At 36.3% G+C, this 50,480-nt stretch overlaps 1 protein-coding gene across 1 annotated transcript; it reads right to left on the bottom strand.

Moving 5' to 3' along the window:
* Positions 1-19,039: 19,039 nt before the first annotated feature.
* On the bottom strand, positions 19,040-42,680 carry opn7a (opsin 7, group member a). Its single transcript, XM_059016342.1, has 5 exons — positions 42,593-42,680; positions 34,992-35,154; positions 29,655-29,782; positions 25,879-26,213; positions 19,040-20,243 (listed from the first exon to the last, which is right to left on the bottom strand). Exons 1-5 carry the CDS (start codon positions 42,678-42,680, stop codon positions 19,626-19,628), a joined length of 1,332 nt encoding a protein of 443 aa, XP_058872325.1. The 3' UTR covers positions 19,040-19,625.
* Between the last annotated feature and the right edge of the window lie 7,800 nt (positions 42,681-50,480).

The raw sequence follows: 50,480 nt of genomic DNA, 5'->3' as shown, positions 1-50,480 counted from the left end.
AAAAAAAAAAAAAAAAAAAAAGTCAATGGCAGAAGACGCCATCAAACTGCGGGGCTGGTTCCTAGAGAATGCTGGGCTGGAGGCCCAGTCTCTGCCCATAGTCGTCCGGGCCCTGTGGATGATGGACAGTGAGAGATGGGAGGCATATCAGGAGGAACACACCCCAAACACCTTGGAGGAAGGTGTGGAGTTTGTCCTCAGCTACCTGGAGGCAACCATAAACGGAACAGCAGCCCAGGTAGCAGGACCACCAGCAGAGGAGTACCTGCTGTCCCCATCTCCACCAGCAGAGGGTGAGTACCTGCTGTCCCCATCTCCACCAGCAGAGGGTGAATGCCTGCTGGTTTTGCCTTCACAGCCCAAGCGGGAGGCAGAGACGGATAAAGAGGTGAAAGACAGGGAGGAGGAGTGCCGCCTAAGGGCCAGGCATCCACGGCGATGTAACAAGCCATCGCCGGGGTGCCTCCTCTGCGACCAGGATCACCTGTTCGCCCACTGTCCCTTCCGCAGTTATGGGGAGGAGCCTGAGCGTCCACAGCCCAAATGGGAGGAGCCTGAGCGTCCACAGCCCAAATGGGAGGAGCCTGAGCGTCCACAGCCCAAATGGGAGGAGCCTGAGCATCCACAGCCCAAATGGGAGGAGCCTGAGCATCCACAGCCCAAGCGGAAGGAGCCCGAACGTCCTACGCCTGAGTGGGAGGAGCCCGAACGTCCTACGCCTGAGTGGGAGGAGCCGAACGTCCTACGCCTGAGTGGGAGGAGCCCGAACGTCCTACGCCTGAGTGGGGGGAGCCCGAACGTCCACAGCCCAAAAGGGAGGAGTCGGGGCGTCCAAAGCCCAACAGGGAGGAGTCGGGGCGTCCAAAGCCCAACAGGGAGGAGTCGGGGCGTCCACAGCCCAACAGGGAGGAGTCGGGGCGTCCACAGCCCAAAAGGGAGGAGTCGGTGCATCCACAGCCCAAAAGGGAGGAGTCGGTGCGTCCACAGCCCAAAGGGAGGCAAGTCGGGGCTTCCACAGCCCTGGGACCCAAGCCACCAGCAGAGGGAAAATGCCTGCTGGTTCAGCCCCAAGAGCCGGAAGGGGAGGAGTTACAGGCTCAACCCCCTGAAAATTTTTTGGGGGGAGAGGGGCAGGAGGCTGGTGTTCCCCAGCAGCCTCTATTCATGCTGATGCGGTATCATTGTGGAACAGTATCGCAACGTCTCTTCACACTGGAGTTGTTAATGGCGTCGTACTGGTATAAGTGTAACGATACAAAACCCAGACAAGAACAAGTTTCGCACAGGTACAGTTTCGATATGACTCTGGACAGGTGGATAGGTATGCCAATGAAATGGATGAGTCTGAGGCATGTGCACACTTACACCAAAGATATTCTATTACCAAGAGTCTCAACTACACATTTACTTCCATCTTGCTTGTTTAACTAATGTATTGTTTTTTTATATTTACAGATAAGTTACAGTAGTTGCTAAGAGATAACGGTGCTCTCTATATCCCACAATCCTTTGCGCACAGCGTGACGGAGGTCCCCATAGAGAATCAGTTGAGTGTGTAATACAGAATGCCTCTGATGTAAGTGTAAGTGCCTCTGATGTAAGTGTATCGATATAAACCAGCTTAAATGTGGACAGGTATATCGCAAAATATAGTAATGGTGTTGAAAAGTGAGTTAGGACAGAAAGTGTTATTGTATTGGTATATTCTAAACCAAAACACATCTTACCAGTATCATTCTGATACAAATGTGAACAGAGCTAGTATGGCAGTAAAAATGTCAGCACCCAGATGAGAGGAAAATTCACTTCCAAACAGCTTTTAAAACACTGAAGTTAATTGACATTGATTGGTACTCAGTTGTAAAGGTGAGGGAAGGACAGCTTTACTTGTTTTGAAATCAACACATTAATAAATAGGTGTGTTTTGATTGATTTAATGCCAGCCAACAAATATTTCTTAAAGGTAATTACTCAGCACACCCCTAATAGTAAACAAACAATACATCAATAGTATGAAAATGTAGATTATATATCCCTTTAAAATTATTTTAATTGAGAATCCCAGAAGATTGAAAACATAGCCATTGCATTACGTATCATTACTTAGCCTGCATTTAAAAAAATCTACTTTATACATATGCTTTCCCTGTAATGAGGAATGCCGAATATGTTCAAGGCTTAACAAGGTGTCTTAACATAAGATAATCACACCCCTAGGGGCTTTACAAAGCATGACTGCTTTTCATATTAAGGCAACCCGGAGTTACCTTAATATTTACATGCCACATTTTAAATATACAGTAGCTCTGTGTGTAAGGAAAATATGCTTCAAGAATAAAGACCCCATTAACAAAACCTTGACAGTAACAGAGTATTGACTACATGGATATGACACAGGTGCATTTGAAAAGGAACTGAGTATTTTGCCAAAACAGAAATAGAAGTAAGCTTTTGGCTCCTAAAATACAATAATTCTGAGGAATGGCAGTGGGTTGAGGGTGCTTTGAACCAATACGCCATTCAGTAAGATCTGTCCATGGAAAAACCCCTGTCTGGTAGTTAAGAAAGTAAACTGTATCTGTGAGACTATGATTTACAAGTTACGCGTTTTAAAGGTATTTATATAATTATATAACTTTTGTTTATTGCGTTTTGAGAAGTGAGAACATACAGACTGTTTGTTTTACAGAACAACAATCAATGAGAACCCTACAATTAACATAACAGAATGTTCTTGTTACTCTGAGTTACCGTATGGTTAATTACAAATGGCTGATGAATCTGAGGTTAAGAGGTATGCTATAAAAATAATACCATAAAATGCCACTTTAAAAATGACAAACTGTATCTAATCACAAGGAATATACACATTGTATCTTAGCATGGGAATGGAATATTGTAGCATTTTATTGAAAAATATTTCATTTGCATATTTTACAATAGAAATATTTTAAATGTATTTATTTTCTGAAATATGAAGACTACAGTATTTAGGTGAATAGAGGATATATCTCTAGATCTGATAATTGGACCATACAAATGTGTGATTTCAATTAGTGCATTTGTTGTTTAGACAAATGTGCACATATTCAGAAGATCCTTCACACAGGTTTTGGCTTGCATTTAAGCAGATGGACATTGACATGTAATTGAAAAATGTAATGCATTATCAAAAACAGTTTTCTCATTTGAAGCTTTTTTTTCTTGATGCAGGAAACAATTTACTCAGATAGAAAGAGACCAATTATTTTAATTTCTGATAGTATGGGGTCAATCTTCACAGTCAATGTGAATGTAATGACATTTGTTGAATTACTTGCTTGACAAAGTCTTAGCTGTGGAATACAAAACAGCTTTGATAAGCGGTCCAGATTTCTTTCAGTTCAATGACCACTTCACACTTGGATTTGCGGTTTAGCCAAAAGACAATCAAGGACATAGAAGATACTTCATAATAAAATGTATGCTGATTTGGATTCAGAGACTTCTATTGAAGACTCTTTGCAATATACAATATTAACAAAATAGGCTACCATCCATTTACCACCTTTGTGACAGTTTCAAAGATTAAGTTAAGATGATCAAATAAACCATTAAACTCAATAAAAGGCAACCATATTTTTAGGGAGCATCCATCAAAATAGGGCAGTACTGATGTTTTAGGGGTTTTATTGCTGTTGTCTAATACACATTGAAACAGGAGATGTCTAACCCATAGGGTTTTCCAAATTTAGTCCCTCTAATATGGTGCATGGAGTTGTAGGTCTCAAATTATCCTTCAACAAAGAGTGATCATTTTCTTTGCTGTCTGTACTCTACCCTCATTTTAGTGCTGCGTCTTGTTATAATTAAATGGTATCAATCAATTTGGCATGTGAAATAACCTAGTTGGAACAATCACTTTCAAACAGGGGACTTTTTTGACCTGAAAAAAGAAACAAGGACCAGGGGTCACAAATGGAGATTAGATAAAGGGGCATTCAGTACAGAAAATAGGAGGCACTTTTTTTCAGAGAGAATTGTGAGGGTCTGGAACCAACTCCCCAGTAATGTTGTTGAAGCTGACACCCTGGGATCCTTCAAGAAGCTGCTTGATGAGATTTTGGGATCAATAAGCTACTAACAACCAAACGAGCAAGATGGGCCGAATTTGTAAACTTTCTTATGTTCTTATGTTCTTAAGTACAAATGAATGAAGGGGCCACTCAACTCAAATTTACCTCATACTTGTGTCAAACTAAGTTACAAATAGAAAAAAAAATCTCCCACTAAACCCAGTTAAGGCACAAAGTATGTTTGCAACCACTTTGAGCTCGATAATCAGTTGCAAATACTGCAGCTTTCATGTCTGTTGTTAGATCTTTGCTTCCACTCCAAAAATAACTCTGTGATATTGTATTATTTAAAAAGTTATTTTAACTAGGTCAGTAAAACAGAAAGTGGAATGAATTGCGACTGACCAGAGCTGATATATATTTATTTTTGCCTAAGTGACATTCTTCTGTAGCCCATTGATTTAACGACTTAAGTGTACATTTCAACCCATTTTCCCTGGGATTTCCGTGTGATAGTGTGCTTTAGAACAATTTTTTTTTAATTGTCCTTCACGGTTCATGGGCAAGCCTGTATATCACAATCAGAATGTTATAGTCGGCTAAGTCCCTTCACTGCTTTTTCATCTTGCAGACAGTTTCATGTCACTATCTGGTCTTTGCATTTAGCAGAAGGAAGAAATATTAGATTCTGCTTTCATAAGCAAACCAGAATGTCTAAGTATGCTTTCTGCAAAAGGCATTTGGACCATTTGGGTAATGGGGCAGAGATTATTTATTTATTTATTTATTTATTTTTAATGTATCCTTCCACATAGGCACGCTAAATTGAACATTCTACAAAATATAGTCCTCCATTATAACAGCGTTGCCTATGAGCTTCTCTATAAAATGAGTGTACAAAAAAGCATTTCTAAAACTAATGGCCTGGAAGTATACCCAATATTTGTATCGCTCACATTGGTTGGATGTAGTCTGGTTTGTGGATAAAGATAGAAAGCTGGCAGATTCTTTGGATATTTCATTATATATTTCTCCATTGACTTGATGGGGCAGTTTGGATCATCGAGGCACTCATACATTTAACATAAAACATTACCCCCAGCTCAATCGGTGCCTTCCACTTTTGACAGTCGGTTTACAGTGAGACATGGTGTTTTTAGAGCAATGGTCTCCAATCCTGTGGCTATATTTATCAATCGTGTGTACGCACACATTTCATTCTAAACTGTGTGTATGCAGTCTATTATTATTATTATTATTTATTTCTTAGCAGACGCCCTTATCCAGGGCGACTTACAATTGTTACAAGATATCACATTATTTTTACATACAATTACCCATTTTACAGTTGCGTTTTTTTTTTTCATTGGAGCAATCTAGGTAAAGTACCTTGCTCAAGGGTACAGCAGCAGTGTCCCCACTGGGGATTGAACCCACAACCCTCCGGTCAAGAGTCCAGAACCCTAACCACTACTCCACACTGCTGCCCTAGTCTAACAGAAAGTATGAGGTTTATCACCATACAACTTTGTGTGGATCATGCGTACAATCGTTTCCTGGTGTTAGAATGATGGCACAGCTAGAAAATAATCTAACCCTGATTATTCAAGATAAAGATACACCATCACTGCATAATGAAAAACAGTTGTGTGCATAGCTGAAATTTGATGTGCCTATATAATTAGTCTAATATTATAATTATTATCCACGCAGTGGTATCAGTATTGATTATCACCACCATGAGTATTGCAAACTAAATCGAAAACAACATTGTTGTTAGTCCTTTGTGTCGTGCATTATGGATTGCAAAATAATATAATAAGTAGAAACAGACTTGAACATTGGCTGAGCTCGCCCTTTTGGAAGACCTTGCTAATGCTGCTTTTCACAGAGAGAATGTTTAGGGCTTGTTAAGACTTCTTTGCACAAAGCACAGAAACACTTTTTGCAAGATATCGGTTACCCAAGGAAGTCCTATTGGAATTGTACGATATGTTGGGAACTAGGCTACACAGACCAACCAAGTGCACTTATCCCATTCCTGCACACAAGTCCTGTCTACTCTTGGCTTTTTGGCCACTGGTACCTTTCAAAGACAGATCGGAGACATAAGTGGCATTTCAGAAGCCTCTTTAGTGCACTGATGCCAGTGGTTTTGGACTCCATCATTGCACTTTGTCCTCAGTACATTGTTTCCTTATACTGACGGACAGCAGATTGAAATAGTGTTTAACTGTTTAAACAGTATCTGTAGCCTACTGTTTAAACTATCAATAATAAATAAGGAAAATGTTGACTAATACAATACAATAAGATTTATTTGAAGTTGTTGACGGGCACTGGTCTCTTAAACCCAGAAGGTCTGATAAACCCCTACGCATGATTATATATTGATAGACATTACATAAGCAAATGCAATGTCTTTTTTTTTGCAATACCATGTTCCTTCCCAAAAATGTGTTTTAATATTAACCTTTAATAAAGGAAAACATCTGCTTTAATGAATTTTCATGTACCTATTTCAGAGCAATGTAGTTTCTTCATTGTAATAAAGAAATAAGCTTTAAAAAAAAAAAAAAACATGTACATTTTATTTCTGTTTCTTCATAAAAAATAATGTTTTCTGGGGAGAGTCAAAAAATACATTAACTTTGATTCATGTACTAAGGGTTACTCTTAAATGAATTCACTATCCAGTTCTGGTGTACTTTTTTATGGTAAACTGAGCATGCATGACCTGAGCAGAATATCCCATAAACTGGGCTGAATTCGGAAGAAAGCGGCCCTGAATTTGGGATGTTAACTGAAAACCAAATCGCCCCAGAACCCCGAGAACAGGAGCAGTCTGTATGTAAATCTGTGATTACATTACAGATAAACTAATGAATCCTGTAACAAAACTGTAATAGCAGGCAGGATATATATTTACAATTAAAATAAATCATGCAAACGATTATAGATATATGCTATTTGAAAGAAAGAAGTAGGCCCTAGGTCACCACAGAAAGCCAATTCTTACACTCGTGCATAACATGATCATTTATATAAAGTAACAGTCACCCATAGTTTGTTATATTAGTATAGCAAAACACCATATTATATTTTAATTGAAAGGTTCTGGAAAGCAGGTCTATCTCTCTCTCTGTGATCACAAAATGCCTCCAAGCTTTCCCACTCGTGTTGAGGTGTCCGACAGACAAGGACCAATCAAAACATGAGACTGTTATGCGGTTCCATCCCAAAAACCAGGCCTGTGTCATACCTCCTGCAAGAGCTTGTAACACAGGCACCATTTTTTTGTATTGAACATTTTAATGCTATAGTGCTACTTTGGATGTTAATTTATTATTTCATTTTGCTTTTTCACACTATAGACACTATAATTGTGAACAGAAGTGTATAAGACCAACACTGAACAATGCCTGCAAGTTCCCTGGGAACATATGCCTAACAGTATGTTTAGAAAGAAATGTAAATTTCAAACATGAATCAGATAGGGAATGACTTGCCTCAGTGACTTCTTGAAAATGAGCCACATAGGGGTACCCAGTGGCACACCTAATAAAATCTCTGCCTCAAGGGTGTCGTAGGATTGGAATCTTACAGGATTGAACTGAAGTCTTTTCTACAGGGTTCCATTACATGTCAATAGCCAGTGCTTCGGTTCGACAGGTAAAGGATTTGATTGGAGTTGGTGGATAAAGTGCCGCACAGGAGACGATAATGAGTTCAAAACCTTAAGTTTAGAAAGAAAATTATCCCTGCACCATTGCAATGCATGATTCCACTGACTGAGAGGATGAACATTTTAAAAAGGATAATTAGGGAGTGCTTTTTTTTTGTTGTTGTAAATATGTAAAAAAAAAAAAAAAAAAAAAACAGTCCTAAATATAATTTGCAGAAAAAGATAAATAAAGACTAGATAAAGTTGACAATAAATATATCAAAATGATCCAAAGACAAAAACAGCACAGTCAAACCAACCAACATCAACTGAAACACCCGTAAGACCCAATTGTCATGCAGTCAAACCAAGCAAATAAATCATGTACCAGGAATAAATCTCTAGAACCAGAACAAACAAACGATCTTAACGAAAGCATTTCAAAACTTTTGCATAATCAAAATGTCAATGGGATTGAAGAAACAAAAGCCAAATTAATGTTTTATCTAAACATTTAGATGCTGTGAATACCAACATGGAATAGATGGAAGGAGAAATATTTCAAATGGTTTGAAAACAATGTGATTGACTTACAACAGAAGGCAATCAAGGTATTACAATTTAAATTAGAGTATATTCGAGAATAGGAGATGTTGAAACAACTGACATTACATGAGTACCAGAGGGAGCTGAAAACTGGATCTTATGACTTATCTTGTACAATACTTCAACCACTCATTGGGATTACAGTTAAATAACTCGGACATAGAACGCAGTCATAGGATGCTCACTTATGCTGCTACAAACCAAGGACTACCCTGTGTTATGATTTTCAAAATGTGGCACTGGGGGGAAATCATAGGGAATCTTAAACACTGCAAAGATTAGGAAGAGAATTAGCTTTGGTGATACACTTGCCCAGATCTTCCCAGATTCTGCCCCAGCAACCAGAGTACATAGGAAAGTTGAATACCATTAGAAAGTGTTGTGTCTTTATAATAACGATAGATTAAATTAAAAACTAATGTATTCGCCTCAACTTTGTATAGCTGGTGATACATAGGCAGTGTCATACAGGAAAGGATTTTTTTTTTTACAATTGTTGGAGATAGGGAGGGAGAGGGATTGAAAGTTTATTCTCATAATAGGATGTATGTGGCAGTTATGCAGTACTTGCATTTAAAATATAAAAGTACTATTTCAGCTAACAAGATCTGAGAAACCTGTAAAAGCATTTTGATTTTCAGATGTCACAACACATTTTTTGAATGCTAAAGGAATGAATCACATATAAAATGGTTGAAAGTCTTTTAACATTTAAAAAAAAAAAAACTGAAATCTGATGTCCTTTTTGCAAGAAACTCACCTTAAAAGGGCTCAGGTGAGAGACTGAAACAAAGTTCAATTCAGCAAATATACAGTAGCTATTTTAATATCCATAGCAGTAGATTTCAAATTGATTAAAACTATTACAGACCCTGAGTATTTAATAGTCAACTCGCTTATAGATGGTGTGCTTCATACTCTAGTAAATATCTATTCTCTCAATTATTTCACATCTTTCATATGTAAACTGTGGAATATTGATAATTGGAGATTTTAACCGTTCTTTAAATGACAAACTAAATGCGTCTTCCTGTCATTCTAAATCACCACAAAGAATCCATCCGATGATGGCTAACTTTATCGTTAATCATGATTTGGCAGACACCTGGAGATCATTACACCCTGGGGAATGAGATTACACCTTTTTCTCTCCAAGTAGTCAAACATATTAAATAATTGACTATTTTTTCATTGAGGACAAACACTTGCACAAGGTACTTTCTAGTAACATTAAAGACATCCTAATATCGGCTCATTCACCAATTACATTACAACTTATCATCAACTCTGGTAAAAACTCCTATTTGGTGAATTAATCCTTCATCAAGCACCTCTTTGCCCAAACAGATCTATTCTGGCAAACAAATGTAGATAAGACTAATGAAATCACATCAATTCAGACAGTATTAAATATTTTACAAGAAGTATGCCGACCAAACAGGCTCTTTTGTTTCATCTCGTAGCGACTACACCACTTGGGGATTGCGCCCTAAGAAACAGTTTTTTTGTTGTATTATATTGTATTATATAGTGTGGTAAAAAACACACTTTTATAATTTTTTTTTTTTTTTTTTTTTTTTAAATCTTAGCAGGTTTTAATGTAACTTTAAAATTGCTTCTTTTTTCCTGGCTCTAATTCTAACCCCAGGGTATACTGGGGGATGTAGTCCTGTACTACACCTCACAGACTACATCTTCCACTCTCCTCCCCCTACTCTGCCACACCGTCTAGTCATGAGTTTCTGAAGGTAATACAAGAGTTTTGGGATACCATTACACACATTTCTCCAGAACTATCATATCCAAAAAGCACCCATGCAAAAAATATATCTAATACAGGAAATGATTAACTTCAGTTTCTCGAAGCAATTATGTCTTCAACAAGGATTTGTATTAAGACTCTTACATACAACATACATTTTTGCAAGCATGTTTGCCTATTCTTCAGCTTGTTATTTTCAAATGGTTATATTACTTAAATTGACATTTACTTAAATTGCCATTTAATGAATAAAGAACTGAAAAGCAATCACTACATTTACACTGCTATTAGTACAGGTAATCACTCTTCTTTGAGTGATTGTTCATTATACAGCAGATGTTAAATTATAAGAAGGCTTTAATAAAAAAAAAATATATGTTACACTCAGAGTCAGGATTCAGTGAATCATCGATAAAAATAACCATATATATTTCTCAATATATACCAGGACAGACTGCTGGAGTTTCTTGTTTTTATTGCTTGCTTGTCACACATGACCACTTTTAACTTGACACCGGTTCGTACCTAAGGTGTGACTCAGACCCATTTTGTTCTACACCGTGGTCCAGTGTTCTAAACTCCTGCAGTCACACAAGCCTAATGAAAGTAATATTTACTGTAAATGTTCAATTTGTATGCCTTTAAAGAAATGCATCCATAATGAAATGCATTTCAATCTAGTATGTTATTTTTTGTGTTTGCTTGCTTGGAATCTACAAAACAAAGGCCTGTTATTATCCTGCTTACTGATACATTACATATTTAAAATGGTCTATTACTGTCCACTGAATTAAACACTGTTCTGGTTGGCAGCATTCCCATTGTGTTTATAGTAATGTACTCTAGGCTTGGAATACAATTACGCATAATTAAAAATTGAAAAAAGTGTTTTAGAAACAACTAATTTGGCAAATATAATGAAATGAATGTGAAATGCTCTGAAATTTGCTCAGATCACTGGCATTTGTGATCTACGATACTGTGGAACATTATTATTGTACTTATGGGTATGTGAACCCCTGTTCCAATGTATTTAGTACTTGCTTATAGATCACCACTTACAGCTTTAATATATAATATATATAACAACAACTGTGGATCTGCATTGCTCTTTTTGTTTGTTTGTTTGTTTTCTTTTAATATGTTGTAACAAATAAAATTCATTTTTTTAAATATAAAATCAGTGGTCATGTTTTAAGTTAAAGGGATGTGTTGAGAGTGTTCGTAATTCCATACAGACTTTTTTCAATATATATATATATATATATATATATATATATATATATATATATATATATATATATATATATATATATTGTGAGATAGAGGGTTGTGAGAGTCAGCAGGGAGGGGGTTAAAACCTCCCTGCGAAAGAAATGCACATTTTGTGTTTTATTGTTTTGTTTATTGATTAATTATCACCCGCACCTGGGTACAATTGTAAATTAAAACCAGGTGCAGGGTACTTAAGACGTGCAGCTTGTCTGCACAGGGCTGCTGAGTAGAAGGAAGCAGAAGAGAGGTGCTCTGCTTCCGAGCAGTCAGAAGAAGTAAGTGCTGTGTTAGCGTTTGTGTTCGGTGTCAGGTAAACGGCTTAGCCGTCCTGCAAGGTAGTGAGGGAAAAACCTGTTTAGTTAGCGCTCCAGTGGGAGTTAGGTGTTTGTTTGTGTTTTGTTTATTTTTGTGTTTATTAAAAATTAGCGCGTCAGCGCTTAAAAAACTCAATTTCTTGTGTTGGGTCGTATTTTTAAAGGGGCAACGAACCCGAGTGGGTGAGTTCGTTTACAATATATATAGATAGATAGATAGATAGATAGATAGATAAAATCCAGGTCTGGCAATTGAATGTGAAACAAGCAATGCGATTGGTTGAGCAAGGTTCCAGCTATCCGTATAATGGATGTACAGTTGGAGCCTTGTCACATATTTGAAATCACTGCACTGCCTCACAGAATTGAAATCACCGGTAGCAGTCTTGTTTACAGTTACAGATGTACAGTAACTATAAAACTGAGTGACCAATTACCAGCAAATAAAAATCCAAAAAGTAGTAAGTAGACATGCCAATCTGGATGAAGAACAATTAAATGAACTGGAAGATAGCAAAACTGACAAAAATACCCAAAAAATTAATTTAAAAAAATGCTGTATAAAAAAACTGGGGAATCTATCAATATACACATTTACCCCCACTTGCACTGAGATGGAAAAAATGAATTCAGTGCCGTCTCAACTCCGCCACCTGGTGGATCTTTTCAATGGCAATGTACAATTCAACACAATATCAAAAATAAAGATTTAGTACTTTTGCATGTTTCAATTCAATTAATTTACTCAATTTAACTTAGTTCAAAGTTATAAATGTGGCTACTTTATTGGCGTAAGGATATTTAATCAAAAATATATATATATTTTTGCCCTAAATATGATTTATAATTTTTTTTCAAATCCACTGTATACAGACTTCTAGGCAATTAGAGGCACTCGACTTTGTCTCTTACCACACAACGCCCGAGGCATCCGTATAGTGGACGTATACGGACACCCTGTTGGGCCTTATTGCATATACATATAGTCCTAATGATTATTGTAGCCTCTGATCGCTGAGTTTACACCACTGGGCAATAAAAAAAACTGAAATCACAAGGTTTCAACTACCTCCCCATACAGTTATATGATAAGTTACAATGGTGTTGATATGACAGCCTCAGAAGTAGAAGTATCTTCCTGTACCCTCACATCAACAAAACAAGATGAAAATAATCAGCTGTTTTACTTCAAAAGCTAATTTCATGAAACACAGCTCAGTAACACAGCTGTTAATCAAAAGAAAACTTTTTTTATTATCGATCCTCATTGAACAGAAATGAAAGCTACATGCAGATTGTTTTAAATTCACTCTAGATGTATCACAGCACTAGCCAGCGCTAGCATTCAAGTAGGCTTTAAATTAGGTTTAACAACTGTGTCACATCGAATATATTTTATCCGTCTAACATAATGAAATTGAAACCACCGACCCAATAATATCTGTAAGAACTTCTCGATGAGCAACCTGAATAAATTAACGACAATCCAGCATTTGTATTGATTTATTTTTTTAAAACATGTTTATAATAAGGACATACCTGGTACATCCGGCAGCACTGAGCAAGTGTTTCTGAGGACGTACCAAGTATGTCCAATAACTGTCAAGGGGTTAATTCACCCTTTCATGAGCCACAAAATATTTAGAAAAATGTGTGAGTGTGCCTTTAAGACAAACTGGAGTTTCTGGATTGAGATTTCTGTGTGTTCTTGTTGCAGTTATATGAAGAATTGTTTTGAGTTGTCCCTACTAAATGACGTTGTAAATGGTACGGTCAAGACAAAATGGCTATAATTGGTTATTCCACTGATGGGTACCACGCAGCAGCCAAAAAAAATAAATTGAGTGTGTGACAACATAGTGCATAGTGTACTAGGTCTCTAAAAGTCATTGTAAACATAGCCAAAAACAAAAAAAACTAAACAAACAATGATACAGTATATATATATATATATATATATATATATATATATATATATATATATACACACACAGTAGAGAGTCAATTATCTGAACTAATTTGGACCTTCGCATAATCGATTTGTATGGATAATCGGCACTGTACTTGCATCCAGAGCGCGTCTGCCGATGAAAATAAAAATATGGTTAAAAACAAAACAGTATTCGGTTCAACAGAGACAGTCAGTAGTTTAAAAACAAATAAGTTAAATGCTCCGTGTCTTATCTGTGCAGTTTGCATTTTAAATGTGCCGCCCCAGCTTGCTCTGCGACGCTCAGCCAATAGGCAGGGACGGGACGTTGAAAAGAATTGTGGGCTGGGAACCTTCCATAGACAATCTACCCAACAGTGAGATTGGCAGCATTTTACAGTTTAGCATGTTCTACTATTAATTCTAATTTATTATAGTGATTATTGATCGCCTAAAACTTAGTTCCAATCTTCACATAGTATAATTCTTTCACATGCAAATTTACATTTTCCCATCCAACTAACAGTATGATTTTTCATGGACCCAGGCTCCCCCATTATTAATATTGTCATCTTTTTTACCTGTAAAATTGACTGCACTGTCACTGGAAATTTGACAAACCCACTGGGGTCCTTATAGGTCCCAGACTCTGCGCATAGAAAAAACGAGCACTGTTGCTCCACATTGCGTAACCCTATAGAGTCTACTCACTATTTTCTGTAGGAGTCTAACTCTGCCTTTAATAATGTATAGAATAAAGGTAACATACACAAGTACTTTGTACACAAGGCCACGGAAATAGTGAATTTGAAAACAAGTCAGTAAAATCTTAGAAATGGATGTAAAAACTCTTTTGATTAGGCGCTTCCTTTATTTCCTTAAAAAAATGCAGTATGTCATGCATTGAAAATGCAAATCTGTGAGTATCTGTAAATTGTTTGGTTCTGTACACGCAGCATTTACGTGTAGCTATGTAGGTCAGTGAATGAGATAGCTGAGCGAGCAAGCATGTAAATCGGGGACAGCTAAAATGCAAAAAAAAAAAAAAAAATTGTAAGAGCTGTTTTCTGGAAAGAAAGAAGAGCAAATGCATCGGAAAGCAGAGGTTTACCATCTTACAGAAGCTTTCTTTACAACATGCTGTTTGTTTCATAATCTTGGAAATCTATAAGCCTGGCTCATGCAGTACTTGTGTTACAGATGTGAATGCGATACGTCAGCCGCAGACAGTTAAGCTGTGCAGCTTCACTATTTGCTGTACGGGACGCATCGTGTCGCATCCCTTATGACTGCGCAAAGTGATCAACAATACGTATCCGTGCAGCAGAAGGGATAACAATAGCTGACTATTTTAAATGCATATTACCTGATCGATAAGAAAACTATGTGATGCCGTAGTTTCATCCATCCACATCCATTTAAAAGGTTAGTAAAATATACTTTATTTTGTGTGACAATGTATTTATTATTATTTCTTTTCAGAATGGAAGAGAAGATTTCTGCTGTTTATAACTATGTGCAAAAATACGAATATACAAAGGTGGCATTTTCTGACACCCATATGACCTGTCAGAATGTACTACCTTTCTTTTCATAAGGGTCCTCTGCATGAGCAACCAGAATTATCCCGGGTTTAAAAGGCATGTTGTATGCAGACAGGCTAAAAGAATTGAATCTATTCAGTCTTGAACAAAGAAGACTACGCGGCGATCTGATTCAAACATTCAAAATCCTAAAAGGTATAGACAATGTCGACCCGGGGGACTTCTTTGACCTGAAAAAAGAAACAAGGACCAGGGGTCACAAATGGAGATTAGATAAAGGGGCATTCAGAACAGAAAATAGGAGGCACTTTTTTATACAGAGAATTGTGAGGGTCTGGAACCAACTCCCCAGTAATGTTGTTGAAGCTGACACCCTGGGATCCTTCAAGAAGCTGCTTGATGAGATTCTGGGATCAATAAGCTACTAACAACCAAACGAGCAAGATGGGCTGAATGGCCTCCTCTCGTTTGTTAACTTTCTCATGTTCTTATGTTCTTATGAGCTGACTCAGACTGATACATTCACAATAGAGCAGAAAACAGACCAAAGCCACACTCTGGAGCAGGCCATTTTAGGACAGCTGCGTTTACTCTTCAAAATGTGTACCTAAGAGCTAAGCTGCCTTAAGCCTGTTTTAAAAGTGGCTAATGTAAACTGTGTATTTAAGTAGGGGCTATGTTAACATTGAGTATAAATGGGTATTACAGAATAAAGACAAAGAAAAAGATCCAACTCCACAACTTAAAAAAAAAAAAAACATGCCAGACATCAAAAAATAATTGTACATACTTTAATACTGACAACATTATACCATACATCACATTTAGATCCTTTTAGGCCCTTGGATCATTAACAAAAGACCTGCAAACAAGTGATAGTGGTAGTGTGCCTTCCACATATACTGCAGAAAAGGTATTGTATTTCCCATAGGAAAGAAAAAAAAAGTTTGAGTTTGGTATACCTTATGAGCATTTGGGAACAGGTTTATCTCTATACCAAGATTGCATTTGCTTCACTTTTATGAACAGGCGATCATACTGTGAGACTTTGTCTCCTCAGAAATTGCTATCTGTGTATCATTAACAGTTTGAGTTTTTCAGTCACATAAATTGCATTTTATGTAAAGACTTCAATAAATCCTTGTTTTGTTTGGATGCTCATTTTTAACTAAAGAAAACTTGTGTTTCCTGAGTTTTCCAAGAATTTGACAACTGATTTGCATCAGAAAGTTTGTACAGTATAGATTTAAAATAAATATGAATGTTTGTAATTACTATGAAAAAAACGTATTACTTTAAACCACTGACTTTAACGCATATACTGAAGACTTTTTTGTATATTTTTTTAATGTTGAAGAAATTTAAGCTGCTAAAACAAGTTATCTATACAAATCTAAACAGTTATATGGCAATCCAATCAAAACGTTAAATCCATCTCTCTCGGTCTCAAACACACCCACACTCACTAGGGGTGGCTATCTTGTTCCCTTTGTGCTCTGAAAGATAAAATTAACTTAGCCCTTTAAAACAACATGTTTTTATTTGTTTATTTATTCATATATATATATATATATATATATATATATATATATATATATATATATATATATATATATATATATATTAATTTTAAAACTGTTGATGTGAACTCTATGGGAAGTAAACCACCCAATAAAAAACATATATGTATTACAAAGTACATGCATAAATGGAAACTTAACATGGTACAATTATACACGCAGTGTCCAAAGTGTCTTTGCAAGAACTAGCCAGGTAGTCTGTCTCAAAGAGGATGCAAAAATGCCCATTTATTAAAAATAATAATAATAATAATAATAATAAATAAATAACTGTATGGATTTTTTTCATAAAGTATTGTTTTTTTTACACAGCATCGTAAAACGTTGAAGACACTAGATCTTTCTTTCATTTAAAAAACAAATTAAACAAATTCAATAGAAGCCATTGAAAACAAGTTCTATCTACATATATTGACATTTACAATCATTATTGTACATATTATTGCTATATTTCTTCATTTATATTTGGATATGTGTATTCAGAAAAGAGAGGATCTGAACACTTCTCTACATCCAACGCATGAAACAAATTTGCAAAAAAAGATTAGTAGTATGTTCATAATTGTAATTTAACCCTTTAATAATTCATTAGCTTCATCAGTTCATACAGATAGAATAATAAATGAGTTAGAATATATTATCACGCAATAATATCTCGAGTTGATTTCGGACAGTTATAAAAAATTCAGTTCAATGCAGTGATGTGTGTATGTAGGCCTGCTGTATATTTAACACACACTGTTTTTGCCTCCGTTTTTGTCTCTGAGGCAGATCTCCATACGAGCCAACGGTGCTTATATAGAGAGGACTGTCCTTGTTTCCTAGCAAATGTCCCGCTTCCCAATGCAGAAGAAAATCCTGATATTATTCCTTGGATTTTTTTTTTTTTTTTTATCTCATGTGGGAGCCAATGGAAGTTAACTGGAGTTAGCTAACATCGCAACTGTCCAGATTCTAGCAGCAAAGTATTTACATTATCTGTTAATCTGTATTAGGGCTAGTTCATATACTCTAGTAGTAGTGAATTTCTCTGTATAATATTTTACTTGCATGTTAATAATAAAACTTGATTACTGTGACTTGAAATTGTTTGACGTGCCTACTCTAGTTTTTGAACCTAACAGAAATATCTGGACGCTGTAATGAAGAAAATCTGAGTGCAGCCATATTCAGTTGTTTGGAAAATAAACAAAATAATAATCCAGTACAGAAAATGGTATGGTTTAAATTGGACTGTGCATCGGTAATGCTACCTCAGCATTATGAGGTAGGTTTATTGTATATTATTATTAAATGTATGTGATATAGGATCATGTCCATCAGTGAGGTCAGTATGACTGTGCTTACCCCTGCATATGATGTGTTATTTAAGTTGAATGAACTGCTCTGCCCGGTGCTCCCCAAGCAAGTTTATTTGATATTATGCAGGGCAATTACAGCCAAGGAAAATGTTTTGCAGCACCCTACAGAATGAACCAATTTTGCTTCTTAAAGTCGAATGAAAAATAATGTTACGTTAACATATTGAATTACATACCGCATTATAGTTTTCCATATACTTAACAAAAAACTACCAAAAATTGAAAAACGTGACATATCGAAATGTAACATGAGCCACTGTACTACTGTTATGGCAATCGGTACACTTGTGTGAAATCATTTTGTAGTGTCTTTAATTAAATGGTGTTAAATAAAAGATCTAAATTATGTCCATGTAGTTTCTTTTTTTATTGTCTCTCAATCCTAAAATTCTAGGTGATGCAAAACTTCTGGCCACAGCTGTAGATTTGATTGACATTAAGTGTTTTTTAAGTGCCCCTCCGAAAATGTGCTGCGTTTACCATCTAAATACAACCATGTGACTGAAAACAGTAGCCTGTTTCCATCACAGTTGTCTAGCTTTTTTATTATATGTATTAGTGCATAAAAAAAGTTTTATGGAAAGATAGCTACAGTTATATGGAGAACTGTTCTTGTCCATATTATATGACAAAATGAATTGTATGGCATGCTGTTTATGAAGCCAAAACTGCCAGGACCCCCCTTTGGGTTGTACCACTTTTTATAAATACATCACATAAGTTATGTGAAGGTAACGTACCAGTCTGGTTTGCTAAAAGCCACTGTAAACATAGGCATTGTAGGCTTACATATCATGAATGTTGTAAGGTTGAAAATTAATGCCCATAACAGTTAAGTAAATAATAACCAGTAACTTATTTAAGCAAATATAGACACTTTTTTTCATTTTTCAATCATGTAAAATACATTGAAAAATAAGTAAATAAATAATACCGTATTCCTTGGAATTTAAGACGCAGCCCAAATTTCCCACCCTCAGTTTGAGAAAAAAATAAAAACATCAAATAAATATGCATTTAAAAATACACAACCTCAGTTACGCATATGGAAGCAGTTTGCGGCTGTCTGATGTCGCACAGAGCATTACAGTTATGTGCTGCTTCTCATTTCCAGTCATGATTTCTCGCACCTGTTTTTCTTCCAATTTGATAACAGTGGTACAGTATTGCTTGGGATTCCGATCTGTCCAAGCTGATACTGTTTTGTTAGAACAGAGCCTAATAATGAAACGCTGGAATTGTACAAGCTTCTCCTCAAATTCCTCAGGAAACTAATGATGCTTCTTTGAAAATGGCTGCCTATATGTCATGGAGATCGGGCAGTGACGTCTTTGTTCATCTTTTCTCAGCAGCCAGTCACGTTGCTGTCAAATCATATCTTTTGTTGCAGATTTTAATACACACATCATTATACTCAAATTTAAGAGGCAGGCCATTTTTGAGAACAAAAAAATGGTTTAAAAAGTGTGTCTTAAATTTGAAGGAATGCGGTAATAATAAATAAATATCACTGAAAAAACTGTCAAAAACAACCTTATGGCATAACAGCTATTGCATGTACTGGCACTGTTTCTAAAGTTATCTCCAAACTGTCAAGTTCTGAACATGTTTGACCTCGGATGATAACTCTTACAGATTTCTTTGCAGTTTGTCTCATTTTTGGTTGCTGTTTAGGCTCTGGTGAAGTACTTTCCTGAGGAGTGAATTGCAGAGTGTTAATGTTTTCTTGGCAGCTTTTTGGGTAGTTTTTAAAACATTCAAAGGGGTCATTGCACCTTTCACATGTACAGTATGTACATCCATGTCCAGATTGCACAGAGTTTGTGCTTGAACCGATTTTTCTTTTTAATGACTTCAAACTGACCTCAACAGCTGTTCTGTAGTTACAGTTCTGTAATGTCTTTACACATAAACAGTTCCTCAAACACATCTGCTGAAACGTTCCAAAATACTTGCAGACCACGTTTCTGAAGTTAGGCTTCAGCAATAGGTAGATGAGAGGATTATAGAGCGTGGAGGATTTAGCAAACACAGCTGGCACTGCAAAAGCTATCGGAGGGATGTTGTCCATGCAACCAAAAGCTGCCCACATGGCCACCACGGCATAAGGAGTCCAAGCTGTGACGAACCCAATGCAAACTGCAACACTGATCTGAAAAAAACAAAAGAACAATATAAGAACACAGTATGTAGACAACTGTGTTCTCATTAAATAGCTTCGAATTACATCTGCTTTTACTGTTCCCTTACCTTTTTATGATCTGTTCAATGATGCAGGCACTTCAGATTAAGTTGCCACCCTTTGATATATGTAATACAGATTAGATCTGTGTCTTTGTACTAGTAAGAGCCAGTGAACAGCTACAGTACACTGATAGTAATACAAAAGGTTGGTGTCGACTCTAACTACTATTTATATACTTTGGCTGACCTAGAATGTGTTACAGATGTCTTGGACATGCAAATACTGTTTAAACACAGAGAGCACCTTATCACAAACTATATAAAACTCATCCTAAAAAGGTAAGTTACAGCAGAAATTAGATAACTGTTCTTTAACACTAGAACCGCCGCGGTTATACTCATACCTAAAACCACCGCAGGCAGTCATTATGATGGTTACATTTTAAACAACATCAATATTAAAATGAAAGACAAACTATTGGATACAACTCAAAAGTTTTATTCAAGCGCATCATATCAAACATCTGCACAGCCAAAATGCTGTATTTAAATGAACAATTAAACATAAAAGGGTTTATTTTCTAACTTACCACGGTCACGCTTTATTTTAAGGGCCATTTTTTTTTGTTTATTAACTGTTAACAAACAGCTATTAAACATGTTAATGTACATTATTTATTTTCTGTTAACTGCAAACACCAGAGCCCTATGGATGATCAATCAAACACCAGAGCCCAATGAATGATCAGTCAAACACCAGAGCCCAATGGATGATCAATACCCAGTCGATCATATGCTTGAAATCGGTTCAAATTGATCCTGTAGTAATGTTTAGCAAATTAAATCAGTTTATTAACCCTAACCTTAACCCTTAGCTAAAAATTTACAAATAAAGCGGGACTCTTACCACATATAAAGAACTACTTCAAAAAATTAAAAACTATAATAAACATTTCAAAAGAAACTAGTGTGTAAACAGGTGTAAACAGGTATATGTACATACAAAACTGTAAAAACAAAATTATTTTTTAATTTAAAACAAAAGTAACATATGTTTTCTCTTGTGTGTGTCACTCGGTGCAGCACTGAATCCAGGTTGAGCTGCAGCACTCTAATGCTTTGCGGTTTTCTGATCGAAATGTTTCCTCCGAAGCGCAGTGGCTAACTTCAAGATGAAATCTCCTACGGATATTTTCCCGGGTGCAATCCTTGTACAAAACAAAGGAATTGATGGCTGCCAGGTCCAGTACAGATAACAACAGGGTATATTCAAAATAAAAACATGTATTGTACAAGGCAGTCAAAATGACTGCTTTGGCAGTTCTGGGTGGGTGAGATTATAACATCCTTATTTTCGTGTTCCTGCCTTTCAAACGTCATCAGGGTATTTAATACATGAATACATAAGGAAAAGTCATAAACGGACAACCGCATACCTTTCAGACGTGCAGAGTAATTTAAATTTGAAAACCTCAAACCATCAAAATGACTGCTGTGGCAGTTCTAGTCTTAATGTATACTTTTTAAAATATTTACAAATTATAACGTTTTTATTATTTTCTTAAAACTTCATTTTTATTCAACATATTACTTAACATTTCTGCCTGCTGTGGATTACATATTACTGCAATATATTTTACATAAACACATTTTTTTAAATATTTTTATTTATATGTCAGTTTTCTTTTGACATCATGTACTTATGATGAAAATGTCTTGATGCACCATAATATCCACCACCAACGACATAAGTCTGAAACCGCTATGTACAGGGAAACCAACATAAACATAAATATTCATACTTAACATACTTCCAACATAAATATTCATGTCTGTCATCAAAACACAATACACAGTTTTCACACAGTACACTAAACAGAAATCCACTTACCCAAGAAAATGTTGAAAGGAACCTGGTAAAGATGGCAGACAAACAAACCAAAAGCTCCATGAGGGAGGCATACAGCATGAGAAACAGGAGCTGACAAGAACCCAATGTCAGACGAAAATACATTTTCAAAACAGATTTTCAACCTGATATGTTGAAAAAGATATTGCAGGAACATGTGCAACACAACAGACATCTACAGTATTAATGTATAATGAATGTGTTTTGTTAAAAACCCAAAATATTGGTCAGTAACTTTAAAGACTATGGTCAACATGATACTTCAAGAGCCCAATTTAATACACAAAGCTGAGATGCAGACAGACAGCATGTTTTCATCCAAACAATTTGGGGATACAAATCACCTTAATTCTGATTAATAGTAAATATCTTGAAATACTTATTTTTAGACTGTGATATGCCATGAAATAATACATTTTCACTGTAAAAAAAATGCAGCCCTACCTATTGGTTCTGAAACTTGCAACATAGGCACTTTTAAATTGTGCGGCTAGGAAGAAATAAAAGCATTCTAATGAGCACGTATGGAGATGATGATGTCTCCGGAACTGATCGAATTGAGGTTTTTTTTTTTTTTTTCTTGTGGCTGTGCTGTAAATTTAAAATAAAACTAAATCAGAAGAAATGCACTGCCACAAATATAAAATATATTTCTTACTTTCTGTCGGGGGAAATCTATGACTTTTTGAAAATCTGTATTCCGTACCAATGTCATCATGTAATTGTAATGTGATTGCTAAATTTACACCGTAGATTATTGACTATATTTCACTCCCACTATATGATGGCTGATTTCAAAGCTACAAATACAGTAAACAACATTGTAGAGAGAACAATCTCAAGCCAGAAGAAACAACAAACAAGTCTGAAATAGTCAAAAAAATTACAGTCACCTAAATCACATCTTGACTAACTCAGCTCCTAAGAAAAAAATGTGTATGTTTAACATTATGATGTAATTTTTAGCACATGTCAGTATTTTTTACACTTAGAGGGAGAATAAACACCTGTTACACACACTAGTGACAGTGGTGCTGATATCAGCTTATACACCTTATATACATACTGTAGGCAACAGTATTCAGTTAGTACCTCCAGGTTTCTGAAATGTTTTTGGTCACAGAAATCAACAAAGAATTCACACATAGGGTCTGAATACAGTGATGGCTGCTGAAAACCAAAAAAAAAATCATAGAAATTGGTCATTTTCTCACATATGATTTCTACACAGTTTAGAAACTCTACATTCTCTCTCCATTGTCGTGAGAATAGCACATGCATACCAAGCACATTCCTCATGCTATAATCAGTGCATGGCCAAAACACTGTACAACTTGGTGCACTGCCATCTCACAATAAAAAGCCGCTCCTTGACCAAAAAGCCATACCTTATATTCATGAGACTTCAGCGGTGAAGATCCCGTTTGTGATGTAACCTTGCGCAACTTCTACTATAACTAAAGGCTGTACTAATCAGTTCTTTATTAACAACTGAGATCTGCTGTAAGTTGCCCCGACAAGCTTCTTTGACCAAATAGGAAAAAATAAGCATACATTACGAGGGGTTTAGAGTCACCATTATGCAACACCATTTATTCAACATTTCAAATTATTGTCATTTGACTCATAAGTAAGGCCCTGTGTAAATCGTGATTTGATGGGCTGCGCATAAATCATGAAATTAGCCCAAAACTACAATTTTTACAATATTCTTAAGAAATAAAAATTAATTATTTCATAATTATTATTTGTATTTTATACAAAAAAAATCACATTAACGAAACTGTACAGCTCTGCTGTGTGCCAGATTAATAAACCATCTCAACGGATACAATAGAAAATCTGTTGTAATTTGGAAATGATGCTGCGGGACATTCAAGGATCTGCTCCAACATTCAGGATACAAATGTCACTACAGGACATTGGAAAAAGTGAAGTGGAAAACTATGAAGGTTTATTTTGCCTACATAACAAAGCGAACATAACATATGCAACCGAAGTTATGCGTTTATACATGGACATACTGTAATCGAAATGACATGAATAAATAAACATTTGAACAGAATGGGCTTCATTTACAATTGTTTACAAAGTCACATTTTGGTAAATACATGTATATCATGTACATACAAAACTGTGAAAACTGAAACGATGTAAATAAGTATCAACATTTTTTTAAATAAATGAATTTATATTACCTACATAACAAAGCGCATATACGCAACCATAGTAATAGCTTTATGCGTAAGGTATTAATCACATAACAGATTATTGATTGATAAGTTTGTCATTATGTTTACATTGTGTTTCAGTGTGCTTTTATAGTTAAGTTGTTTTAACATGTTTACTAATTCAGTTGCTTTAATATGCTTTTATATTAAGTTTCTATACAGTATTGTGTACGTTTCGAGTTTTTTCATGTCACATCGGCAAAACCAGCTACGTGCAGATTTGCATAGCCTAACACGACTCAAAGTCACAGATGGGTGTCTGAGCTAAACGCCAAAAGGCAGGAGATTAGCAGAGATAGTGTGAGATGGGGGAGGAGAAATGAAAGACAAGATGGATGCACCCTGCTATGTACAATGTGGTATGCAATGTGTCATGGACAGAGCTCAACCCCCCCCCCCCCCCTTTCCCCCACAGAGGGAGTGTGCAATGGTAGAGTGGAAACCCCTATCATTGGACAGAAGTAAGACAAATGGGAGGGGAATCACCAGTTGCTTACGAAGATATAAATGTAACTTCCCTCGAAATATTATGTTCACCCCTTCTACCTGGATTTATAGTGTTCCAAACAGTGCCATCATTACCAGCCTCTTGAGTGCCAGGTGGTGCTGGTGCTACCGATGGAGAAGTGGCTGACTCAGGTGAAGTAGCGGCTGGATCAGGTGCAGGGGCTGATGCAGGTGAAGTGGCTGGCATCCTTGCAAGGGCTGCCACAGGATTGCTTTTTCTCCAACGGGATCTCCTGTGACCTTGGTGTTGGAAGATTCATCTTCGCAAACCAAGTCTGCTTCAGAGCCAGATTCATCATTGTCCGTCTCTTCTGCATCAGAATCATTGTTTGGTAAAATTTGCAGTAATTCCAAATATTGCTTTGCTGTAATGTGTCTTCTGCGATCCATTTTCAATGTGTATTGGGACAACAATTAATTTCTTAGAAAAACGAGTGACTTATAGTAACCAGAGTGCAGACAGACAGCCGGGCACCGTGAGCTGTCAAGGCTGCTTGATGGGCTATCAGGAGGCTCATTGAAACAATAGAAATGTCAGAAGACCGCTTACTTGAGGAATGCAGACCGATATAATCAAACTTCAATACATGGCGGCAAGTCCCGACTGATAAATACAAATAATACTGCAACATTTAATTGTTATAATATGTTTTATATGTAGCAGTCAATTTGACCGCTCCTGGTTGGAACAGGTATGACAGTATTTTATCTTGCAAATTTTTGCAGCTACGCGATTCTTTCTTTGCCAGGGTAATTAGTACATAAATTTAGGAAAAGTAAGGAAAGCACAGCTCTGTATCTTAAACACACGCACCACAATTTAAATTTAAATTCCAAAAACGGTCAAAATGACTGCCTTGGTCGTTCTAGTCTTAAATTAAGTCTGGTAAATCAAGAAAAAGAATACTGTACAATACTATAAACTATCAGGTAGGTAAATTAATGATACCACTTACCTTAACAATGATGGTCTGGACATTGCCCATTCTTGTTGCTGCAGAAATGTGCTTTTCCACTGCTTTTCTGGATTCTTTCACAGTTATCAATATTTGAGTGTAAGAAGTAATAATTATTCCACAAGGGATGAAGAAACAGAATATAAAAAGAGCCACAGTGTATGACTTTGCGACAGCCTCCATGCTAGAGGCTTTCCAGTCAATGCAGCAAGCTGTTCCATATGGTTCAGGCCCATAATTACCCCAGTGGGCCAAAGGTGAACAAGCGAATACCATTGCAAAGGCCCAGGCACAGGCAATTAGCAAACGTCCATGATCATAATTAAATCTATTCCCTGGAAATTGAAAAGAACAAATATAGTAAACATTTTGTGAAGTGCATTTTGCCAGCTGTATATATACAGAGATCACATGCTCTCTAAAAACCGTTGTATAAGTCGATTTTCTAGTCATTTTTGAGGGGCCCTAAGAAGGGGGGAGCGACTAATACACCGGTGCGACGTATGCGCCGGTGTGTCTAATATTAAACTACTGTACCAGTGCCACAATGGGATTACTACAGCCACGGTTATGGCTCATGCAAACTTAACTGTCAACAACCCAATTATTTTTTCAGGATCTATGGCATTCAGGTCATGTTGCTATGTAGAAACACAAAACCACTGTTCTAATTAAAAGTTTTAATTAGTTATCTCAATACCCTTAGTCATTCTGAATGTTAAACAAACCTTTTAGACTCGACTGACCTTCTATCGACCTTGACGTGTGTAAGTGGAGATAAAAAAAATAGCTACTTAAGACAATAGCTGTCCAGCTGTATGAATTTCCTTATTCCCACCCTCCCAAACCATTGGTTTGTCAACATTCAGAACCCGCCCCTGGGATCTATAGCAAACAGCTATTGGTTAGAAAGCTGAGTAAACTTATCAAATCTTCCGTTCGTTGTAATTGCAATGCAGTATTATAATGCAGGTGTCTTTGAGACTGGGTAACGTAGGAGTCAGACAAAAAACAAAAATGCTTAACAGGTTTGAAATTGTGAGTTGTTGAATTTGCTGAAAAGCATGGCAATTGCAATACTGAAAAAACAGTACGTGACGAGATGAAACAAAGATAAATTTAAATATGGCAAAAGAATATAGGTTAATACAGATGTGATTTAGGATGTATAATTAGATTTTACTTACTGTACTGGTTCACTGTTAATTATTATTTTTTAAATCCATTCAAGTACCATTTGTCAGTAGTTTGGGATTTACAGTAGCAGTGTTTTATCTATATGTTGATGTATTTTGATACTGCACTTAAATTTACTTGAACCAATTATTTTGAAAACGTTTCCATTAGCAGTTTAACTAAAAAACGAAAAACAACACTGTCAAATTATTAATGGAATAAAATGTTGCAAACAAGGGTTATTTTTCTTTATATATCGGTGCTGAGCATGTAGGAAAAAAATACATTGTAAAAAAAGTATTTTAAACACAAAAAAGGTGTTTTCCTAAAACTGAAGTCTCAAAAAGGGGGGAGCAACTTTTACACCAGTGTGACCTATACAACGATTTTTACGGTATTTGCTTATTTGTAAAATGATTTGTATTTATTTAAACAGGAAATACACAAGTTATGTGTTGACAGAGATAACAAAGTGTTATTAGCTTAGTGAAAACACTAATGTACAGCAAGTCCCTGTAATACAGATATTATAGATTAGAGAGATGTACAAAATAAAGCAAACAATATTACAAAAGCTATGAAACTTTTTTTGCTTTAACAAAAAGTACATTTATCCCCACATGCACAAGAATATCGTACACACATAAAATAGAAAATATTGTATAATTGTAAACAAAATCTGAAAGCTGTAATAAAGTCATAGAGCATTCTATTGAAACACACCCTTCTTTCGTAACAGGTTTTTGAGGGTGTGATGAGACACATATCTAATACTGGCAGATGGAATTGTAAGGACTGAAAATGTCTCTTCACCTAGTATTGGTTTTGACATAATATCAAGCAACATGTTAAAAGAGTTGGACAAACAATTTGAAACTGATATGTAGCTTACATTTTGTCTTTGTAAATATGTTGCACAATACTGTTGTAAAAAATGTATTATGTAAACAGATCATGCACAAATTAAATTATTGTTTTTCTTGAGGAACAGTCTCAAACAGTGATGACTGTATGGGCTTATCTGGTGAACAGCGTTTGGCTCTCACCAAAAACCTCCTTAAAGGCATAGTCTAAAATAATTGAGAAATGGATATATATCCTTCTAAAACAACTCAATAAGGTGCAGGACATGTCAGTTATGATGACTCTACACCCAATGAAAGTTTTATGGCAGGTGTGTTTTTTGTTTTTTTTTTGGTTGCAAATAAATGGGTAACTGTTTGACCTATATTATAAGTCCATTTATCCATATGTGGGTATAACACACAAGATTGAACATAGTAGTATTCCCTATTTGAGTCATTGGGGGAGTTTCCATGTGTGGTTATTTACTCATTATCTCATTTACTCGTGAGCATGACGTAAAACACGGGAAATCCACAACCATTTTCACATGGAAACCTACATTTCATATGAAAATGTCCACTGCAAATGTCCAATCCAGACAGCCTTGGGAGCATACGTGGAAGGTGTCTTGCACAGATTGCAATAGCTGGGTTGGACAGTTTCATTATATAACTCTGGGTTAATTATTGCTACTATTCAGTACTAACGACATGCCACCTGGGCAGAGCAGTAAAACATATCATTAAACAAGGCACGAGGCATTTACAAATCATAGCTTTATTACATGAGCTTAACACTGTGCTTTAGAGTTTCACCTAACAACTATGGATTTCTATGTGAGATTCTCTCGTGTACCTGTTCTCTGTACATCGAAACCACATTTTCCCAAGCTGTCTGCGAAAACAGCACGAGAATGCTACACATGGCTAATCTGTATATTTACCTCCTTCTTTCCCCTTCATTTGCATGACGTCAAGTGAAACAAGGGTCTTCTCAAGTAACATAAACTGAGCCAATTGAAACCCGAAATGTATAGGATCATTTTTCACTTGGCTCAAGCACAATGTCTCGAGAAAAATTAGATCACACATGGAAACTCCTCCATTGTTTCCAGTTGCACTTATCATCATTAACGTCCACATCTTTGAATTGGCTTTCCTTTTAAATAAGACGATTTGAACAAAAGAAAAAGCTATTCAGATAGAAAGGAGATAACAGCTTCAGTGGCTAATTATGAGTAACATTTTTTGTATTGGTTATAGGTTGTTTCAATGTGCGACCAGTAATTAATGGTGATCATAGTTCTATTGCATTTTAACTTTGGAGATTTGTTTATTTCTTGTAATTAGCACTTTAACAATTAATGTCAGACACAGCAGCCATTAATTTCCACTTAACTTACAGCAATGCCAGTTAAGTGTTCCAAGTGAAAAGCAAGGGTACTTAATGAGAGATCAAATGTCTGCAGGTAATGGAAGCTGCAGAGCACATTAATGCTATTATAGAACCAGAAATAGTTTTTGTATAATTACATTTTTTAAAGAGGAAATATTTTGTCATGAAGTTTAATTTATTCTGATAGCTTTAGATGGTATCCTTTGTTAGAATAATGAAACTTGATTGGCTTAGAGATTTACAATATTAGTTCTATCTTTCATTTTAATTTCTAAACTAAATTTTTTGCTATTATTTTGTTTACATTTGTGCTGCTGCTGCTTCCAGTCCTACAGTATAATATGTACATGTTTACTTACCGTATATGGGGTAGCACACTTTCATGCAGCACACAGTGCTAAGTAAGGTTAGTGTGGATAGACTGCATATTCCAAATAACACCCCACAGAATGCATAGATTAAGCATATTGTTTTTCCATAGAGCCACCTGTAAAAAGACATTTCCACACATTTAAAATACATTGCTGGATGGTTTACAGTATGTCTGTCAACATGGCCGAGGATCCCCTCTTTCTTATTACGCAGAACCCAGCCCTTTAGAGCTAGAAAGCAATCGGGGTCCAGAACTGTTGCCCCCCAAAGATTCTAAGCCCCCTTTGTGTTGGTTTTATTATTATTATATACTGTGCTGACGTAATGAACGAAGTATACTCTAATAAAGTATTTCCCCATGACATCTTCAGCTGTGGCCATTGTAAAGGCAGAATTAACACTTGTTAAACGGCACATTTCCATTTATTGTGAAATTTCGCATTACGCACCAATCCGACCACGGTGTCCAGTAAAAGTGCTTCAGATGTGTCCCGCAGGCACTTCAAATCCAGGTTGGTAATGCAGGAGGTGTTTGGCCTTGTCTTTACCAGCTTTTCTTAAGTTTTCATGACTGACATGAAGACATTATTGCTGGTCTTAAACTCGCTGTCAACAGAGATGTTAAAACTTCTACTGTAAAAAAATCTATTTATTCCAGCTCTCAGCGTTAAAAAACTGGAGACTGAATACTGGTCGCCAATTAAACTACTCGCACTGGCATTAAATTCCCTCAGAATGCTGGTGACTTATTTCCTTAAAATGAATGTCCATATATTTTCTTTAAGTCAGTCTTTAAATACATTAACAACCCATGTTGTATTTTTTATTAGTATTTTTTTCTTCTTTTATTCAGGTGGACTACTGTCTTCACTGGGAAAAGCTGGTGCTGTACCAGTTCTCTGGAGTTTCATCTTCAAATATATGAAAGAAAATGGGTGGACATTTTGTGGTAGTGGTTTTATAACTAATAAATACAATGGCAGTTTGTCATAGAATTTTGTGATGGAATTTATAATGTGGTGCGTGTTGATTTATACAGTGTGGAGCAGATCATTAGTATGCTATTTTTCATGTGATGCTGTTTAACCAATCAGAGGTTGCTATTTTTCCAAGCTGTTTTATCAGTGTATTTAGCAGTCTAAATCATTCAGGGGTAGTACAAAAAATCTGCTTAGTGAATGGGGTCGTCTGCACATATACATTATAATATAGCCAATATCTCACATTACAAAAGGCATGACAACATTCCTTAATTCTAAATAATGTCATTGCATATGATAATTGTTATATTTTGAATGATCACATCCTGATTCAGCATGATTAATTTTGGTAGTTTTTGGGGAAAAAAAATTCAGAAAAAGTATCAATATATTGTTACAGTATGTTATTACCTCTTCCAAATCATGTAGAAGGAGAAATGTGCTTTTACTCTCATCTGGGTTTCCATAAAAAGCACATTTGAGAAAATGTAGATCTATCTACAAGCGCTGACTGTGTTATTAACAGCGGCTACCAAAATGTGTCACAAAGTCCTTTACCTGACTTTTAGAAATCCTGTGTAAAATCATGATTTATGGGGCATGAAACATACTGTAAGACCAAGCCAAGGTCACTATAAAGGTACTTAAAACATAATTGTAGTTAACTAATATACATAGACTTGTTTTCTAGCTCACTCTGACTTCATTATTCATGTGCATTGGTTTGAATAAATAGTTTCAGCTGTGAGATTAATGCTGGTTAATCTACTTTTATTAGAATGTAAACTAGCCATTCTGAGTGATCTCTCAATTCAATCATTTTATGTATTTATAGGTTTGTGAAATGAGTCTGATCTGGAGGGGAAGGGGAAAAGGGGATAAAAGGGGTTAAAAGATGTTCAATGTATGGACAGATTTTAAGAACTAGTTTCTGTTAGAAGTAGGTTAAAACTAGGGTTATCCACGATAATTCTAGCATTAACCACATTTGATCTAGATCAGTGTTTCTCAACTCTGGTCCTGGGGACCCACTGTGTCTGCTGGTTTTCATTCCAACTGAGCTCTCAATTACTTAAATAGACCCTTGATTGAACTGACAATTTGCTTAATTAGACCTTTTTCAAGTTAACTATAACATTTTATAAGTAACTTGAACTCTGCAACTGTTTAAGAGCTGGAAACAATTAAAAAGGTCTAATTAAGCAAATGATCAGTTTAATTAAGGGTCTAGTTAAGTAATTGAAAGCTTAGTTAGTTGGAATGAAAACCAGAAGACACACTGGGTCCCCAGGACCAGGGCTGGGGAACACTGATCTAGATAATCTTAGAATTACTGTAACCAAGTTCTTACTGTAACAGTACTATTGATACCCCACCCACTACTACTGTGTTTCAAAGCCTTTGAAAAGGCAAGCTGGTTTGTTGGAACCAGGTAAAAAAAAAAAAAAATTGTTGAACATATTTTCACATAGTTCTTTTTTTTTAAATTATTATTATTATACATTTTTTAATTTGTTGTTACAGCTTTTTGCACAGTATCGTTCTGTCTTTTAAGATTCTAAAGCTATAACACATTCTGAGGTAAAACTGTAACAAACTAGACAAATATTTAAACAAAATGTATTTTTTTTAATCTATTGATATCTTTATTATAGATCTGTCACCTGCTGCTTTTGACACTGTGGACCATCTTACTGGCAAGATTACAGAATGATAATGGCATTACATGCATTGCTTTGCAATGGTTCCACTTTTATTTATTACATCGATGCCAATGTGTCTCTTTGGGTCAGTGTTCTTCTGAGACAGGTGATGTGAAGTGTGGAGTTCCTCAAATATATAATGTTTCTACTATATATTATCCCAGTAAGACAGAGGTGCTATTAGTGGGCTCCAGACATAGTTTAGCTGAATCACCCCATATTGAAATCTCCTTTGATGGTAATCTTTTGACTCCCATCTAATACTGTGAAAAACTAAGGAATTCCTGTGGATTCAGAACTGTGTTTAGACACCTACATTAGCTCTGTTATAAAGGCCTCATTTTATCATGAGGAACATTTTCATATTGAGACCCATTCTATTTGATAAAGATGCTGAGATGTTGGTTCATGTTTTTGTTATGTCTCGATTAGATTATTGTAATGCTTTGTTTGCTGGCCTTCCCGATTTTAAATTACATCGGCTCTGTTTCAAAATGCTGCAGCCAGAGTACTGACTCGCACACGTCATTTACAACATATTACTCTGGTTCTTAAATCCTTTTTTTTGACATTTCACTATTTTCTCGTTGTTAGGAGTGAAGATGAAAGGCGTTCCTTTGAAAAGGGGTGGGACTGACAGTGATGTGAACCAATCACATGACGGAGACTATTACCCAGTGGTGTCAGGATGTTAGGGCAAGTCTCTTTTTGCTCCTATGATGAGGTTTTAGCCAATCACAGTCCAGAATTCCCAACCATATATATAGGGCAGCAGTGTGGAGTAGTGGTCAGGGCTCTGGACCCTTGACCAGAGGGTTGTGGTTTCAATCCCACGTGGGGGACACTGCTGCTGTACCCTTGAGCAAGGTACTTTACCTAGATTGCTCCAGTAAAAACCCAGCTGTATAAATGGGTAATTATATGTAAAAATAATGTGTACAAAATAATGTAATTGTATGTAAAAAATAATGTGATATCTTGTAACAATTGTAAGTCGCCCCGGATAAGGGGGTCTGCTAAGATATAAATAAAAATAATATAGATAGATAGATAGATAGATAGATAGATGGCTTTATTTAAAAAAGTATCAATAAAGATCCAAATACTTATTGCTGTTGGCAAAGGCTTGTAGCTTGATGGTAGACCTTTTAGAGATGTCTTGGTTGCACACTCATCATATAACTTCTATTTATAAGAACATGACCACTGCAAATTACTTATTAAAACTTATTGCATTTTATTGATAAAAACAAAAGCAGCATATAAACAGATAGCTGTGCACCACAACACGTTTTGACACTGTGTCTTGGTCAGGTGTCCACATCGTGCAGTTTTTTTAAAATTTTGCTTTAGATTGAATTGATTCTTTATGAACCCAAATTTTCATACGCATCTTCTCGTCACATCACTTAGCGTAAGTGTACACGTATTCTAAGGCTGCATGTGACATATTCACATAGAAAAAATGAACTTCTAAAATGTGTTGTGGCGACACAGGGTCTCTTGTTTTCTTTTAAACAGAATAAATGGACAGACTCAGGGATTGCAGGTGCAAATGGAATATCCGATTTTTATTATCTTTAACACTCGGTCCCTATGGACTGAGACCACGCCAAAACAATTAACCCCCTTGCTTATATAATTTATCTCTATAGACTATCAGTACCTACTCCCTATATTCTTGTTCCTACTCCAGTCGCTCTCACAGATACTACCCAGCTCTCGTTCTGGCTAACCCTCATATTATTTACTGCAATTGTACTTTTTTGTCTGCTCTCAATCGTTCTCATTCATCGCTCTCCTGCTCTGACGTATTCCCTTGCCTTATACCCCCCCAGCCTAAGCCCACCCCCCGACCCACTCACTCACCAATCACTGCAGCACATCACTCTCCCCGGCTGCCATGCAACCGCGGGAGCTGCACCATTCCTCACTGGGGGGTGATCCGACTGGACTGCTATAAACTCACAAAACTTACCCACAGACACAGACACGGACACCCCCCCCCCCTTCCCCCTTCACTAACCCTCATTTAGCTACTTCCTCTCTCCCCCTATTCTACCCCCCCCCCCCCCCCCCAGCATGGTTCCATCCCAGACAATACATGCACCTATTCAATAGCAAACAGACAAACAACATAGAAGAGTCCCTTCAGGACACAGCGCCCTCTACAGTCCCTCAGGTCGCTACAGCATAATTATTAGCCATTGTTTTTGGTAATTGTACTAACCAGGGAACTTAACAAGACACTGCCCTAATGGAAATAACTAAATTCATCTTATTTTGTGCAAACTGACATAGCAATTTCTATTTATTACTGTTTTTATTACCAGTATTATTTTTCAAGAGCAATTATGTTACATTTTGCTTCTGCATTAGAAACATAAGAGCACAGTGGGCCCTATTTTCCACTGTGCTGTATCATAAGGCACGGCTTATTTAAATTAGTAAAGTTAAAATGTGGTGCTATTACACCACTGTCTGTATACAACTGTTTTTTTTTTGGAGGGGGGGTTTACTCATAAAATACTAGAATTTTCAGATTGCATGCCCCTTAAAATGGCATAAATAACTTAAATGAAGAGGCATATACAACACAACTTATTAAAGGGAAGTGGAAAATCCAGGCCACAGAACCTACCTGTGTGATATGCTGGAAGTTATAGCTAGAGGATATAAAGTCACAGTCATGCCAAGGTCACTGATGGCAAGGTTGATGATGAAAAACTCTGCCGGTTTCAGCAAATTCTTTTTTTTGTATGAGACATACAGGAGCATACTGTTTCCAAACAAAGAGAAAACTCCTGGAAAGACAGAAAGGGAATAACATTTGAATAACAGTAAATGTACAATAGATGTATTCAACTATGTATTAAATATAAATATAAATGTCGCTTGTGTTAAACAAAATAAAAAAAATAAAAAATAGCTAATGCATGCAGGGTCTACAGTTCCACTGGTCACTCAACATCTCTCTGCCCAAAAGCATAGCATCAACCTCCTCCAGACCTCACTATTCAAACAGGATCTCCATCCCCAACTCCCCCCCGGAGCAATCCACAAGGCAAGACAAATATATTACTGATACCGAAATTGAAGAAGGGAACTATGAAAAAGACCTAGGAGTTTATGTTGACTCAGAAATGTCTTCATCTAGACAATTTGGGGAAGCTATAAAAAAGACCAACAAGATGCTTGGAGATATTGTGAGAAGTGTTGAATTTAAATCAAGAGAAGTAATTTAAAAAGTTTACAATGCATTAGTAAGACCTCACCTAGAATATTGTGTTCAGTTCTGGTCACCTCGTTACAAAAAAGATATTGCTGCTCTAGAAAGAGTGCAAAGAAGAGCAACCAGAATTATCCCGGGTTTAAAAGGCATGTCGTATGTAGACAGACTAAATGAATTGAACCTATTCAGTCTTGAACAAAGAAGACTGCACGGCGATCTGATTCAAACATTCAGAATCATAAAAGGTATAGACAATGTCGACCCAGGGGACTTCTTTGACCTGAAAAAAGAAACAAGGACCAGGGGTCACAAATGGAGATTAGATAAAGGGGCATTCAGAACAGAAAATAGGAGGTACTGTTTTACAAAGAGAATTGTGAGGGTCTGGAACCAACTCCCCAGTAATGTTGTTGAAGCTGACACCCTGGGATTCTTCAAGAAGCTGCTTGATGAGATTCTGGGATCAATAAGCTACTAACAACCAAACGTTTGTAACCTTTCTTATGTTCTTATGACATTGTAATTGCTAAATGGGCACAAGCTCTGCTCGGTTTATTTGTTTGCAGCTAAAGAGAAATTCCATGATCAAAAGCTTATTATAAAGATTAAATTATAAAGAAATAATGTACATTTACAAATCGAAGATAGCATCAATGGTAAATAACATTGCTGCTTGGGCAACCCACATTGAATTTGAAACTTTTTTCTAGATAATAACTTTTATAACAATAAACAAGATTTGTAACTCTAGAGAAAATGATCAGTTTTGAATTTGACAACGTTATTTTTTGTGCTTTTTAATAAATGTTTATCCTAAAATGTCTTGAAATACCTGTCAAAATGTTGTGAAATAAGCAATTTTTTTACTTTGAAAAAAATATAGTCCTAATTATAATACACACCTACGGTGGCCCTGAAGTGCAAAGCACAAATCAATTTGAAAAATACAAATCAAAAAACAGAACTACAAATAAAAAAAACAGAAATACAAATCGAAAAACAAATACAAATTGAAAAACACTATGCAAATTAAAAAACAGAAATACAAATAAAAAAAACACAAATATAAATGGAAAAATACAAATAAAAAAAGAGAAATGCAAAAAAATGAAAAACACAAAAAAACAAAAGCACAAAACACAAAATCAAAAGCAGGAAACACAAATACACAAAGCCCACAACACAACAGAAGTCATTTCACAACGAAATACATCACGATGGAGTCCACTCCCCCAGATACCTCAGCACAGTCTCCACCTGTTTCTGGAGAAATTGAAGCTGGTTAAGAAAGAGCAAGTTGAGTCTTTAGTAACGTAGTTGGTATATTTCTGTCATTGTTGTAATTGGTATCACAATGTTAAGTATTATGTTTACCATAAATTAGTTCTGTGTACAGTAATTGTGGTTAAAAACTATTGTTAGTTGGACACATTTTTTTTAAGCTTGACTTGTTTTTTTGTAGCTGAAAAAAAAGGTTTGGCTTTGGTGCCTGTGAATTTTTAGTTGTTTTCAAAAAGCATAATAAAAAGTGTTTTACACAATGGCGTTGAGGGTAGTGCAATTTCAACGCGAAGATCAACGTTTACTTCTGGGTCACAGCATATTGATGATTTAAATATAAGTGCACTTCTCAGTTGTTGTTTTGTTATGGCATCAATCTTTGGGTGTACAGTACTATAAAGATCATCTTCCGCACGGCCATCGGTTAAAATGTTAAGCAATACCAATGGTGTATATATTAGGTTAAGCTAGAAATTCACAGGCATTGAAGCCGGACTTTTTTGAGCCACAAAAAAACAAGTCAAACTAAAATAGTAGTTTTTAACCGCTATTACTGTACACAAATTAATTTATGGTAAACATGATGATACTTACCCTTACGATACCAGTTATAACACTGACAGGAATATACCACGGCCAACCAACCTATAACACAAGTAGTACCCTACTCTTTCAAAAAAACTTGTTATGATTTTGAATGTGAGGTTCTTAAGAACAGTATTGTCACTGTTTGCGCCCCAGCACACCTCTCTCTACAAATTAAGCACTGCTCATTTTCATACATTTAAATGAAATTATAGCTTTACAGGACGATTTAAATTTTAAGCACGACTATTGTAAAAAAAAAAAAAAAAAGTACAAGACAGTTGGGTTTAAAACGTAAAATAGGCCTAGAATTTGGAACAGAAAGATGGTTTAACAGGTGGTGCTATATCAACATAAGATGTAATACTAATAGTCTACTTGATGCATTTTGTAATACAGAATTATTCCCTGACCTGTGTTATGCTCTGCAGCTCTTTGGGTTGGATGAATAAAACATTATTCTTCCAACATTTAAATAGGACTACTACAGCTAATAATAATAATGAGCTTGTTTTCTGAATGTTGGGTAATGAGTTGTTTAAATTAATTTAACTTACTTCAAAACCAATTAAATGTTTGTTTTGTAAAACAAACAAAAAAGAAAATGACCATCTAGCATTTACATTGATAAAGAATTTATTGATAAAAAATATTAAACAGAATTATTTCCAGCATTCACTGCGTTTGAAGTTGTCAGTGTTTTTGCTTTGCTGTGGAGAGTGGCTCCTGCAGGAATAATTTAATATGTTGCCTTGTTTTACTTATTTTTTTGGTAGTGGTGAAATTAAGAGTGTTTATTTTTCCATTCTTTAATTATCCAAGTTCTCTGTATATTTCCTGTTTTAAAAGTAATCTGTTTCTTGCGCTGAAAAAAAAACCTCTCTCACAGCAAAAGTAAAGGCTCGGAAAACTGAAAGGCTATCTGTCTATTTGCCACTGAACTGGGTGTCATATCGCAACTGCACCAGCACAAAACATACTCTTGTCTGGGTTTCGTATCGATACAGTTTTACCGGTTTGACACCAATAGCAACTCCAGTGTGATCAGATGTTATGATACTGTTCTGCAACGATAGTAGTATAAAATACATGTGTGAACATTAAGTGGACAGGACATGACAGACAAGTTATGTCCACTTAATACACCAGCTTGCAAAATAACAATGAAAAGCTTGCAATGTATCTGTGGCAGAGCAGAAGCCCGCTGTGTAAAGATTGGATATTTTGAATGTAAGTTTGGCAGGGATGGGGTTAATTTCACGGGTGGAATGTGACCAAACCCTTACGTAGTGGAGTGAAAACGGTGTTCCATCAAGCTTAGTGAAAGTTAGTCAAGTGTTTGTATGCCTGTAAAGCAATATACTTAGTGTTCCATATTTTCGGTTTTTATCTTTAAAAACATTTTCCGAAGTTTATTTTACATAGTGTATATTAAAATAGGGATGAAGAATGTGAGAAAAAGTTTTTTTGTTTGTTTGTTTTTTTATAAATTTGAAATGAATTACTTCTTGTGGTCCAGTGGTTAAAGAAAAAGGCAGAAAAAGAAAAAGGCAGCTGATGCATAGTTCACACACCCTAGTCTCTGTAAGTCGCCTTGGATAAAGGCGTCTGCTAAATAAACTAATAATAATAATAATAATAATAATAATTACTGTGGTAACATTTACTATGTAATTGAACGTATTGGAATGTCCTCTTCTGATTGGCTGCTGGTAATGTACGCCACGAAGCGGCGCGTCAAAATAATTTTTTATCTCTTTTGCGCGCCGCCCCTAGTGCCACCCCTGCGTGCCGCCTTCAGTGTGAATGACTTCATTGCAAACAATAGCTTTTACTTTTTTTTTTGCCGCACGTCGCGTTCGGTGTGAACGTCCCTTAACACTAGAACGAACGCGTTTATATGCATACCTTGGTCGTCCTAAAGCCCGTCCGGAGGCACCCGGGGAAGCCCGGAGCCTATTATTATTATTATTACTACTACGACTACAAATAATAATCACGTATTTATGTATTAATGTATCAGGAAACAGAGACAAAGCAAGTATGTTTCACGTTCTTTAGCCTGTAGCAAACCTGCAACTAAACAAAGAACATCAACTTCCTTCTATGTGTTTCATTGCCGCTTACTTTTAATAATGATTTGGCAACTTGATACTAACTTTAACAAAACAACACACGTTTATTAAGCAGTTGGCTTCACTTACAGCATGCTTCTCTCAGTTCTTTTTCTTTCTCTCTAAACACTTTACTTCTGGTGTTACGTCTCTCTGTTCCGTCCACAGCTGTGGCCCAATACAGAAACATCTCAAACAATATCTATATTGACACACTATGTTCCTCCTTCCCGCTGTTACATTCCAGTCAAAAAATCTACAGCACCATGTACTGTGTGTATGCTTAAATATAATACTTCAGGTGTTTTGTGCAGCCAGCCCCTGGAGTTTATTTCAGTTAATCGCAGCGCCTTCAGTATTTTGCAACAGTTTAAGTGACATTTGTTACTCTGACACAAAATAGAAGACAATAAACAAAAGAGATATAAGCTGCCCACAAATCTCTACAATTAAGAACAGGATTTATAAGGGGTATGTAAACTCACAGATGTGTTTTACAAAGTGTCTGGAAATTGTAAAATGTTTTTATATCTATAAAGTGTTTGCAGTAGGCAATAGTTCCTGTAACGTGTAATGCGGCACTATGATCTATTTTGGGCTAATTGTAGATGAAATAGGCTAATAAGAAAATATGCTAAAATATTTTAAGTCATCCTTTATTATCTAGGTGTCATACAACAATGTGTACAATGTATCAGCACAATGTATTTGCATTTGATTTATTACTGGTAGCCTGTGTCAGTGTAACAACTGTCACTTAAACTGTTGCAAAATACTGAAGGAGCTATGATTAACAGAAATAAACTCCAGGGGCTGGTTGCACAAAACACCTGAAGTATTACATTTAAGCATAACACATAAGGATACATTTCCCCTTAACTGGGGTATTGATTTCAACGTGTTGTGTTCCTGAGCTTCTGAGTGAGTGAGGTAGGTAGGTAGGTATACTTATATGTATATATAAGTGAGACAGCATCTCCTGGAATCCACTAATTTATTTGATCAAAACCTTGTCACAGACAAAGTGGGTTGTAATGTTGTGGCAATGAAATGTAACAACATAAAATTGTTAGCTAGGTTTTACATTTTAGTGACATACTATATCCTAAATTGTAAAACTGTTTTTGCAATGGTACAGAAATAGGCTACACATTTTAAAAAATGGACCTATTCTGTAATGGAAAAAGTATCCTAATGTTATAAGGGGCATGTTAGTGTTGTATTGCTATTTAATTTCTAATACACACAGTACATGGTGCTGTAGATTTGCTGTAGAAAGGAGGAACAGTGTGTCAATATAGTGTGTCAACAAGTCCTGACTGATTAAATACAAATAATACTGCAAAATGTAATTGTTATAATATATATATATATATATATATATATATATATATATATATATATATATATATATATATCAGTCAATTTGACCACTCCTGGTCAGAATAGATATGACAGTATTTTTTATCCCTAATTTTTGCAGCTGCATGATTCTTTCTTTGTCAGGGTAATTAGTCATATATTTAGGAAAAGTCAGGAAAGCACAGCTCCATATCTTAAACACATACACTCAATTTAAATTTAAGTTCCAAAAACAGTCATTATGACCGCCTCTGTTGTTTTAGTGTTAAATTGCTCTGTTTTTACAGACCCAACTCTGAATCAAAATTACAAACCAACTGTGTAGCCTGTGGAGAGTCCTGTTCTTGTGAAGTGGTTTATCTGTAGTGCAGCTGAGATTGGCTATACTTATTAAATACACTGACAGGATCACGAAAATAAGGAAGTTATAATCCTGCCCACCTTGACAATACATGTTTTTATTTATTATTATTTATTTCTTAGCAGATGCCCTTATCAAGGGCAATTTACAAGATATAACATTATTTTTACATACAATTACCCATTTATACAGTTGGGTTTTTACTGGAGCAATCTAGGTAAAGTACCTTGCTCAAGGGTACAGCAGCAGTGTCCCCCACCTGGGATTGAACCCACAGCCCTCCGGTCAAGAGTCCAGAGCCCTAACCACTACTCCACACTGCTATTTGGAATATAACCTACAATATTCTATTTTGTTTTTTTATATACAAGCTTGTTATCTCTGCTGGACCTGGCAGCCAGCAATTCCTTAGTTTTGTACAAGGAATGCACCAGGGAAAATATCAGTAGGAGATTTCATCTTGAAGCTAGCCACAGCGCTTCGGCAGAAACATTTCAATCAGAAAACTGCAAAGCAGCAGGCTGCTGCAGCTCAAACTGGATTCTGTGCTGCACCAAGTGACACACGCAAGAGAAAACATGTTACTTTCATTTTAAATAAAAAAATAATTTCGTTTTTACAGTTTTGTATGTACATATACCTGTTTACACACTAGTTTCTTTTGAAATGATTATTATAGTTTTTCATTTTTTGAAGTTGTGCTTTATATGTGGTAAGTTAGAAAATACACCTTTTTATGTTTAATTGTTGATTTAAATACAGCATTTTGGCTGTGCAGATGTTTGATATGAGTTGTATCGAATAGTTTCTTTCATTTTAATATTGATGTTGTTTAAAATGTATAATAACTGCTAGCGGCGGTTTTAGGTATGAGTATAACCTTGGCGGTTCTAGTGTTAATTTGTTTCTGTGTTTTGCTTGTTCTTGTGTTAATTTGTTTCTGTGTTTTGCTTGTTCTTGTGTTAATTTGTTTCTGTGTTTTGCTTGTTCTTGTTTTTATTTTGTTCCAGCTTGCATCGTAAATAAACATGTAACAGTGCTTTCACTGCAGTTTCCAGCCTCCGAGTCTAACTTCTGACGCTATCCTGCTACAGTATCTTTAGTACACGGTTTAAATTTGACTCATTAATAATGCTTGTCAGAAATATGTGAAAAACGGTAAAATATTGTGTATTTCTTTTTTTTATTTTTTAAATGTGATCATTCACTAATTATCAGAACAAAACAGCTGCCGTATATTTTTTAGTGTTTTAAAAAAAATGTAATTGAAACATAAAGGTTATACTTTGGGACTTACATCTACTTACCAAATACAGAATAAACTATTGCAACAGCAATATCAGCAGCTTTGGGTATATTTGACTGGAATGTAGTGTTATCTGCAAACCTTCCCATCTGAAATAAAAATAACAAAAGATCATTTGTAACATAAGCCACAGCGTGAAGAAAAAGTAACTGCTTCTCAGGGTGAATCATACATTTTGGAGTGGAGATTCTTTGATGGGGATTCGACAGGGAGCATCATATTTACTCTGGCAAATCTGGCCGGGACGCTCTTTATCACTCTGCAGTGGACCCTATGGCCCAGTCCCCACGTGAGCTCAAGCAAACACCTGCAAATTCCTAAACACATATTTGATACCATGAAAGGAAGACCTTTCTGGAGGGGATTGAAGAAACTTTTTTGGGGATTTCTCATAAAATACTGGTGGGTGACTGCAATATTTCTCATTGTAAACTGACACAACTGCAAACTACAGCAAGCTTATTTGTTTAAACATCAGCTGCATCACATTTACTACAAATATAAGCTCCAAACTTCATTTTAAGGGTCAGTTGATGCAGGTATACATAAGAGTGGACAGCTAATTACTTTCACTCATGTTGTGCAAACAGGAAACCAGCTTGTCTTATCTATAATGAGACAGAGGTTATGGTCAGGGCTGGTAACATTAAAATACATTAAATGCATAAAAAGGCAATAAAATAACTCATACACAAAAGTTTCTGAAAACATTCTTGAAATAGTTTTGTACATTATGTATCTGGGTCTAATCGCAATAAAAAAAAGTGGCAAACAGCGCCTTTATTATTATTTTAATCATTTTAATTCTTTAAACCTAGACATTCTATGTGAAAGTTTCACCGTTATCTACTGGGTGGTAGCCGTCCGGAATAGAGCTTCCTGATTTGTGTTTGAGCGTTGTGCGAGTCCTAATACACATTATTACCTCACTGCAGTGCATAACAAACTTTAAATCCAAATTTCTATAGTAAGAGATAAGTATTATTATGTGGCTAACATTTAAACTGAATTTGAAATTGCAAGTAAAATCCGAAGTGAATGGGTCCAATAACAACCACTAGAAACCACTAAAAATAAAGTATGCCCTACTTGTAATGATTTTGTATTTCATGTTCAAGAGACTATCTGGAGCAAAGTCTCACAGCTGGTCATTTTATAGCACATGAATACAGTCATATTCCAAATATGCATTTGTTTTTGAAGAAAGTTATTCTAGGACAGAACAACAGAAGGCAATTCCTTTTTTGTAACATGACAGATTATAAACCTAAATTCAATAGTCACGTTATTGGACCCCACAAATCGAACGAGGGACAAACACAACATGATTGGACAACATTCACAAGCACACTGGGGCCACCACTCGATCACGCTCCCCCCCACCCCACAGGTGCATTCGCTCACATGCACAGGCATTCAGGACATGGACAAAACACGGAACAGCGACACAAAACGATGCAGCACATAACACTTAATACAGATCCCTACAATATCATGGCAATTAATCTACACATAAACACAACAGAGAAGCACACCGAATATATTATTGTAGGCTAATAATTAAAAAAAGAAAAGAGGACACTTAGACTGAAACATTGATGATCGTAGGACATGGTTTCCATATCTGACTGATGGCTCAGTTGAATGAAGTGATGACTGTGAAAGTTGAATGAAGTGCCTTGATGAAGTTTGTCGGTTTGAAGGAGCGGAGCCAGATGGGTTAGTGCGAATCCAAGAACAGGAAGAGGTAGCAGGAATGGATGCTTGATACAGGGAAGCTAGAAGTTAATGTGATGGTGAATTCTGAGCGTCTCGGAAAACCGATAAGCGTGTGGCTTCATGACCAGGTGCTCGAAGGGGAGAAAAGAGTTGAAATTGAATCAGTTAATATAGGTAGGCAAAAGGTTGAGAATCCCTCGGAGTGACAATGAACTGCAAGAATGGATAGAAAAGTTGGTATGCGAGATTCGCAGCGATAGCAAACCAGCTTAGAATATGTATGACTTGTGGTGTTCTACTGCCATCTAGAGGTTGTGATTGGAATTAAAACCATTGGCTTCAGTGAAGCAGGGTAGAATATATTGGGTGATTAAAATCCTTGTCTATGTATAAAACATGTGCATATTCTTTTTAGATTTGAACAATAAATGCATTCGATGCATGTTTTTTGAACAGTTAGTCATGTATTTCAATGAGTTAACGTAGGTCTACAAGACGAGCCTGCAGTATTTAGATGTCACAATTCGGTGAGCTGGACTCGCTCTCGTCGGTTGTGAAAGCGCAGCAGCAAGAAGCCAGAAGATTTCAGAACTGAGACACAGGCTTGCAGTGCCTGCTGAAGCTGCCTGGTCGCCATGGCAACTTACCACTCCCAGTAGTCACTCATGAGGCATTGCCATGGTAACCATCGTCTGAGTTGCAGTACAGCAGTGTCATTGAAGCATGTTATGTGACCCGTCACAATCACAAGTCGCCGCTTGCTGAAATAGAGTTTGTAATGGGCTGGACAGGTCTTTAAGATCTTGAACTTACCTGATGGAGGTCCAGGACAGGATCTTCTGGTGGAACGGTAAATTGTGCTGGCTCTGTGAGAGCGGGTGCTGAGAGGGGAGCGGGGGAGCGGCACCTTTTTGCAGGCGAGGAGTAAAGACAAATTCAGCGGACAAAGCTTTGTGGTAGATTTAAATAGAGCTAAGGCAAGGCAATTGCTGACGACGGTGACGTCAGTGTCTTGTCGATGTAGCTTTAACCCTTAGCAGTCCATTTATTCAGCACTTCTCAGGCGCGTCAGGTCCAATTTATTTTCACACGTGCAGTTTATTTTAGACGCGCTGTTTAAAAGTATTTTTTTTTCACAGTAAAACAGGTTTAAAAGGCACTGCATATCAACAGGACACTCAGTACTGCATCTCCAGCCCTGCCCCACCCCTCATTCGCTGTATTTTTCACATACCTCTTCATAGTAGTGCATACCGATAAATCCTCTCCTGATCATTCGTTTTATCACCAAACTCCTCAATAATGCGATACAAGTCGTTATTTTATTACTATAACATCTAAAAAAAGCTCTGCAAATGTCTGTGATATTCTTTGAGCACTGGATGCAGAAACAGCTATCTTGTTTGTTTATGTCCGTGTTATCTATGTGGTGCTGGGGCTATCTGTATTCATGAGATACGGCCGTATCTCTCGGCTCCTATTGGTCTCACTCGGCCATTGAATGGTTTTCTCTGCTTTTTTCCAGAGAAAAAATGGCTAGACCTGTTTTTTACGTCTTTTTGATGATGTCGGACAGGGTCCGACATTGGACCGGAAAGGGAAAATTGCAATATCGGACCAGATCCGACATAAGACCGCAACGGGTTAAAAGTTTTAACGGAGGGCCAGTCTTTCTAATGAAGACGTGGACAAAGAAGAGTAATGGAGCTGCGCTTTGGATGGCGCTAATGTTGGAGATCCTGCAGCCGAATAGAGAAGCTGAATGATGAGAAGAATCTCCGGAGCAGGTAGGAAAATAGTTGATATATCTTGGTAGCGGAATGCACAGAAATGACCTGCAGTGAAAGGAGCGAGGGTTTAGATATTAGCTAAGACGTTAAGCTGAAGCACGAACGAAAGAGTCTGAGTGTTTGCTACAAAACGGAAAACACTAGACAGGGAAGGTGTGTGTTATTAGGGTTTAAATAGGAGATTGGGAATAATAGGCAGCAATTAAGGGTCCTGGCAAATCAAAGGAGAATTTCAGAAACTTCAGTTGAGTTTCTGAAAGGGACATGGTAGCTCAGGATGGAGAGGAAATTAGATCTGCTGAATACCATATCACTGAGGTTTAATCCAAAGCCTTAGCATCCTTCTTTTTGCATGACAAAGTAGTCAAATTGTTTGAAGTAGCTGAGGTTCCAGTATCCCCATCATCTCACCAGTGGTAACACTGTTAAAATTAATATCGCTGGTTGAAAGCATTTAAACACAGTCAAAAATGTATTTTGTTTGTTATTAATATACAGTAATCAAAATACATGTTGAATAAATATGATGTTTCCAATGTGTTTTCTTTCCTGTTTGGGTATCTGATATACTCCCTTCACGGTACAAGTGCAATATTCAGTGGAGAATGGATAGCTTTCTTCTTAACCCACCTTATTAATATTCATGTAACAAAATGCTTTGATGACATGACAGGGAATATCACAGGGAATGTATAAAGTAAAATAAAAAAACTTGCCTCAGGTAGCCGAGGAGAACACAGACGAGACTGAGATAGAGATTGACGTTGATACGCCGACACAGGCGCACGGGATTTAATCAATAAACATAAACAAAAAGTAAACAATAATGTCATGTGACGCTACCAGCGATGGTAGCGCACAGAGGATGATACATGACTGTACAAACACTCAAATAAAAACACAATACAACAAACTATAAATCAAAGGTGCCGTGAAAACGGCAGGCCTTGCAGCAGCCCCGATCATAGTGATCGCTATGTTTTTATACTGACGCTCCGCTGAGACACGCCCACCTGCCTGCTGGAACAGCTCATTGCTTTCAGCTGCTGCTCCACACAGACAGGTAATTGTCCACGGCGGAGCGCAACATCAGTTAAACAATTAATTAAATCAATTTACAACAAATAATGCAAAAATATACAATAAAACTGCATATTTCCCCATGTGTAGGGCTTCCGCCCTGCCACAATGACATAATACATAAATAGGCAAGTGCAGGTTACCCAGGTAATGGGAAACATTTGTTTAGCATAACGTGCAGGTTGTCTATGTTATGGGAAACATCTCTCTAGCATACTTAAAGTGCAGGTTACCCAGGTAATGGGAAACTTTAGTTTGCTCAAAACTGAGGAATCATATGCCTGAATGAAGGAAATGTTTCATTCAAATAACATTTTTTTTCACAACGTGGCCTACAACAATTGAGTAAACAAGTATCCATCAATCAGTACGTTTACATGACAAAGCGTTTTCCAAAAACTAATGTTTTCACAAAACTGAATCGGAAAACTGATTTTCATAAAACGTCACTTTTCTGTGCTTACATGATTAACTATAGAAAATCTAATTAGAATTCAACTGTATACATGGACTGAAGTTTTCGGAAAACGCAGGATATTTTCTCATGCAAAGTACTGTAGTAGCCTTAGTACGATTTGAAGACCGGGCATTTCTGCAATAGAACGGAGACCAATCCAATAACTCAAGTGCTTTATCGAAGTGTCAGGTCTTAAATTCAAAGATTACTATCCTGTACCTCTATTCAGATTCCCCACAATGTGCAATCAGCCTTTCCAACAGCTCATCCTATTCTATATTACCAGTTTCTTTTCGAGACATTATTTTAAATTATCACGTAATTTTAAAGCTGGAAAACATTTGCTGCTTCAGTATGGGCTATTAACAAATACATACAGACTTTAACAAATGTATTACTTTATCCCTAACTAGACAAATGGATGCATGCAGACTGACTACAGATTATTACTATTTTCTCTGTTTTCTAAAACCACGTGCAGGAATGAAGGTCAAAGTTTGCACATGTGCAGTACGCTATCGGAATAAGTTTTCTGAAAAGTGTGTTTACATGATATACATTTTGTTAGTTTTCGGAATTTAATCAGAAATTTCTAGGTGCTGTTTTCCGAAAACTGACTTTCAGAATATTCCGATACATTTTTGCACAATTCTTATGCTCATGTAAACGCACTGAGTGACTCACAGGACTCGCAGCCTCATTACAGCCCTCTATTGATGTTCTTGCTTCTTTGCACCATAAAATTACTGGTTTAATTGAATCAATTATTTCTGTGTTGATTTTACAAAATAAGTAAAAAACATTGAAGTGTACAATAATTTTGACAAAATTGAAAGTGCTGTATACATGTCTTTGTAATAAGGTACCACTGTATTTTTGAAGAACGACTGACCCAAAAAAGGGATATGTGCACCATTCTGCAAAACTTGACCTTGCAAACTTGTCATCTTATTAGGCAGATTTCAGCTGTTAAGAAACCTAGCAAACACTTTGTTTGCTGAGTTGTCCCTTTTTTAAGCTATTCAATGGAGGGCTTAGAAGAAAGGTCTAGTATGCTTTATGGAATTAGTTTTAGAGATGTTCTCCTGCCAATGTTTGTCCAGAGATGGTCAGACTACTGGTAATGTAAATTCAAAATAGAGAAAGCATAAGAGGAAAACAGTAGTTGCCAGTAATAAATGAAGTGTATTGTTCTTGCATAAGTTCTCAACCTTATTTGCTCATACATAAATTAAACGTTATACATATACACATGTTTTGGACATATAAATAAATGCAGAATGACTGGTCTGGTGCCAAGACTAGTACCACATTAAATCATTATGTATCTGCCCCAATACTTTTTGTGAGAAAATAATAACTTCTAAATATGGATTCTGCTTGGGAACAGTGTAGAACTGCTCTGGACTTCATGTGTAAACATATAGGCACTAAAATAATTTAATGGACAAGGTAGGTTGTGCCTACTATGTGAAAATCACATCCCAAACCATAACGGAAACATTTACCTATTTCTTTCCTTCATAAAAATGTTACATTGACAAGTGGTGCAAACCTTGCATTACCGTTGCAAATTCCTTGCCTGTCTATCAGAATTTGAACAACTGGTTAAACTGCAGAATGGCTAAGGGACCCTTCTTCCACGGTTGTTCATATGTTGTAGCTTATTGTTTGTACTTGTTCTTTAATTAAAATTTCAGTCGTTACAAAGATAAGTTGTTTAGGCTGTTTGTGCATTTGGCAGTTGTTCTGTTGTCATGTGCTCTGCAATTTAGCAGTGCAGTACCTCAAATGCCCCCATTAATTTTAACTGCTGGTTTTCACAAGTTATTCCTAATTTTCATAACCTAGTTTTCTAGACAGTGTCTGGAAACTACCCCAGTGTGACTTGACACTTATTGTAAACCTATTGTTCTTAAATAGAAGGAACTGCATCAGTCTGTTCTGTTGTATTGTTTTATTTACTTAGCTGTAATTTTTATTTTCATTGTTAACATCCTGACAACTTTCAGTTTCTGCCCTCTACCCTATTCTTTTTCCTTAGGCAACATTCACAAAAATATCAAACAAAACACCATATACAAATTAAAAACTAATTTAAAAGCATAAACTGACGAAATAAATATCCCCAAAACCTTATTGGGTGCATTTATCTATTCCATGAAAAAAAGGAATGATGTGCGAGGATGACGTGGCGCACTGTGAATCTAGCCCAGTACTTTCATTTTGTCTCTCCTTTGATGTTCTTTGTTATTTATGGCAGGTGGACTAAATGTATCTATCCTACGACTTAAATAAAGACCAGAAGGACTCAAATAAGAAAGAGTGAATTCATTAACAGTCTTGATGCTGAGCTAGGGCTTAAAGCTGCCTTTTGACGAATCCTTTCAGGAATGTTCATAAAAAGGTCCATCATGAATAAGAATACTGGGATGAAAAGAAAGAAATGCTCTGGGGCAGATCTTGTGCTGATTTCAGTTCCACCCTTTACAGTTAAATAAAGAGTATCAATATTGCATCAGGTAAACCCTTTACAATGGTGATATACATGTGAAACACTATGAGGATGTGATATGCAGTAATTAACTATGGCAAGCCCTATTAACATGTAATCATCAATTTCTGATATATAGTAATGTTTTGTTGATATCAAAAATAACATTTAATAAACTCTAAATACAATCGATGTAATTGTTTATATCAAAAATGCATATAATTATAATTTTTAAAAGCTTTTGAAGTCTGTTTCATTGTTGCGCAGGGTCCACGGAAGAAATATAGTAATTCATAAAAAATATCCAGTCTAGAATTTTTATATCAAACATGCATATTAATGAACATAT

The sequence above is a fragment of the Acipenser ruthenus genome, chromosome 3 (genome assembly GCF_902713425.1).
Source record: "Acipenser ruthenus chromosome 3, fAciRut3.2 maternal haplotype, whole genome shotgun sequence".
Lineage (NCBI taxonomy): Eukaryota > Metazoa > Chordata > Actinopteri > Acipenseriformes > Acipenseridae > Acipenser > Acipenser ruthenus.
The sequence above is the reverse complement of the archived record's forward strand: the minus strand, read 5'-3'. Positions and strand labels throughout refer to the sequence as shown.

Excerpts from the sequence above, each read along its gene's own strand:
- opn7a (XM_059016342.1), bottom strand. The coding sequence starts at position 42,680 with ATGGGAAGGTTTGCAGATAACACTACATTCCAGTCAAATATACCCAAA. Across the intron at positions 29,783-34,991 it reads ACTTCCAGCATATCACACAG|GTGGCTCTATGGAAAAACAA; the intron begins GTAGGTTCTGTG and ends GTCTTTTTACAG. Across the intron at positions 20,244-25,878 it reads TCCAGACCATCATTGTTAAG|ATCAGTGTTGCAGTTTGCAT; the intron begins GTAAGTGGTATC and ends TGTTTTTTTCAG.